The 72,089-nt window shown below is 36.7% G+C and overlaps 1 protein-coding gene and 1 long non-coding RNA gene across 3 annotated transcripts; both read left to right on the plus strand.

Annotated features, from left to right (window-relative positions):
• The first annotated feature begins 1,855 nt into the window (after positions 1-1,855).
• slc34a1a (solute carrier family 34 member 1a) lies at positions 1,856-33,480 on the plus strand. Its single transcript, XM_053481730.1, has 13 exons — positions 1,856-1,966; positions 3,986-4,052; positions 5,061-5,228; positions 5,327-5,470; positions 10,871-11,014; positions 16,404-16,515; positions 18,015-18,210; positions 23,251-23,337; positions 26,812-26,911; positions 27,345-27,512; positions 29,017-29,133; positions 30,166-30,290; positions 32,131-33,480. Exons 1-13 carry the CDS (start codon positions 1,856-1,858, stop codon positions 32,725-32,727), a joined length of 2,136 nt encoding a protein of 711 aa, XP_053337705.1. The 3' UTR covers positions 32,728-33,480.
• Positions 33,481-41,858: 8,378 nt separating this feature from the next.
• On the plus strand, positions 41,859-63,946 carry LOC128542036 (uncharacterized). Of its 2 annotated transcripts, none has more exons than XR_008365656.1 (5): positions 41,859-41,942; positions 42,309-42,400; positions 53,091-53,230; positions 53,863-53,965; positions 63,263-63,946. It is a non-coding gene; the product is annotated as an uncharacterized LOC128542036 (long non-coding RNA). The 2 variants fall into 2 exon arrangements; XR_008365657.1 differs by lacking the exon at positions 63,263-63,946 and adding an exon at positions 56,851-57,475.
• Positions 63,947-72,089: the final 8,143 nt, after the last annotated feature.

The following is a 72,089-nucleotide window of genomic DNA, read 5'->3' on the forward strand; positions in this document are numbered from 1 at the left end:
TTTGGATAACAACATTTGCCAAATAATTAAACATAAATGTAAGTTGTTAAAATGTGTTTAAGTGTTGATAGTTCCAACACACCACTGTAAATGATTAAGATACTTGACACGTACAGTACTAGGAAAATTGGACTTATCCAATCCTTAAGCATTTAACCTTTTTAAATCGAACACGATCCACAAATGTTGAAATTGTCATACGAGTTGATGTGAGATTTGAAATCTTGTCCAATCAGCATTAAGTACCCTAGTATCTCTCCACCTCACAAACTTTAAACAAGATCTAAGTCTAAGATGATGTCATGCATGCATGCTTTTCTACCTCAGGTTATAGTTTGTGTGAGGTTAATAGGTCCATAGTGGTGTGTGCTGATGCTGACTCCACAGGCTTATCAGCAGTTATTAACTGACTCCTGACTCCACTGAGCCCTCTGAGTGTGTACATCAGGACAAACCTGGACCCAAGCCAGTGTTATTTTCCAAAGGCTTTAACCATCCAACGTGATGAGTTTGTTAGGAGCACAAAAAGTGCTTCCTTGAAGTAATGCCAAGCTGCCTAGTTTTGATATTTTGATCTTGAATAAACAGATAAATAAAAATAATAAAAAAGAACAAGCTGCACTAATGACATTTTATTTATGTCGTGTCTTTTTTCATCTACAGGCTTGGGCTACCTGTCAGTTCTTCATATTAAATTTAAATAAATACAAATGCAGTGATAGAATAAGATGTTACTGCAATAAAGTAGGAACAAAAGCAAAATGTAAATTAGATGGCAGTTTAAAACTACAACTTCACACATTTACAATATGTATAATTAAATTAAGTATAAGTATACTTAAGTATAATTATATAGAAACATATAAAATATGTAAATTAGACAGGATGTGCATAATGTGCAATGTAAAAGGATATAAATAGTTAAAGATATGATGTGACAATATGACATGTGGGTGTGACAGATTAAAGCTATTGGAACTAATGTTTTGTACTGCTACGGGCTGTAAGAAACAAATAAAAAAATGGTTGTTTATGTAACAACCTCAGCAGCGACCTCATTTCCCCTCTCGTCTGTTCCATCCACTCAGCATTCAGCATCACCAGTATAACTAATCACCGGCCTGATCATCTGTCATCATCTGCATGTGTGGTTTAAAAAACAAAAGTTGAGAGCCAAAAAACTTCTATTCTCTTCCTCAAGACTACATTAACAACACAAGAAAGTTTATGTCTTTGGAAGCAAAATATGAAGAAATAGGGGGTGGGGGATTTTCAAGACTTTTGCACAGTACTACATCTTACTTGAGAAAAATCCCTGCTTGTGTTTGCATGGTATGCAGACTCAGGTGCCAGCTGGCACAACCAAAGACCCCTGGGATCAGACGTTTTGGAGGTCAAGTTGTATCCAAAAGTATGAAAAGGTGCTGAAAACCGAAGCAGTGAAGTTTGGTTTGACTTTCAAGAGGTCAGACGCTTCTTTTTTCACTTTTCAGTCAACTTTACGGGTCTGATCTGAACTTTACCCTTATTAGTTTTAATAAACCTGTTTAATATATGGCAGGTTTGGACAACAACAAAACTTGAAACTAAACCAGCAGTGTTCTTTTCACAAACAACTGATTTTGGCAACATACCACCACAAGGTGTCAGGTTTTTACAGGATGCCAAATGCTTAAATACAGTTTCAGTAAGGTTAAATATTATTATCCCTGAGTTATTTGAAAGTTTGTCATTAGTCAAAGTTACTCCAAGCTTTCATTTTCATGCCTTGATACACATGTGGGCAGTCGATTATTTAGTTGCTGAGAACGCATCTCAGTTAATGAGTGAGAGAATTAAATGATACCCAGTTAACATGGTTGGAGCTTCTTTTATAAGTCTGGGAATCCCTTTACATTTAGGGTCTTCAGCTGAAAACACTTCTCACCTGCTGAGGAGAGAATTAACCCTCCGTCCTTTTATTAAGGTAAGATGCAATTAGATTTATTTATCCACCAACCCACAGTAAACCTAAAACACATGGTTTTAATGTTAATGGTTTTAATATTATATACCTACAAGTATAGATTTTCAGTATTATAATTAATGACATGCAGAATGAGGCACAATTTTTGGTTTAAATGCTGTTGTGAAGTAATGGAAGCTGTTATAAAGGATGTGAATAAAAAGGAATGTCAAATATATACTGTATGTAAATGTGGCAATAAATGAAGATTTTATTAAATGAAAATTGTCACAACAAAAGCAAATCATCAATGGGAAGCATATTAAAATAATAGATATTTTATATATAATGATGTATAGTAAATTTCCAATATGTAAAAAAGTAAGAAAAAACAGCACAATATGTAAGCTGGAGCTTATTAAAACACATAGCTTGCTTGTCATCATCATCATTATTATTATTATTATTATTATTATTATTAAGTTAATAAAATGGCAGTGTGTAGTTAAAAGGGAACATTTTCCCATCCTTTTAAATTCTCCCTCATGCCAAAAATGTTGCATATTGCACAAGTAAGAAGCAGACTTAAAACTAAATGCTAAATGGCCACTTCCAATTTCTTTATTGTAAAAAAAAAAAGAAAGAAAATCGCCTTTTTAGTGCGATCCAGGTTTATTTAAATATGTATGAGTATGAGAAGCTCTCTTACTGTGTTGCCTTGTAAAAGGTGGTTAAATGCATGAGTAGATTTGTACTGTACACAGTTTTTGTACAGAAAAAGGCTTTATTACAAGAATAGATGAGAAAAGAGCTCAGTACGTTACGCTTTATGTACAGTATGTACTGCATACATTGATATTCATTAATTTTATCCTGATCAGAGCCTTGGTGAATCTGGAGTCAATCTAAGGAACACTGAGTGGAATGCACACTGGAGGGCATCCCAGGGCACCATGCATTCAGACATACACACACACACACACACACTTATTTTAAACCTAGGAGCAATTTAGAGTTGCCAGTCCACATACCGGCATGTTTTTAAGTATAGAAGGAAACTTACAGACCATGCAATTTTAGTGCATCTTTAAGTTTTGGAACATTTTCAGATTAAGAGTCATTGCTGTTTTTACAGCATGTGCATTTTTCCTAGGTAGAGTAAATTGACACTGGTAAAATAAGACTATATGTGAATGTAGAAATGTGAGATGGCTGCGTGGGCTGAAAAGTTAGACCTGTTTTCAGTACAGCACCAGAGGTAAATTGATTATAAATGTAACATATCGAAGACATTTGTAGTTCTTGGCTCGACATTTGCCCTAAATACGTGAGATACTTAACAGTTTGTTTTAGATTTGTGATATTTTTTCTGACCTTGGAAACCACAGTAAGCAAGGCTGTAAGATATATGAGGTGTATTATAAGCTTAACCATAGCATCCGATCTGATTCCTTTAAAAATTATACAAAAATAAATTGCTTAAGCTTACCTACATTCTAAAGTTAAGGGGAAAAAATATGTGTACTGGGTCCACTGAAGTGCTGCTTTGGAGATCGTAATGCCTCCCAAACTGTAAATGAGTTTGAGTCTGTCACTGTAATTTGAATGGCATTCAGAACGTCTGCTTTTAAAAATGCATTAGCAAAGCCTCCTGCGCAACAGAATTTCCACAACCTTGACATGAAAAATGCATTTATTCTTAGAAACGCTGCTTCTGAATTGAAGTTAATGGCAGCGGAAGGTAGTTCAAGCAATTAACGGAGACTCTGCTTCTTCGGTGGCCATCTTAGTGGCGTCTTTGTTGTGTACAACATCTTACGCAAGCTGTCTTTTATGAAAGGTCACAGAGGAAAGAGACTTATTAAGTGCTGGATAATTGATCTTTTGTGAATAACAGCAGTCTACAGTTTTGCAAGGAACACTATGAATCCTCTTAGTATTAGTCTACATAGATTTTTTTTTACTTCATATCTGATAAATCCACATGACCACTGACTGTCTGTAAACATGATGCCATGCTGGTTTTTTTTTTTTTTTCAGGAAGCCATGTCCAGCCGGCCAATCAAATTCATATCGAGTAAGACAGGGCAAGGAGGAAACTACCATGGTATGCAAAAAAAAAAAAAAAAAAAAAATTTGGATCTTAGTTTTCTTTTGTAATGATTTGCTTGACATTTAATATTAAAATGCATTCACAATAAAATTTTAGTAGGATGTATTTTTGTTATAATTGATTTATTTATTTTATTTCTTCTTTAAAAAGAAGCTCTTTTTAATGATGAGTTTTTTATGTGTTAATAAATTAAAAATGTAAAAACATATTATGCAAGGGGCATTCAAGTCAAACCGGCACTTGTGATGAAATTTGTCCTGAAGGCATAATACTAATTAACATTTACAGAAGACTTCAAGCACAGTACGGTGATATGATTCTTAGCTGCAGTGGAACATTTTAATGTTGCAAACATTTTAAAGGAGGATATACAGTACAGTATGTCGACCCAAGCCACGGTGACTCATTCCCATGGATGTTCCAGTTCAGCGAGTGGAATGTCTGATCTTCGAAAATCGATGGGTAATCTTTCGCCACCGTGCATGAGAAACAGATTTGTCTGTTGGCACTGGACACGCACACATTCAAAAACATCACTTGCACATACACCCATACAGTCCTGACCTTGCTCCAAGCCATTTCCACCTGTTTGGGCCATTTAAGGAGTTCCTGGGAGGCCAGTGTTTCAGACATTAAGCAGGCAGTTTGATCATGAAATACTTGGGAAAGTGCATTAATGTGGCAGGGAATTATATAGAAAAAGAAAGGGAGATTTTTCTCTCATAACTGTGTTTTGTTATTTTACACAATCAAATGTCCCGGTTTGACTTAAAATCCCCCTCCATTAATTACTACCAAACTACACGTAGTACATTAATAGCTACTGTACTTCTGGTTATAGTTTAGCCAACATACTTACTAACATCTACCACTTTACCAGATAAGTGCTGTGATTTAATTGGGAAAAAAAGTCTCATGTGACTCTCTCAGCTGGGTAACTATAAGTAAAAGTGTCATTTTATGTCACAACCTTATTTCTTCCGTCCATGCTTGTTTATTTAGGGATGAACCTCCACACCCACAGAGTGTGTGACTGCATGGTGTCTGACTCAGCTCTGTGTGAAGAGTCCGGCTTCGGCTCCACTGTGGATCTTATCAGCAGCTGTTCTCACACACAATGCACCAGAATTCACTGTCCTGCCTACAAACCATGCCTCCCAAAAGACCCGGGTGTGTGTTTGTGTGTATCATCTTTTATGTCTACAATATCTTTGCCCCCTCTAGTAATATAAACTTATTTCAGAAAATCATCTTTTCTACTCTTGCAGAGCCAAGCGAGGATCCCAGGAAAGGGAGGGAAAGAATGAAATCAGTTTTCAATGGTGTGCTGAAGATCCTGCTCCTCTTTTTCCTTCTCTACTGCTTTGTTTGCTCCTTGGACACATTGAGCTCTGCTTTTCAACTGGCCGGGGGTAAGGGTTCATCCCTTTAACTATCTATTGCAAGAACAGATTTTAAACTTAAAATGTGTTAGAAAGTCAGATCTTATCCAGAAAGGTCAGGAGTGGGTGCAGGCTTTCATTCCAACCAAGCAGAAGTCACAACTGTAGTGTATGAAGGGCCCCCCAGACAACATTCACATTAATAACATAAATACTTGGTTGCATTGCTACCATCATTGATCACTTCCATATCTTACAGTAGCTAGCTAGTTGGTACCATTGCAATCCTGTATAATGCAGGTAGTCTACACAACTGAACTTGGGCATACTACATGCATACCAAAAAAAAAAAAAAAAAGGTTTACATCTGTTCCAAAACATGATAATCATAATCCTGTTATAAAACAACATTGTTATTGGCCTTGAAAGACAAATCAAATGGATAAATTATAACAAATCACACCTTTTTTTTTTTTTTACTCCGTTTGTTAGCTAGTTAGTGAGCTGTTCCAGGGTGGGACCTGTTGCCCAGGTAACTGTCAATCAATTTGGTGCGCTAACCAATCTGTAGTTTCATAATAACCTGGCAATCGCTTCTGTTGGACTGGTGCAATTGTTTTGTCTCTATCCTTCTTACTTGGCATGTAGCTCAGTCATAAAATAGTATGATTGACACCATAAACAATTGTGTTTAGATTAGATAGATAGATAGATAGATAGATAGATAGATAGATAGATAGATAATACTTTATTGATTCAGAAGGAAATTCCAGATTAGAAAATCAATGCAGTTTTGTTTGTTCGTAATGACTTTCTGTTTAATATGTAGAGATTGAAACTACAAGTTTTGCAAAAAAATATTGTTAGTAGAAGTAAAAATGATCACATACGGAAAATATTCAAGTAAAGTACAAATAAAGAAAAAAGTAATGGAGTAGTTACTTCATGACTTGCCACCTTTGCTGTTAATGATGTAGTTGTGTGGGTCCGATGGATTCTACATAATCCAGCTAAAACAGTGTCAAAATTGAGGTGGAATTAATAATAATAATAATAATAATAATAATAATAATTATTATTATTATTAATATTATTATCAAATTCATCCATCCATCTTGGAACCTCTGTAGTCCAGCTGGGGACCATGGAGGCCAGTGGTGACCACTGTATTTTTTCTCATTTTTATGACTGTGGTGGGACCTCCGGTCAACATTCACATACACTTTCACACAAAATGGGCAATTTGGGAACGTAAATTAGCCTAATCTACAAGTCTTTGGACTATGGGAGTAGACACGAATACCTAGAGGAAGTTAAATGTTCCAGATGTTATTAGCATGTGTACTAGCTAAACACCGAGTTTCATCCTTGTCACTTTACAAGTTTATAAGACGAAAAGAAAGAAATCCCATTTAGATTCTTTGGTAATTATATGGTAAACACACACACACACACACACGCACACACTGTGTGTTACTCTCAATGTGTGTCTGTTACTTTCAATGCTGTTACTAATTTAGGCGCAAAATGCAGGTCTTGCCAGCAAAGAAAGCTTGTAAAAAGGAAACTGTTGCTTGGGAAGGGAAACAATTTTCAAGTCAAGACAAATTGTACACATAGGAATGGAATGTCAGTCACTCAGAACCACGGTGCAACACATAACAATACACAGGATGACATAAAGTCCAAATGCATGACAGTCTGAGACGAGTGCAACAAAGAGCAATAAATACCCTGGGCCATAAATACACAGGCATAGGTGGCACCACAATTGTTGAGTCATCCCTTTTTGTATACGGTCTAGTTCTGCATTTTTAAAAAGTTGGATACAACCAAACCTATACAATATACAGTAGCAATATACAAGGGTAGCCAAAACTTTCAGCAATAAATCACATCCGATACCATCTCATAAAAAAACACAAGAAGACTTTGACTCATTAATAATTCCTTATAAATTGTTCAGAATTAAATCTGAACTATCAGTGATCTTTTATTAACAAAGCTAACTAGCCCCTAATACATGCCTGATCAAGAAAGCTTTCCATTTAACACTACTTAAAGCTACCAGGTGATGTCACTAATCAATTCGGGCTTGTCTAGCCGAAGGTTGTGCTAATTTTGTTACGTGGCGCGGTATGGAGAGCGCTCGATCTCCCAGGTTCTTAATACCGAGCCTGGTGGTCACCTTGGGTGAGTTTATGGGGAGGAATAAGGTGCGTGATGTATGCCGGTTTGGTATGAGCCTGCGATGCGGTTAAACATTCCAGTAGCCCTAAGGGGCAGTAGAAAAGGGGTACTGGGGCAGGAGGCGCTGGAACTGGGGGTTGGGCGCCTTTAAGACAGCTTAGGGCGCACTGACATCCCCAGTTAGAAACAGAGCGGGTCGGCCAGTTAATGCGAGGGTTGTGACGTTGAAGCCAGGGAAAACCCTGAGCACTACTCTCTGTTCAGGTACCCAGATTACCAGAAACAAGATTCGCTCAGAGTGACGTCCGAGCCGTAGTATGACTGGGGCGGTCCTATGTGTCAAGCACCCCAACTTAATTGGCTGGCCAGCCAGGGAGACTAACGGGATGGTGAAAGGGAGAGGGCAAACTGAAATGCCCAGTGCCGCGGCTAGTCTCCCGTCAATAAAATTTCCGTGGCTCAATGATCACCTCTGTTCGGCTCTCCGGGTCCTGGTCCCTGAGAGCGTGACTGGAAGATAGAGCCCTGCATGACGGGGTCTTGACTTTTGTGTCGTACCTGACCGCCCCCTACTGGGGTGACCCTGTCTGTGGTTTGCTGCGCCACAGGCAACGCCTGGTGACGCCTATCTGCATGGGCTCTCCCATATCCACCAGATCTAGCTCTTCTTCAGGGTTAAAATCAGGTATGGGATATGAAGCATCAGGGTCTGTCTCCATGAGCGGAGGTGAGGGTTCGCGCCTACGGTTTACCCTGGGGAGCGACCGGCTTGCCACTTGGTACGGCTTTTGTGGGGTAGAGGAGGTGTTTCCTGCCTGGAGCCACCTGACGCTCATAAAGGCGGTTATCCACCGCCTTTAATTATATTAAATTCCTCCAGATCCTGTGGCGGATCATGTATGGCTAGCTCATCCTTCAGCCGCTCGGAAAGCCCTTGAGTATACGCAGCCATAAGGTTTGCGTCATTTCACCCCGAGCTGGCTGCCCGGGTACGAAACTCGACTGTGTAATCAGCTACTGATCGCCCTTTGTGACGAATTGAAAGGAGGGGCGACACTACACTGCTCGCTGTATGCAGATGGTGGAAAGTGGCCCTAAGTGACTCAACAAAGGCAGTTAGGGTGGCGTGTCAGAGAGGAGGTGCTGCCACACTGCAGTAGCCCACTCTATTGTAGTGCTTTTCTTGTGAGCAGAGACACCATAAATGCAACCTTCACCCGTTCAGATGGAAATTGTGAAGGTTGCAGCTCGAATATCAGTGAGCACTGCAGGACGAAGGCATTAAACCTCTCTGACTCGCCCGCATACATAAGTTGAGTTTCGGCCACCAGATGGACCACCGATTCGACTCGCGGCCAGATGGAGACCTGGAAGTAGTGCGCGCCTCAAGCTGGCCAAAAAGTAACTCAAGGCGCTTATTAATCACACGCATTTCCAAAATTAACGTGGTTAGTGCTTCCTCATGCCTATCAAGCACTCTAGCCTGATCCTCAACTATTTCTTGCATCCTCTCCAAGCCTGCGGGCTCTTTACTTGGTGCGAATATTCTGTTACGTGGCGCGGTATGTTAGTCCGCTGTCTGCAAATGGACGGGGCTCTGGAAAACAAAACAAAATCTATATCCTCCCAGGGCATTTGCCCTTACCAAGGATTTATGGGAGAGAGAGGGGTTGCGTGACGCTCTCTCTCTCTCACTTGCCAGCATCTTTAGGAGGCAGAGGCTGGGGCTTTGCGTCTGTCTCTTCTCTTTCTTTGCGCGCTTGTCTTTGTCTTGACTTTGACTTTTCTTGTCTTTGATCTTTGGCCCTAATACCTAATATTCGCAAGAAGTGCGGAGGTATCAGGACCCTTATATTGACACACTGCCAGGTGCGCCTCGTTCAGGCTGATTGCCTAACGGCGGCATTGCCTGGCAACCGTGTGTATAAATGGCTGCGCCTTTACCTGTTCAGAACTCCGCGTGTTAGCAGCCTGCAGATCTGCCTGCTCTGATCAGTTCAACAGTCCCCCCCCCGCGCGCGAGCCGCATCGTTACAAATTACTATCAGCTAATTTAGTTAATATGTGGCAGGACTTCTGAAGCTGGGAAGTCCACCTTTGCATAAAAACAAGAGATTGTGAACTTCACTAACTCCCTTGCTTATTTTCTATACCGCTTTATCTTTGTTTACAGGGTCGCAGGGACCCTGAAGCCTATTTCAGTACATACTGGGGTACACCCCGGACAGGGAGCCACTCCATCCCAGGGCATACACATTATGGGCAATTTGGGAACACCAATTAGCTTCTATGTATTCTATCAATTGCGTGTCTTTTGACTGTGAGAGAAAACCAAAGCACCCGAATAAAATCTCACCAAGCATTGTGAGAACATGCAAACTCCATGAACACAGATCCGAGGCAGGAATCGAACCTGAACCCTGGAGGTGCAAGGAGACTGTGCCTACCACTAAGCCACCGTGTTGCCTAGAACTGTAAACTTCTGTGGCAAATTTCTGTACATGAACTTCAGGAAGCCATCAAGCAGGCATGAATTGAACAAGTGACACCAGAACACAGCAGACATCCTTTTGATTCTATGCCCAGACGGATCCAGCAGCTTTTGACAAATAAAAGACTAAAAAATGATCATTGCATACCTATTTAATTGCAGAAAATAACACATTTTTCTCATTATCGTGATTGTCATGATTTAATATATTTTTTTATGTCATTAAAACATGGAATTTCATTTATTTTGTCTCAGTACTTTTGAACACTGAAGTAAAGGCTTGTACAATAAATGTTTATCTCAAACTTCATATTTCTTCTTTGTGGTAATGTGATGGAAACAAATTTCAAAAAGGAACAGCAGTACTCTTTTTTAAAAAGTCTGTGGAATTGCTTAGGTAAAGTATAATACTGCTTGTTAAAGAAATGTATTAGACTCCTGAATAACCCCGTTGTTGGGGGTTCAAATCCCAACAGTGGCACAGGTTTCTATGTGGGGTGGATGGTGTTCCCCTTTTTCTTGTCAATCACAAATATCATAGCCAGTTATGGGTATTCCTTCTGAATAGGTTGCCATGTGTTAAGAAGTCTTGGCATGTTTAGGCTTCTCCCTTCTTTGCTGGTAGTTTGCCTGGTACAGTAAGACCTGCATGGTATGTGGGGTCTGTCAGGAGATTTTTTATTTGTTAGTCATTTATGTGCTGAAATTAATCTAAACCTAGAGCCAAACCTTCTGTTAAATGCATGCAGGTAAGGTGGCTGGAAATATCTTCCAGGACAATGTAATCCTGTCGAACCCGGTGGCTGGCTTGGTGGTTGGCATTCTGGTCACAGTACTGGTGCAGAGCTCGAGCACTGCCACTTCCATCATCGTCAGCCTCGTCTCATCTGGATGTGAGTATTAAACCCAGAACAGAACATTTTTATTTTTGAAAGCCCTTGTGTAAATAGCATCCCATGCTACGCTCTGAAATATAAGAGCTCTTCATTCCCGTCTGGCTTTCTGACGCGAAAAAAATTGAGAACACTCTGACCAGAATCAATAAATTCTTAATCTAACCTTTATTCATTGATTCTGGTCAGTGTGCACTCTCGGTTGTGTCAAAAGCCTGAATCACAATGAAGAGCTCTTATCTTTAATAATAGAGTAAGGATGCAACTAACTCAGCATGACATCAAATTATTGAGTAAATAAAAGTTTTGTTGGATAACTTTGCAAGCATCCTGCACTAATTCAAGTCTCCAGAATTTAATATTGAGGCTCAAATAATAACAATAATAAAGAAAACAGTTGTGTCAAGAATGAATGAAATGGTTTACACAATGTTACTTACAAACTCTTCTAATTACGCACTAACAGAATTAATAAATCATAAGTGTGCTTTTATTATTATTTTTTCTTAAACTGGCTAGTTATAAACTAGCTGGCATAACAAAACTCTTTCCCATTGTTTCTTTTCTTCATTTCCACAGAATTTGGGTTATTTGTGAGAATATGATGTAATGATATTTGCATAGAGGAATGCGTCCATCAATTTAAAAGGCCTTTTTGCTGTGGTTTGCTGTGGTTATTTGGAAAAAAAAAAAAATTCTATTGCTATACAATTGTGTTTAAAATAATAGCAGTGTGTTGAAAAAAGTGAGTAAAGCTCCATATTCATATAATAAGTTTAAATTCATTTAAATTACACAAATGCATTGGACACCCTGCACGTTTTATTCTGAATCACAACATGAAAAAAAAAATTGCTAAATGAATTATTAGTTTAATGTAAGTGAAGAAAAACAAATATTAGTCTGTTCAAAATAACAGCAGTGTGGAGTTCAATTAGAGAGGTAAATTATTCTGTGAAAAACAGGTGTCAAACAAGTTCCCCTTATTTAAGGATAAATGCAGGAAAGTTTGTCCTGTGCATTTTCCTCTAAAAATCAAAGTAAAATGGGTTGTCCAGGCACTGTTCAGAAGAACAGCGTAATTTGATTCAAAAGTTGATTAGAGATTGGAAAACATACAAAGAAGTGCAGAAAATGATAAGCTGCTCTGCTAAAATGATACCAAATTTTTTTTTAAATGGAGATCAAAACCATAAAGACGTGAAAGAAAACAGAAAACTACCATTTAAATAGATCGAAGAATAACAAAATTGACTCAACGAACATCTAAGGTTACCTGTTAGTACTGTTACTATTATAAGACGGCTATGTGAAGTCAAGCTATTAGCAAAAAGCCCCCGCAAAGTCCCATTGTTAAAAAAAAAGACATGTGCTGAAGAGGTTACAGTTTGCCAAAGGGGTTAGACAGGGAACTGGTGGAGCGAAAGACCGCGGAAGTGGTTGTGCAAGCTGTTTAAGAGATTTTTTCCCCTTTTCTGGAAGGACCACTTCCTTCTTTTCATTTAAACACTTCTCTTCAGTTTTCTTTACACACAACATTTTTGTCTTCACTATTCTTTTAATGCAACTTCTGTTCTCTGTTACAAACTCTTTTTCTTTTTTATGCATTATTTTCTTTTTCACACACTCTTCCCTATACCAGAGTGCCTCGCTCTATACCTGATGCAACCTAAATGATCGCACACCGCGTACTGAATTTAGGAGACATATGTAGGCATGTGCTCAGGTGCCTCTGATTGCCTCTACAGCCATGTTGCCTAGCAACCATGCTTACGGGTGGTTGTGGGTCTGCCCGCTTGGAAATCCGCAATGTAGCTGACCACGGGTTTCCTCACAGCGTTACGCCGATTGACATTTACAGAAGACTTTAAACGCAGTACGGTGATGAGACTCTTAGTGGTTGAATGATTGGTGCAAACATTTTAAAGAAGGCCATACATCCATGAATGTCCTCACCAGAGGTGGCTCGGAGCCCACTGCAGTCATTCTTGTGAACATGCAGTGAGTGGAACGTGTAATGCCTAAAAAAATTGACTGATATCTTGTCGCCAATCATTCATGAACACAACTTGCACATTACAGGAACTCGACTTGCCAGATCCTCCATACAGTCCTGACCTCGCTCTAAGCCATTTCCACATGTTTAAGCCATCAAATAAGTTCCTAGGAGGCCTATGTTTTAGACTTGATGCAGACAGTCTAATCATGCCTCCAGTGTATTGCGGAAAAGTTTTTTTCCTGATGGTATTCGATCACAAGTGAAACGCTGGGATAAGTGCATTAGTGTAGCAGGGGAATGAAGATTTTATTTTCATAACTATGTTCTGTTCTTTTGCTCAATCAAAAGTTCCAGTTTGACCCGAACGCTAATCATAGGGTTTGTTGTTACGGGAAAACAATAAGCTTTACTTAACCACTTAATTAAATTTATGTTTTTGTCTTTTTAATATCCTTATGTTATTATATTATATGATATTATATTATATTATATTATATTATATTATATTATATTATATTATATATACACTACCATTCAAAAGTTTGGGGTCACTTTCTAACTCCGTTATGAAATATGGTTATTTCTTTCTACATTGTAAATGAATGCTGAAGGCGTCCAAAAAATGCATTAATCTCATTTGAACAGTTAATTGTGAGATGTGTCTGCTACTTCTGCTCTGTAAAGACTTCATAACGCCTCTAATCTGAGGTGCTGTTAATTGGTCATTTTTCAGACTGATAACTCTAAATGAACTTCTCGTCTGCGGCAGAGGTACAGTGGTGTGAAAAACTATTTGCCCCCTTTCTGATTTCTTATTCTTTTGCATGTTTGTCCCACAAAATGTTTCTGATCATTAAACACATTTAACTATTAGTCAAAGATAACACAAGTAAACACAAAATGCAGTTTTTAAATGATGGTTTTAATTATTTATGGAGAAAAAAAATCCAAACCTACATGGCCCTGTGTGAAAAAGTAATTGCCCCCTGAACCTAATAACTGGTTGGGCCACCCTTAGCAGCAATAACTGCAATCAAGCGTTTGCGATAACTTGCAACGAGTCTTTTACAGCGCTCTGGAGGAATTTTGGCCCACTCATCTTTGCAGAATTGTTGTAATTCAGCTTTATTTGAGGGTTTTCTAGCATAAACTGCCTTTTTAAGGTCATGCCACAACATCTCAATAGGATTCAGGTCAGGACTTTGACTAGGCCACTCCAAAGTCTTCATTTTGTTTTTCTTCAGCCATTCAGAGGTGGATTTGCTGGTGTGTTTTGGGTCATTGTCCTGCTGCAGCACCCAAGATCGCTTCAGCTTGAGTTGACGAACAGATGGCCGGACATTCTCCTTCAGGATTTTTTGGTAGACAGTAAAATTCATGGTTCCATCTATCACAGCAAGCCTTCCAGGTCCTGAAGCAGCAAAACAACCCCAGACCATCACACTATGGTTTCTTATGGTGGAGTCGTGAACACTGACCTTAATTGAGGCAAGTGAGGCCTGCAGTTCTTTAGATGTTGTCCTGGGGTCTTTTGTGGCCTCTCGGATGAGTTGTCTCTGCGCTCTTGGGGTAATTTTGGTCGGCCGGCCACTCCTGGGAAGGTTCACCACTGTTCCATGTTTTTGCCATTTGTGGATAATGGCTCTCACTGTGGTTCGCTGGAGTCCCAAAGCTTTAGAAATGGCTTTATAACCTTTACCAGACTGATAGATCTCAATTACTTTTGTTCTCATTTGTTCCTGAATTTCTTTGGATCTTGGCATGATGTCTAGCTTTTGAGGTGCTTTTGGTCTACTTCTCTGTGTCAGGTAGCTCCTATTTAAGTGATTTCTTGATTGAAACAGGTGTGGCAGTAATTAGGCCTGGGGGTGACTACAGAAATTGAACTCAGGTGTGATAAACCACAGTTAAGTTATTTTTAACAAGGGGGGGAATCACTTTTTCACACAGGGCCATGTAGATTTGGAGTTTTTTTTTTCTCCCTTAATAACGTAAACCTTTATTTAAAAACTGCATTTTGTGTTCAATTATGTTATCTTTGACTAATAGTTAATGGTTTTTGATGAGCAAAAACATTTAAGTGTGACAAACATGCAAAATAATAAGAAATCAGGAAGGGGGCAAATAGTTTTTCACACCACTGTAGGTTTTGGTCTCGCCCTCCTGGGATGGCATTCATGAGAGCCACGTTCATTATGGTGCTTGACGGATTTTGCAAATGCACTTGACAATACTGTTCTTACAAGAAGTATTACAGAAAGGCTGACCTCTGTGTCTTAAAATAACAACTAATTGTTGTTTTTGTTGTTTCATATGTAATTACCTAATTCCATATGTGTTATTTTAAAGTTTTGAAATCCCCAGTATTGTTGTAGAATGTAGAAAATAAATCACTAAACAAAAACAGAAATTTCCAAGTGACCCCAAACTTTTGAATGGTAGTGTATTTATAATACTATATTGTAGTTATTTAATGCAAAGCATTATCAAACTCTGTCATTTAATTATTTAAAAAAAAATAATACTTTGGGCATTTAACCCTTGCGTTGTCATTGTTTTCCTTTAAAAAATAACAATCACAAAATATGTATGACTCTCTGATGAACACAAAGCAGATGGCATCCTGGCATAAAAATCCACAAAGCAGTTGGAGTACAACAGGGGATAGCAGTTCAATACAACTAGTTTTTTCTTTTTGATTCAAATTAAATTCTTGCTAGTCATGCTTGACGGTAAGCTATATTTTCATGCACTGATTGTCGCATAAGCATATGAGCAATAAAAGCTCACCATAATAATTTTATGTTTTATTGAAGGTACTGACATGGGATTATGTCTACAAGGTGCCGAGAAAAGTTTTCAATAACACATTTACTGCAGAGAAATTAAAAATAGCTTAATGGTATAAAGCTTTTACATATGATGTCCAGACTTTGCTTCTTTCCCAGGGTTCAGAATCGCAGTTAATAAGTGGTGTGGTTCACCCCAAGCAATTTCAATCTATGCTGGGTTAAAATGCTAATGCTGCCCCTGATTGAGTAGCAGAAAAAGTGTAATTACAGAAAATTACTGATGCTGAAGCTGTAGTTGATGATTTTAGGGACAGGCTCAGTCCGGGAAAGGGTAGGGCTTCAGGGCAGCAGTACGAACCTATTGTCTAGGAAAATCATCAGCCTTGAATTTAATCATCATAAACGCAGAAACAGCAAAAATGAGATTTGTATTTAAAAGGCTGAAGTTCTTGAATTGCCTGGTTTTTATCCTGTCAATTCTGACTGTTTCAGAGGCTATAATCTCTCTGTCATTTATAGACAATTCAATTATGTTCATTTTTCAATTGACTAAATGCTTTTGAACAGACTCGTGTGTGTGTGTGTGTGTGTGTTATAGTGTTGGAAGTGAAGTCTGCTGTCCCTATAATAATGGGCTCGAACATTGGCACATCCGTCACCAACACCATTGTTGCTTTGATGCAGGCTGGAGAGAGGAATGAATTTAAACGGTATGGATGTGAGGCAAACATCTCCAACTCAATATAATGCCATGATTCACTAGTCTTTATCCTCATTATCGTCACCATGATCATCATCAGCACCACCGTCATCACCATTAGCCTCACTGTTTGCGTTGGAGAAAGAAGTACGTAGCTCTACATAATAGCGCAGTTCCTGACTTCATAGAGCACTCATAGACTTTGGATTTAAGAGCATATTACTGACAAGTTCTTAAATATGTGACCAAGTTATATTTATATATATATAGATAGATAGATAGATAGATAGATAGTATTATTTTGGAGGTGAAACTTTGGTCTCTCTAATGTGCACCATCCAGCAATCAGGTTGTACTATAAGAGCAAGAAGAGGGTACTTGGGTTCTAGGGGTTCTTATCTACGTAACAGTATTCAGGATCTGCTACAAATCCTGGTTTTCTAGAACACTTGACCTATAAAAAAATAAGACTATTTGTACACAAAAGCAATATCAAGGTTCTGGAATCACCTAATAATACCAATACACTGTTTTTTTTAGAATTCTCAGATACAGAACAATACTGTAGTTCTAAAATTCCCAGCTAATAATTGACACCAGGAATATTGAATTCTAATGTGGGTTGAGATTTTTTTAATGCACAGACCAATACAAGTATTTTGGAATTCTTAGGTACAGACCAATACGCAAGTTCTAGAATTCTCCACTATGAACTCACACTACAGTTATATAAACTAATCCAAGTTTGTTTCTCAGAAAAAGAAAATGTATTTGCTACCAATCAGCACATATCCTATCCATAGACCAATAAGTGGGTTCTAGAATGTTCAACTATGGCACAATGTTAATAAAACCTGTAGACAGAACTTGGTACACAACAATAATTTGGTTTAAAAATATTTAAAAATTATCCTGTATCCAAGTTCTAGACTTTTCAGTCATGAAACAAGGTTGCAAATTCTAAAATTCACTGCTGTAATAATCTTAGCTGATAATTATTAAACACTTCTCTTCAATTTTCTTTACACACAATGTTTTTTTTTTTTTTTTTTAGTTATGGTAACCCATGGTAAAAGAGCTCTCTACTCAAAAACAACAAAGTTTCTATAATTGTGTGGACAGGCTAATATTTACTGCTTTTGAAATTCGTTTTTAAATCCTTTGCTGTAATTATCTTAGCTGATAGTTGTAGAATTATCAGCCTTAGAACAACATTAGGGTTTTGAAACCTAAACCTGCAACACGGAGGTTCTAGAAGTATCATATCCAGAGCAACTCAAATCCAAAGCAACACTAAGGCTCTGGAAACTTCAGGTACAGGGTGATATTCCTATTCTAGTATAGCTGGGTCTATGTTTGTTAAATTGTTATTTGCCAGGGCTTTGTAGGAAACACTACGATCAAAAGCAAATACTATACTATACTGCTACTGTATGTCTACTACTTTCTCTCTGGTCATGTATTTTTCTTTTCCCTTCCTGTCCCTGGTGTACATGTATGTATGTGCAGGGCATTTGCTGGAGCTACAATCCATGATTGCTTTAACTGGCTCTCGGTGCTGGTGTTGCTGCCTTTGGAGGTAGCCACAGGTTTGATCAGCATTTTGGCCCACGTCACTGTATCCAGCTTCAACATGCAGAGTGGCAAGGAAGCTCCAGAGCTACTCAAGGTCATCACTGATCCTGTTACAAAGCTTATCATACAGGTGGGTGGAAACGACCTTGAGCAGGTTCTCTGAACTGTGATGATATTCAGTACATATTGTGTTATATATTGATTTTATACAACAGCCCTATTAAAAAGAAATTAATTAAAGAGTAACTAACATTTCAGGCTGAATGTATTGGAAACATACAGGGCTAAATGTATTGGTTTATTGTTGCTCAGTCAACAGCAATCACTGCCAAAGTAGCTACTGCTGGACAGAAAAATACTTGTTGCCACATCGACTGACTGACAGATCATAGTAAACTCAGTAATGGTTTCAGTGTAATGCACTTTCTCTAGAATTAGAATTTTACATAGCGGAGTGATGCACACTGAAAACTTTCCACTGGTTTAAATTTTTCGTACATTGTTTGTCCTTCAGGACAGAGGGCTTTGCAGTTTCTCTGTGATTTAATGTAATTTAATTTTATTCATATAGCGCTTTCAACAACTCAACTTTAATGCCCCAAACTATAATATCCAGTATAAAACATATTTGGTCCTTGTAGCTTAGTAGCTTTTGTTTCAATACCTTGTTCTAATTTTGGAAGTTGGTTGTATATATTATGAGGTAAGTAAACATTTTTTTGTGGATGTTGATTTGTTGGAAGCAGAGAAAATGGGATGATTTGAGTGACACTAAAAAAACTCTTTTTTTCCTCCTCTTTCTCCTGATAATGTCTCTTCTTCTTTCTCGATTTTTTCCTATGAAAATATATTCACAAAATGCTTTGACTAAACATATATGGTTTTAGACTAGACCTAAACACTAAGACTGTGTCTGACTCCTGAAAGTTGGAAAGTTGTTGCATAACTGTACGGCTTTGTAGGACTTTGTCAGAGCTTTGTAATTTCTGACCCTGCAGTAACCATTATTACTCAAGATAACAACAAATAGCCTGCACCTTTGAATCAAAGGTAAGCTGGTAAGGTTATAAAAGACAAAGTGTGAGGTTACTTCTGGTTCTAGTAGGGACTTTGTCTGCTGCATTCTATAGTGAATGGAGTTAGTTTATGCATCTATTGGAACATCCAGACAGTAAGGATTTACAATAACTTAACCTAGCAAACAATAGCAGGAACTGTTTTTTTTTCTAGATGGTGTAGTGACATTATATTTCATAGCATTTTTATCTGAGATGAAAGAGGCTATCCTAGTAATATTACCTACATGAGTATCAAATGAAAGCCTGGAATCAATAATTACACCAAGGTCTTTTCCCAAAGCAAAATTTTGATGCTCAGAATAAGCTGATTTCTTGTCTGATAAGACTGAATTGAGCTCTCATTACAAGCTCAACTTTGTCTTTTCTATTTCTCCTAAACCTCACTTAAGAAAAAAAGAGACCTAACTGAGACACAAAGCGAGACATACCTTTGAGAAACATTTGAGAAATCTAAAATATACATGAGAAACAGAAATGCATTTGAAAGAGAAGGAAATAAGCCATATATAAGACCATAATGATATGAATAGTAAATATAAATGAGATGCATGAAACAAATGAGAAATACTATAGTTTTATTGAACATATTAAAAATCCTCATTTACATTTAGGAGACGCTCTTATCCAGAGCGACTTACAATTTTATCTCATTACACATGTGAGCAGTTGAGGGTTAAGGGCCTTGCTCAGATGGCAACTTGGTGGTTGTGGGGTTTGAACCCGGGATCTGCCAAACCGTAGTCCAATGCCTTAACCACTGAGCTACCCCTGGCCTCATGAAAAATCTGGACACTAAATGATATACACTCAACTCAAAGTATGATTTATACAGGAGTTACACAAAGGCCACAGCATTGTGACAATCTTCCAGTGAAAAGAATCAGTCAAAAAGGAGATAAAATCTTTTTAAGAACTTTGGTTGCTTGCTGTATGTAAGGGCTACAACAACGGGCCAATTCTTTCTCACCGGCTACATCAGTCTTCTCTTATAGTGGATGGCCAACAAGTTTGTCTAAACTCTAAAACTCCTGGAATTGCTTAGTATCTAATGGAACAAATATATATATATATATATATATATATATATATATATATATATATATATATATATATATATATATATATACTCGGCAAAAAAAGAAACATCCCCTGACATTCAACTGTTTTTACTTTCAGTAAAGTTAATGTGTAAATATTTGTATGAACACTAAAAGAGTCGACACCATAAGACATAAACTAAAAATGTTTCACAATGTGTCCCTGAATGAAGGGAGGCTCAAATCAAAAGTACCAGTCAGTATCTGGTGTGGCCACCAGCTGCTTGAAGTACTGCAGTGCATCTCCTCCTCATGGACTGCCTATTGCGGACAGTCTGAGCACGGATGGAGGGATTGTGTGTTCCTGGTGTGACTCGGGCAGTTGTTGTGGCCATCCTGTACCTGTCACTCAGGTCTGATATTCGGATGTACCGATCCTGTGCAGGTGTTGTTACACGTGGTCTTCCACTGCGAGGATGATCAGCTGTCCTTCCTGTCTCCCTGTAGCACTGTTAGGCGTCTCACAGTGCAGACATGGCAATTTACTGCCCTAGCCACATCAGCAGTCCTCATGCCTCCCTGCAGCATGCCTTATGCACGTTCACGCAGATGAGCAGGGACCCTGGGCATCTTTCTTTGGGTGTTTTTCACAGTCGGTAGACAAGTCTTAAGTGTCCTGCGTTTTTAGAACTGTGACCTTAAATGCCTACTTTCTGTAAGCTGTTAAGGTCTTAACGACCATTCCACAGGTGCATGTTAATTAATTGATTATGGTTAATTGAACATGCATGGAAAACATTGTTTAAACCCTTTACAATGAAGTTCTGTAAAGTTATTTGGATTTTTACAACATTATTGTTGAAATACACAGTCCTGAAAAAGGGCCGTTTCTTTTTTTGCTAAGTGTATATATATATATATATATATATATATATATATATATATATATATATATATATATGTATATATGAGCTGATAATGTGGTGCTGATGGAGACTCGGAACATTCTCCTGCATTCTTGGTCTCCTGATGCTTCTGAAAAAAACCCAGTTAAAGTAAAATGTTTATAATTCCCCCCCCAAAATAAATAAATAAATAAATAAATAAATTTCCACAAACAAATATATCGGTCTTTATTTATAGAAAATAATTAACTGATGTCTTTAAAGTTACATGTTCTGGTAACTACTGTTAAACACTAAACACTCTATAATAAAACTACTGGATGTCAAAAACTGATCATGCAGTAACATTAACTTTAAAGCCTAATAATAATAATACTGTAGCCAGCTGACTGATTTTTATCATTAAAAAAAAAAAAAAAAAAACGTTAATCTCACAAGTATTAATTACCTAGATATGCTAATCCACATGCCAAACGACCCACAGGTAGCATTTAAATTCCTTTTGCAATTTAAGAACAAACATAAATGTAAAGTTTAGCTAAGTATACCACAGTTATCGTTTTTTTACCACAGAATAATTAATTAATTATTATCATTTAAACATTTGCAGGCTTAGGAAATGTGTGGGAGAAATTGTGGGAAATTATGTCTTTATTAGATTCTTCATGTACTGTAGACTTAATTCCGGTGGCCATAAAAAAATGTTAAACATTTAGTCATAAATGTATAACCAAAAATAGGTTTGGTCTTAAATTATAAGAGCATACAGAAATCACTAAACACAAACATTATATTATTGCTTCACTTTTTAATAAAAAATGTTTTGTATATTGTATTTTAGTTCTTTATTAGTAATTCAGGTTTGTTGATGGTGGAGTCACTGGCCACTTTAATGGTGGAGTCACTGGCCACCCAAGGTGCCATCATGTCTGTGTTATCTTCTGGCGCTTCATTTCAGTTATAATTTAGTTTTGCTCCTTGTCTACGGAGACCCTGCCTGCACTCCACACCAAATGTACCTTATTCTAACCATTGTGCAGCAATAAGATTTGTACAGAATGTAAAGTAAGTTTGCCATTTGCCAGTTTAATTCCAATAAATTAAGGTGTACACATTTGTAAAAGGTTGGTTATGTTGATTAACTAGGGACACCTGGGTGTATTGTATAATCAAATAACTGGTGGTTGGATTTTTTTTTTTAAATAAACAAGCTAGATTTTGAAATAAAACATATATATATCACAAAGCAAATTTGTAATTGACTTTAGTTGTTACCAACCTACATATCTACATATCCTTATTTCAGAGATCCAACCTACTAACCCTCCCCTCCATCTTACCATATGTAAAGAGTAAGATAAAGTATTAAAAAAAAAAGTACTAAACACTCTTTGGTGTAGATGGCACTGTTTGTCAGAGAACCCTAGCCATTAAACCCCAAAGCATTTTTTGCTATTTTTTGCATTATGTTTTAATAAATACACTGTATACTGTATGAGTCAGGATTGTGAAATATAGAGTGAAATTTTTCCAGCAGAATATATTCTTCAATATAAAGAACCCAATTTTATTTCATTTTATCTATTTATACACACATGACTGAGCAAAAAAAAAAAAAAAAATGATCATATCAGAAAACACAAATGCTCAGTTTACAATGACTGTATACTTTATGTGTGGGAAACACTGCTTTGGGGAAACAAAAATATGTGAGTCGCACACAAGACAAATATGAACTATCTGTGTGATTTAAAGGGAATGAAACATATTTGAGAACATTGAGAAAAAACTAATGTTTTTTTTTTATTTTTACACATGTATTAAACTGCTATCTATGATCTAGCTATGTCAAAACATACAGCTGTGTGGTCATCCGCATAACAGAGAAAACTAACCATATTTATGTATAATTTTAACCTGAGATAGCTGGTTAAAAAGAAAAATAGCGGGTCTAAATCAATTCTTGTGGAATGTAATCATGTAGTCATGTGCATCATGATTTACATCTGTAAACTGATAAAAAAAAATCTGTCAAATAAGACCTTGGACAGAAAAGGGACATTCTGTATACATTATACTGTATAACTCATATGAATTTATTATTTAGATTAGTTTAAAAGTAACTCCTGTTGATGTGTGTGTCATCTAGCTGGATAAATCTGTGATCACTAGCATCGCTATGGGAAATGAGAGCATGAGGAACCATAGCCTGGTCAAAGTGTGGTGCAGCAAAATGGTAATGTCTCAGCTTTACTTTTACTCCGTAAATGGATTGACCACTCCTCATTTATTATTTACACCACCTGATATGTTTAATTTGCTCAACCCATTTCTCTTTCTCTGTCATCCATTTCATAAATACATATTCTCCTTGAATGTATTCCTTACTTACCAGTTTACTCCATCAAGCTCTTTTTTTTCTCCACATACTGTTTCTCAATTCCGTTTACTACTCACAATCAATATCTCTACAGACCCTGTCATTTATTTTACTCATTCCCTATTTACTCTATTACTTGTTTGACTCATCTGCTCCATATGCTACACCTTCACTTAACTTTATTTTTTTTTCCCTCTAAATATATTTTTTGACTTAAGGCAGCTATACATACGCCTTTTGATTTATATCTCAGTTATATATATTTTTTATTGTTCCCTGTATACCATATGTTTTAAAATTTCTTTCTCATCTATTTTTCATCCATTTTATCTATTTTCCAGTTATCCACTCTTAACTACTGATCACTTTTTTTGCAGTAATCAGTGGTTTTTAATCCCAGCTCTGTTATTACAAACACCAAACATTGTGATTTATCTAATCATATGAAACACAGAGTTATGAAGTTGCTAAAATTTGAGAGAAATGCAAAGCCTGAAGCACTACTTTCTTCTACTTATTCCCATTACTCACTTTTTATCCCACAAGGACACCATTTTAGCCCACACCCACTCTTCCCTGCTATTCAACAACTCCTTCTTAAGAGACTTTAGTACCATGTCTGGCTGTCTAGCACATATTCTTGGAAATCTTCCTACTTTTGACAGGTTCACGATCAATCTTAATGTTCAGTTGCAGGCATGGTCTGCACTTACCAATGAATGCCTTGGAGCATAATTAATATGTGTAAGAGCTTCTAACTTGTGCCTTTTTCGTAACATCAATACACTAAAAATAGCCAGTGAAGGTTCTTTTATATATATATATGGAGTCCAACATAGTTTAACCTTAATCCTGCAAACAAACTGTTCAGACTGTGACACTGTTTATTACATGTTTCAAAACAGGACCATCACTAAATCTTTTGCTCAGTTGGCGCCATCGTTTGTCTCTTATGACATTTTCAGTGTATGACTTTAATCATGAAGGTCGTGAAGACCTTAATCCTTCAAATATTTACACATTTCTTAAATAACCATAAAATTCCCTTTAACTTTACCCTAAAATTCCCTTTGTGTGCTATGCTAATATCTGTCAAGTATTAAGCAATGGAGCTTTTTGAAACTCCTTGATGGCAGGTTGAGCTGAATATTGAAGCTCTCTCAATTTTGTAGAATTCCTGGAAAAAATATTTATACTTATAATTTTTAATTCACGAGTCACTCTAGTCTGATTCTACAAAATAGAATATGAGTATTCTATTTTGCATAATACTATGCTTAATGGTAAAAACTATACCTTAATGGTGTTTAACGTGTTCTTTTGAGAACTATAAAACAGTAATTTTCCTATTCAATAAGACGTTCAATCAATGTTTTTTCAGTGACTATATATACTGTATATATCAAATGCATATGTTTGAACACTGCCTTAGGCTGCGTTTACACTGTCAGGTAAATGTGACCCAATTCAGATTTTTTGCTCATATGTGACACATATCGGATATGTTCTATGTCCGTGTAAACAGGAAAAAAACGCATGCATTCTGATATTTCGAGATCGGTTTCAGGCCTCCTTCATATGTGGAAATAAATCAGATATAAATCAGATATGTGCTAATGTGATTGTCGTGTAAACGGACAGATCGGATTTCCTGAGGCATTGTGTTCTGTACCCCATGAAAACGGTTTAATGACGTCATGTTATTCTCCAGTGGAAGCACATGTGGAATTATAACATCGCAGGTGACATGGAAAAGAAAAAGCTTTTAAGAAATTAGTATTTGGTAAATGAAGCATATGCGCAGGCTGCAATTATGCAGTTTTTTTCCCTCCTCCTTCGTTTTAAAACCATGGTGACGTTTCGTGAACTTTGCATATATCGCAGAGCGTCAAGCATACTTCACCTTCGTCTATCTTGGCTAGTGTGTAGCGCAAGAACCTCCCTTTAAGTATGCGCGATGTTTCAGATGGCATGCAAAGTGTAAACACGTGTATCGAATATGAGTCATAGTTGAAAGAACGTGTAAACAGACGGTCAATAAAATCAGATATAGGCAACAAATCAGAATTGGGCATCGAGACCAGCAGTGTAAACGTAGCCTTAGATTACAGTAAAACTATTTTGCAAAGATACATCTTTCAGGTTCAATAAACAAATATTTTAACACTTCTTCTAGCTGATAAACCTTTAACAAAATACAATCACACTAAAAACTGAATCTGCTTCCTGCTTTCAGTTTTCCAAGCTTAAAGAAATTAATTGCTTTAAAAAGATTAAAACCTGCACCATCATTGAATGTAAAGCTAAATAAGGTAATTTAACTCGCTATTTTCAGGATGGGTGGATAAAACATTTAGATTTTTTACAATATAAACATCAATTAAGACAAAATAATAAAACACATTTTAAATTACGCCATCTTCTAGTTTGATAATTCAAATACACTTTTTAATGTCTAATTATATTAATAAAATCACCATGCTTCAGTTGTTCGTGGTCTGCTTTTCTTTCTATAGAACCCTTGCACCAGACAGCCAATCACATCACTAATAAAAAATTGAGAGGCCTTGGGCTTCGTGAATTAAAAGACATTTTTTTGACTTTTAGGATCACCAAAATATTTAATTATTTACAGTATGTGTGCATATGCCTAATGACTTTTTTTTTTTTACCTTGTATGCATAATTTTAACCCTGTGTTTATATCACCCTAAACAAATTAAACCTTGTGCATCAAATTTGTGGGGTTTGTTCTGTTAAAGATGTATGTTGTACAACCCCCCCCCCAAAAAAAAAAAAAAATAAAATAAAAATAAAAATAAAATAAATAAATACAAATAAATATTTTTTTAAATAAAAATCATCAACTAATGTTTATGATGGCATGACCATGTTTCTGACCTCAACTGTACAAGCAGATGAGTTTAATAAATTAAATAGAATGCCCAGAAAGTCAACTTGTGTAACCTGAATCTAAATATGAGTAGGTTTCCCCAGTTAAATATTACCATAAAGTTAGGCCTTGAGTTATTAATTCTGGGTAAATATTTACTTAAATTATGGTTTGTCTGTTTAACTAGTTATATTTTAACAGTAAAGAAATAAAAAATCTCAAACGCACTGTCATCACTTTGTCATAATCACCCGTTTTAATTGTACTCGGTGTTCTTTTTGCTGTACTCTGCTGCTTGATCTTCTCTTGCACATTCAATCCTCTGCATTATAATCTTAATTATCGTATATGTAAAAAATGATATGCAGTGAAAGCATCTAATTTTAAATGTAAATGACACAGCCAATGCTTCATAATTATGTCTTTCTCTTTCTCTAGCTAACAGTAAATATGACAGTGAGTGTTCCTCAGAATTGTTCCTCAGTATTGAACTGTGGGAAGAATGGAGATTTCGGTGTACCAGTTAATGCAGAGAGATGTACGTACAGTATAAGTGAGCTGACCACAAATACAATACGGAAATGCATCCTTTTTTAAAATTCAGTCAATACATTATCATTTCTTACTTTTTTGTCTTTTAGCCATTCCATTATGTAAAGTTTTTCATGTTGTGAATTTCTGAGCAGGCTATCAATTGTTAAATAGGGTGTGATTAAAGCTTTATAATGTGAGGCCAGTCTAAGAGAGACCTTTGCCATTAACTGGCCTTCTTTTACGCTAATGGCTTTGGAGTTTAGCCAAACTCTCTTTTCCAAATGCATTTATCACTATTCATTTTGTGCTACTCTCTCCATCATGCTGAACCAGGGCACAGTTCCTGCTCTGTTTTAATTAATTTAGTATAGACTTTTCTCACAGTTTGTTTAGATAACTTCCACTCTTCTATCCTGTGTGTTTTTTTTTTACTCCAGGCTTCCACATGTTTGCTAACACCAAATTGTCTGATCTGTCTGTGGGTCTGATTCTGTTGGCTGGATCTCTGCTGGTGCTCTGTTCATGCCTCATCTTTATTGTCAAGGTCCTCAACTCGGTACTAAAGGGTCAAGTTGCCCGGGTCATTCAAATGGTCATTAACACAGGTATGATTTTAAAAAAATTATAATTTTTGCAATGGCAAAGACTTTCCTACAATAAAAAAAAGCATTTGCTTCATTTCTACTCTATTCCCAGGCATATTATATGATTGTATAAACATTTGGTTTTTAAATGTAATGATAATTCCAGACATGAATTTTGTCACCTCCAAGACAAATCACCTCCAAGACAAATCACACATTTCTAATAATGCACCGTAAAATATACCTTTCTATAAAGTATGATATGAGTTGATATGATAAAATTTGTGGTAAGTAAACATTTATTTATTCATTCTATTTTATTCTAGACTCTTTTGTAACTGTCCGAGGTAGACCTGTAAAATTTTTACCCAGTCGTTAGAAAAAAACTGCAGTGACTGGTCTTATTAATAGTAGCCCTTAAAGCTTACACCTTATTTCACTGTTTTTTTTTAATTATTATTATTATTATTTAATAAAACTTATATACAGTAGGGCTCAGGGCACATATCCTTTTTTCAGCACAATATGATGAACAAAATTTTAATTCATTTTAACCAAATCCACAAACATATGTCAAAAAATGTGTCACATAAAGCACTTTTAAGTAGCAAGTTACACACAATCATGTGTTTTTTATTGTTGTTTTTTGTTGTTTCTATGACCAAAAGAAATTGCAATAATATAGTCCACAATATATGAAGTGGACCTTCTATATGGCAGGAGAGAAGCTTAACAATGACCCACAGATGCATGTATCATATCATTCTGTGCAGGAGTTAGAGATATTTTTAAGCTAAAACATATTTGAGCCTTTTAGTTGAATTACAAGTAAAATGTAATTGTACAGCCTAATTGCCATCAAGTATGTGTGTGTGTTTACTTATTTGGGGCAGGCGAACATGAGTGTAATGGTTAGTCATTTACAAACTTTTCAGGAACTGTGGCCTCACAACTTTAGGGTCGAGTGTTTGAATCCTATCTTTGGGTCTGGTGGTAGAGTTTGACTACTCTTGTTTCCTCCTACAACCCAAAGACATGTAGATTGGGCATGAAATTTTCCAATTGAACCTTGTGCCCTGCAATGGATTGACACTTTTCCCCGAGTGCCCCAAATTCACTTTTTTGTTTGTTTGTTTTAACTAGACCTATTTTGGTAGCATGGTGGCTTAGTGGTTAGCACTGTCATCTTGCACCTCCAGGGTCCAGGTTCGAGTCCCATCTCAGGGTCTGTGTGCATGGAGTTTGCATGTTATTCACATGCTTAGTGACTTTCCTCTGGGTACTGAGGTTTGCCTCCATGGTACCTAGTTGGACTAGAAAGGTTCCTAGATGAATGAAGAGACCTGCTGTATTTTAGACCAAGTACGATATTTGACCACTAGGGGATGCCTCTCCTGCCTTCCTGCAAACTACTTTTGTGCCCAAAGGTGCAATATTTCTTCCCCAAATGTTGAAGGGTTCCCAGTCAAGACAAGATGTGTTAAATGAGAAAAAATTCACTCTATTAATTTTTTTATATGTGCAGATTTTCCATACCCCTTCGGCTGGTTGACAGGATACTTGGCCATGATTGTCGGGGCAGGAATGACTTTCTTGGTGCAGAGTAGTTCAGTCTTCACCTCTGCCATCACACCACTCATCGGTGAGCATTCTTACAGTACAGGAAAGGGTTTTCTCAATGTTAATTTTTAATACGGATGGTTCCACTGAAATCTTGTGATAGATAAGATAACATAAATCGATTTAGTTATCACTAAGGGATTCTGCTTAAATAAAATTTTACTGAAATTCAGGCCTGTTTTCTAATCAAGATGTGAAATCAATAAAAACAAACAGTGTTTCTTGGTGCATTGCTCAGTCTATTGCTTAATTAAAGTAAACCAAATCATGGAACACAAACAATGCCAAATTGATCTCTTTTCAACTGGTCTTCCCGTAATGGTAATTAGTAAATACTGTAAATAATCAAGAAAGCAGGGATAGTAATCATATATGGATCATTGGCCAGGACACAATTATTATGTAAAAAAAAAAAAAAAAAAATAGCTTCATAACCTTTTGTATGTCACTAGTGCAAATATCAAAACACCCCCAGGCATTATTTACAAAGAGTGAATATTTAATAATAAAAGTGATGAAAAAGCACAAATTCATTAACAGATTCATCAACAGTCCTTGGTTAAACTTTAATTGACATCTAGGCTTTGGTGTTAAAAAAATAGTGCACAAAGTTTAATTGTTAACATACGATCCTCTGTGCCAAATAAGTCGAACCCATCGACCTCCATTTCACAGCATCATAAGAACAGAGTCGCTACATCAAACCGCATGCCACATGATTGGCACTGGACCAGACACAACCACAATTAGCCTGAAAACAAATCTGTCTTTTTTTGTCTTTAATGAGGCTGAAAATTAGATGAAGTGTGGCAAAGAAAAGATGTAAAGATAATTAGTGTGCTTCTTTTGAATGTTTGAGTTAACAAGGGCTTTTCATCAAGCACAACAGATTAATTAACAGGGTTCTTTAACCTTGTGATCTGTGAGTCAGCCCAGCAAGTAGCTTTCACACACTGGTCTCTGTATTTATTTTAACACTAGTACCACATTATTGAAACTTGAATCATCTTGTCAGAGAATTTTCTATTTAATATGCGACTTTTGATTAATCCAGGGCTTGGAGTGATCAGTCTGGAGAGGGCATACCCTTTGACTCTGGGCTCCAACATTGGCACCACTACTACTGCAATTCTTGCTGCACTGGCAAGCCCTGGAGACAAGCTGTTTGCTGCCTGCCAGGTATGAGGTTGCAGACACTGACTGCTTTAGGGCTTTCAGCTTAAACTTCCTAATGTAAACACTCAAAGCAGCAAGGACCCATTTATGTCACCAGGTCCAAAATGGACTTAAAAGAGGATGCCTCGCTAGTCACTGTTGTACACTTTGTGTTTTGGATATGGGCTTTAATTGGCTAGTCATTCAAATGCATATTACATAATAAATTATGAGTTTTTTTTCTTCTTTTAAATTAAAGGGACAAGGGATTGTGTGTGCCAAAACAGTCATTTTATTTAAATAAAATATGATAAACTAAATTAAGAATAATACGTTAAGGAAACAAGAGCTACTGTAGCAAACAATTACTGTGAAATAAAAAAAAATTTATTATGTATTTTTATAAATGTAAGACTGGTGTTTTCTCAGTATGCCAGACCCATGATCAGACTACCTGCTTCAAACACTGGCTAACCCTAACCCCCCCCCCAGAAACTCCTTGAATGGCCCAAACATGTACTGTAACATTTAAAAGAGTTCCAGGTGAGCACTTTAGCAATGATGGTAATGTGAAGCAGGCAGTCCAATCATGGTGTCGGCATGCCGTACCCACAAGACATACAATATGTCTTTCTTTTTTTGAGTCAGTAATGGATTCTCATCACTGAAGTCTTAACAAGCTTTGAGTATGCATAAGGACACATTGAGGGCCTTTGGACTGATGCCAGATAATTTAATGTATTATAATTTATACATAGACAGCGGTTGAGTGACAAGGTTGAAAGGTCAGGAAAGGAAAGTTTCCCTCAGACATAGAAAAAGTCAAAAAAGGAAATTCAGAGCTGTAAATAACAAAATAGAAGGCCGCCAGAAAAAAAAGCGACCTCTGCTCAAAAAAGAGGGAAAAAACAGTGCAGAATATAAAAGGTGAAAAATGCACAGTTCAATATGAGTGCGAAATGGCAGAATGAAGGATAATGTCGTTCTTATTATCTCAAAAGCATGTTTACTTGCAGCTGAGATAGCAGAGAGTGAAAGAATACACAAAATGAGTCATGACTTTTTTTTGTCTCTTTCCTGTTCTCAGAAACAGTGAGGTAGGAACTGCACTTTTGTATCGTGAGAGCTAAAATTACTACGCTTATCAAAAAAAACAGGCCAAAAGCCATTATCTTGCATCTGCCATTTCTTAGTAGCCGACACAAATAAGAAAAAAGCAAGGACTCACTAGACATCCAGGAGATGTGGATAAAACTTACTTGTACTTAAAAACTTGCTTTTGTGTTCAATACTAGAGACTAGTCGGCCATAAACTTGTTAAAGGATCATGGGCAGCCCAGGTCTACCATTGACCTTTGGGACCAAAAACCAGCCTGTCTGGTCCAATCCCACAGAAAAGCCAATGCTAGCCTAAAAGAAAGGCACCAGAACACACAGTGCACCACAGCCGACTGCATATGGGGTCCAGCAGGTAACGAGCCCAAGGCTGCAGACCCGGCCTCTAAACTCCCCAGATCCCAATCAAAGTATAATTAACATCTGATTTGCCACGTCGCAACCCACAGCAACAAAATAAATGCTATTACCATCCTGGCACACCCCCAGAGGTCTTGTAAAGTCCTCAGACTTGAAGAGAGCCAGAGCTGCCCCATCACCACAATCAGAACCTGTACTTTTGTACCTTTCTTATGACTGATTAGAGTATATATTGTGTATAACCTGAGTTAGTGCTTAAACTCTTATCAGAAATATAAACAATATATTGTATATATTGTACTGTATATACACAAAATCATCATTGTTAAGTTAAATTTGCACCTATTTCTACTTGGTTCTACTTGACCTATTTTCCTCTTCCCCTTAGATTGCTCTGTGCCATTTCTTCTTTAACGTGTTTGGAATTCTTCTGTTGTACCCACTGCCCTTCAGCCGTGTGCCCATACACATGGCAAGGGCTTTGGGCGAGCGCACAGCTAAGTACCGGTGGTTCGCTGTGCTTTATCTCCTGCTCTGCTTCCTGCTCCTTCCTGCCCTTGTCTTCGGTCTCTCTATGGCCGGATGGCATGCCATGGTAGGTGTGGGGGCTCCATTTGCTGGAGTCGCCTCCTTCATCATCTTGGTGAACCTGCTGCAATCACATAGCCCCACCCACCTGCCCCGATGGCTAAGGAACTGGGACTTCCTGCCACTATGGATGCACTCGCTTAAACCCCTGGACAAACTTATTACCAAATCCACAGCTCTTTGCTGCCAGTCCCCCAAGTCCAACGCAACCAGTCTTGACCCTGAAGCTGCAACCATGCCCAGTACTGCTAACATAAAACCAGAATCCGTGGCATCTCAGAGAAAGGCTGAACTATCATACGACAACCCTGCACTTTCGTTTCAGAAAGAGTCACCTCCACAGCCACGGGTGTTCAAGTTGAAGGGGCTAGAACGGTGCAACAGTACACCACTTTAAAAAGGATATTAATAAGTAATACCCTACAGCTACTGCGTCTTCCTCAGGCCCAAAGTGACACAGCTCAATTTTTAACAAGACTAATTTGTGCTGTTTGTGCAATAAACTTATCCTATATTGCAGTTTTCACAACTTCCTAATTCATCCAACTTTGCCACGTATTAGTCTGTGTACACAATTGGGTAATTGTTCTGTATGAAAAACATAGGGATCAGGGTTTCTACTCGTTGGGTTGTGAGTTCAAACCCTAAAAGTGCCAAGCTGCCACATCAGGTTAAAAGTACCACTTTGATGAGCAAATGTAAATTTAGTTTAAAAAGTGGCTTCATAAAGTGGCTTTATGGAATCAGTCATGTCAATCAGACAATGGCTGAACACTTTGACGCAGAGACATTTAAATCTACTTGTATCTGTAGCCTCAGGCTTAAGAGGCAGATGTTTTTACTAGATACTGTAAATTTTACCTGTAGGGGTTGCTGTGCTACCTAGTCTCATATAAGTGTGCTTAGCTTTATAAATTGCAATTGAATCGTGCTGCTGTATAGAGAATGGCAACGTTAAAGTAATTGTTCATCAATAAGATGGATTTGTGCTGTTTAAAGAAGCATAGACCCGGGCCAATACGTGCCTAGTGTTTTAAACATGCATGATTGAAAGGCCCAGATAATAGTCTTGCATAACTGACAGTCCAATTTTTGGGCCCTACAAAAAAAAAAAAAAAAAATGTATAAAATGGCAACAAATGCAACAAAAGCGGGAATACAACATTGCTTTCTGTTTTTTTTTCTGCTGTTACAAATAAACAACAACAAAAAACTTTTAGCACTCGCAAATTAGATCTTCAAATTTTTCTAATATAGATATTTAAATATATATATATATATATTTCTCATGCTGTTTTGAAGAGATCATACCATGGGTAAGAATATAAGGTTCCTACTGAATTCTGAACTTAAATCCTTTTGTATGACATTTCTATGACATTTGTAATACACAGCATTTGACAATCACTCTTGAAAATGTCAAATGTTATCAGGACTACTTTATAAAGGGTACCTTTTTTGTAAACACGTCTTTGATTTCTTTTCTCCCTCTACTCCATCTTTTACTGACATGATGCAGGATTGATTTCATGCTTTCCATCTTTTCACACTCCATGGATTGACTTGTCATCGATCCCTTTGTTGTGTACAGCATATCACGACTGAACACACTTTATGTAAACAATTATATATATATATATATATATATATATATATATATATATATATATATATATATATATATATATATATACTGTACATACACAGTACTGTGTAAAAGTCACCATTTTGAAATATATTTTTATCATGTCTGCATAATTATGTACAAAATCATTTAGTATTTATAACTTAAAAATTTATAAATAAATAACATTACCGGATGGCATGGCTGTAAAGAAAGAAATATAGTACAAGACAGACCGGTTTTCAGATGGAAACAAAAAACCTAATGTATGCTTCTGAGATTTGCATAAAAATAGAAAGGAGTGAGTGTGACAAAGTTACCAGAAGAACTCATATTCTCCAGCAAGCTCAGTAAAACCTACTGTAACAGCTATTTTACTTATAGTTCTGTGCAAAAGTCCTAAGCACATACAAAAATATGGCATAAGCAAAATATGCTTTTGGAAACATTTCTGCATAAAAGAGACTTCTATAAAGAGCAATAAAGAGTAATGAAATAAAAAAAAACTGTCAATATTTGGAGTGAAAACTCATTGCTTAAAATCGAGAAATTTAGACACAGATTTGTGCAGTTTCATAAGAAAACAGCTGTTAGGTTTTACTGAGCTTGCTGGAGAATATGAGTTCTTCTGGTAACTAATTAATCTCTCGCCAAGATCTTTTATTGATGAGGGGAGAGAGAAATGTTTAATGTCAATTAATTTTTAAAAAATGTATTTTATCTTTTTATTTTATTTAATTATATACAGAGACCTCTGAATAAAGTCTTCTCAAGCACATTCCAAATATTCTCATTAGGGTTAGGGTCTGGACCTTATGGTGGTCAGTCCATGTGCAATGTCGCATTCTCCCTGAAACACTCTTTTACGATTTCAGCTCAATGAATACCGACGTCATCATCATCATCTTGGAATGTGCCTGGTCCATAAGGTTAAAAAAATTCAATTGATGGAAAAAACCTGGCTATTCACTATATTTAGATAGTCAGCTTACCAATTTTTTAATTATTCATTTTTTTTGCCACATAACATTGCTGAACTTAGACCTGACTAACAGAAGAAACCCCATATCATATCACTGTTTTCCACAGGTTTGTACAGTAGACATGAGTGATAATGGGTGCATCACTCTGTCCACTTCCCTTTTTACCCTGATGTGCCCATCGCTCTAGAACAGGTTAGATCTAGACTCATTAGACCATACCTTTTTTTTTCAATGCTCCACAGCCTGTTATTTATACTGCCTAGCAAATTTCCTGATTAGCCTTATTGATAAGCGATTTTCTTAAGTCCCCACAGCTCTTTAGCCCCAGTCTCTTGGGTTCTCTTTGCATTGTGCATGTGAAAATGCTCTTACTGTCACTATTAAATGTAGCAGTGAGTTCTACTGTTTTCTTTTTTTATGATTTGATTTTGCTAAACGTTTATCTCCCACTATGCTCATATTTTGCCCAAATTTCTTCCTTGCAGATGATGGTTCAGGTTTTAATAATATATTTTGCAGTTTAACAGTTTTACAGTATCTCCTCTTTTTTTTGTTGATGCAGGCCAATAATTTGACCCTCCAAAACAGTAACATCTTTTCCATGACTACAGGATGTGTTTTCTGTCAAAGTGGTTTAGAAAATGAGAAACTACTCATTGCATCAGTTAGGGTAAATAACTTAGTGCCAGCTGCAACATATGAATCACTGCAGTAATTATTCAATATAAGTTTACTGTAAGTAACTATGTAACACCTTTGGTGACATTTGTGTGTGTGTGTGTGGGGGGGGGGGGGGGGGAGTTATGCTGTATGCCAGTGATTAAATAAAGGTAATCATATTTCTATACTAATGGTCACAAATGAAAGCAGTTCAAATTTGTCCATATATTACAAGAGGCTAAATGCTTTGAGGTTATTATATTCTGGCCACAACATACGTAGTATCTTGGTTCCATATTTTGTTCCGATGCCTTAGTAAGTTGTGGCCACAGAATGTTTTGTTATATATATACATATGTTAATATATATATATTAACATATGTATGAGATGCTTGTTAATCAGAATGGAAATTGGTGCTTTTCAAAACCTCTAGGCTTTGAACCTTTAAGCATTAAGTTCCCCTAATGCATTATGCCAGGCATGCATTCATGTATATGTTGGTTCTTCAGAAAGGAAATATATCAACTGAAAAGTTTGTATGAAAATAAAAAGCATCCAAGGGGTTTGTGTGGTTCTGATACTGTATAAATCCTTCATTAAGCTGTCATTGTTATTTGAATAAAGACCATTACACTTTTGGCTCGTGCTGGCTAACCTGCACCACTGGGTTTCCTATAGCTACTACTAGCATGACTCTGTCTCAGTTTTTATATTTATCAGGCATGTTTGATTTATGTAAACACATTTTCCCCTTTAAAACTATTAGTAGGTAAATCATACTTATACCTGTTACAATATGTGATGCTTACTTTTATTTTTCAGCATTAATATAATCATAAATATTGTAAACAATTCTCATGTTATTCTCCATGTAATGAGGTTCATATGGGTAATTGTTTGTAATTCCAGTTTCACATGAACAAATTCTACAATATTTTATTTAAAATTAGGTAAAAAAATATGTCATTATTTTTTTACACAGAATATATATTTTACATTAATGTGTGTTTATAAAAAATATTCAGTATGATTGTTACTACATCAGTATTATATATGAAATATAATATATTTAACAAGAATACAGTATGACTAAAACACTAATTCATGCAACAATTTATTTTTTATTATTATTATTATTTTTTTTTTTACAACTTTTTAAAAAGTAGAGTTAGGAATAACATACAGTGTTTATAAAAAAAACCCATTCAGAATATAAACATACCTGTCTAATTTCAATGATTTAAGACTGAATTATATACATAGGCTAAATATATAATCATTAGTTGTGTTCAGTAAGATAGCTTGATTCAGTCTTGAATAGTCTTCATAGCTGGGGTCAGTATAAATGTGCCTGCATCTACTTTGGGACAAAAATGAAAGAACTGAGGCATAAAATAATTAAATAAAATAAACAATCATTACTTTACTTGGTACAATGTAAATGTTTGCAAAAATACTTTATAATTTTCATGGAGACTTCTGTCAAGACATACTGTACAGTCTGGCTAACGACAATGCCCTCTTTATTTTCTTTCACCACCTTAATCACAAGAAATGGGAACAAATGTTTTACTGTGACATGCTGCAAAGTACCTGTACTAGATACAAATTATTTTTTACATTTTCAATTAGAAAAAAAAAAATCAATATCAAAGTGAATTTCCCACAAAAGAAATTATAAAAAACTCTGATGATTCATTCCACAACCCCAAATTACTTATATAAGCATAAGTAATACAAAATATAAGGTAAAAATAAAACAAATTAACCTGAACTTTACCTTTGAAAAGAATCCTGGCTGGAGTAAGATGAGAGAAGGGAGAAGGAAGAGGAGGGGGGGGGGCTATAGTGTAGGAAGACTTGCACACACACACACACACTAACGGAATCACTGCTCACTGACAGAGTCTCTGTCGATAAATTACTTTAACGAGGAACCTCTCTAACGACGCTTGCTTTTACCTCATTTGAAGGATTTCACAGAAATGTGATGTTGCATTTTCGTTAATCAGATTAATCTACATCACTGCTACAACCTTTTCTCCAAATTAATTTCTCAGTTGCCAAAAAATGCTTTACTTGTGCACACACACACACACACCTATGTCTGTGTAAAAAACTTTTCAACAGTACTGTGTTTGTTCATTTTCTCACTTCTTCTCACTACTAACCCTAGTTCAACAGCGGTCAGCTGCCTTTTCTGACTAGGTAATCAATCAATCAATCAATCAATCAATCAATCAATCAAACAAACAAACAAACAATCAATCAATCAATCAATCAATCAGTCAGTCAGTTTATCATTTATGTATTAATTAAATTCAATTTTACAGTCAACCAAATAATGAACTATTCAACTACATATTCAGTCAGTTAATAATAATTTAATTATATAACCAATAATGAATGTATCAATTCATTAATTTATTAATTTATTTATTAATTTAATCTGATTAACTTTATGATTAACTCAACTATTTTACCAAATAAGCAAATTCTAATAAGCAAATAGTAACAATGTAATCCTTTAACACAGTCACAGTCTATTACATTACACATTACAATATCTTACACATTTGGCGTGTGTGAGTTTTTGCTTGGAGAGCATTCCCTCCTGCAAAGATTAATATTAAATGCTTGCTCTAATATAACATTGTTTATAAAATAAGGAAGTTATAATTTTAATAATTATGATCTGTCTACGTAAGGGATTGTTACATTACACAATATAACAATATATTAATTTAAAATTTCTGAAAGGTGTCTCCAGTGTCAGGCTTGGTACTTTATTACAGTCAGTGGTAACACTGTGAGGTGCACAAACAGACGCAATCCTGTAGGCACAGTTTATTTTTTTTATTTCTTCTTTTTTCTTCTATACATTTTTCTTCTTTTTGTATTATTTTGGTCGGTTTTATATTTTACTGGCATCTGGCAGTCAATGCACATTTTTTTAATGTTTATTTCAATTGTTAGCAGGTAAATAAGAAGAAAAGGAAACAATTGAACATTATTCAAGTTTTTGAAAACATACAGTAAAGTGGCCTGTTGTACAGTAAAGATTCTGCTTAGAGCAATGGCATCAGTGAGCCTCGTCTTTGAAATGCACGGGGTAGGGAAATGGGTAACAAAAACCTGAATCAATCTCTCGCTTACTGAGCAGTTACTGAGCAGTTGTACTGTATACAGTATGTGTGCAGTGCACCGATTCATTAAAGGTATATAATTAAAGTGGTTTTTGTGCATACTATGAAATATAATCCTACCTTTAAGCCTTCAGGTTGGAGAGTTTGCATTTCCCTATAATGACATAGGCCTTAGTACTGTAACTTGAAGATAAAAAAAACCTTGGTGAGTAAATGGTTGCATATAGGTTTTTATAACAGATAATAGCAGCAACTTACTTCTCTCACAGGTGGTCCACAAAACAAGACATAACTTTAAATAAGTAAGTATGGAATAAAAAATCTGGAGACAACCCATTGCAAACATGAGTTAAGCATTCATAAATACACCACATAGACAGTTACTGTACCTACGCTTAAGTTGTTAGGTGTTATTGCTTCACAGTGAACAATCTTCTTTATACATTCAGATAAAAATGAAGTAATAAAACTCCACACTATCTCCACTTGCAGCTGATGCATGCTGACTCCTGACGGTGGAGATCCCTATGGGTTCCAGCAGGAGCTCATTAACAGAGCTTTGAAGTTAATGAAAAAGTGCAAGTCTTTAGAGTGCATCATCAATGCTGACAGCACCCTGCTGCTTACTACAACACAATCAGCCTCAATCTGCCTGCAGGTTCACCCATTTTTCAAGGTCCACTTGTACAGTATACGTCAGCTGCTGGAATTAGCCACCAATATACAGTACTGTGCAAAAGTCTTAAGCCACCTCTAATTCTTTATATTTTGCTTCCAAATAGCCATCTTGTAATGGCTAAATTACAATCTTATATACTTAATGTAGTCTTGAGAAATAGTTCTTAGTCTTTTCAGTCCCGTACCTGTCCAGTTAAAGAGGAATCATTCAAACATAAAAACATTTGACTTAAGGCATGAATCAGTGAGACACAGGTGCAGATAATGACAGATGATCAGGCGGGTGATTAGTACACTGGTGATGCTAAAGACTTTGTGGTTGGGGAAATGAGGTTGCTGCTGAGCTTGGTACATAAATTACCCATATTTAATTTGTAACTTTAGGCACTTTGCACTTTGTTGAAGTAAAACTAAATTAAATTAAATTAGGTTAGATCAAATTAAAATTAATAAAATTTCATTAAATGTTATATGAAGAAATGTGAAGTGGCTCAAAACTTTTACACAGCACAGTGTGCACACCAATGTTTACTATTTAGGAGAAAAAGTTTAAACCTCTACAAGTTCAATTAATGAAGTAAGAAACAACTTTATTCCACTGCTCCTAGTTCTATTAGGATATTTTCCACTGACTGACAATGGCTATAAAATACCATAAATTAAAAAAAAAGTTCTGGCGACGTCTATAATTGGAAAAATTGTTTCCCTGCAAATGACGTTTATATAATTATGCATAATTGTTCACAGTATCCAAAGCTTCCAGCATGGATATGGCTAGAAATCTTTTTCATGCCACCCACTAGCGAATGAGCAAGCTACTAATTTATATGAAAGACATTCATGACATCTTAGAAAATGTACTAGCTGTCAGACGGTTTTGTAAGGTCCCACAATGCCTCATGGTCAATGGCCTTTAAACAGCTTTATCCAATGCATAAACCTATTCATCACTTAATCCAAATATTGTCAGTAGATAATAAGAACCCTGACCACAAAAAAAGTGGAAGTTATGTTGTGCTTCCTAAAGAACCTTCACTTCTGATAGAAATTTTAAATTGCTTCAAGTGCTGTAGAAACAACATTGCCTTCATTTGAATCTTAAAGTTAGTGGCGCGGTGGCTTAGTGGTTAGCATTGTTCTCTTGCACCTCAAGGTTCTGGGTTCCATTCCTGTCTCAGGGTCTGTGTTCCTCCGGGTACTCTGGTTTCCTCTTGCAGTTTAGGCTAACAGGTGTTCCTAAATTGCCTGTAGTGTGTGAATAAGTGTGTGTGTGTACCCTCCTAGTCTAGGCTCCAATCCTCCCGTTCAGTTTTAAGCAGTACATGGGCTGGTCTTCTTATAAAATGTACAATTTAGTCATTAGCATTGGTGAAAAGTGCACAAAATACACTGACCTTAGGTAAATGCTAGCTAGCAAGACAAAGTTCATTCATTGGTGTGTTTAGCTCCATAGTCAGCTATTAAGCAAATATGACCTTCACACATATAAGCTGAAAGCTACCTACCTACAGGCTGTAGTAACATTCAAATACATTCGACACAAACACTGAAGTGTCAAGGTTCATTTTTATCCAGAGCTTTCAAGCTAGTCCAGGTTACAGATTTAGCTAATAGCTTAGGCTGGAAGTTGAGCTGTGAATAAGCGTTATCCCTGTGGGGTTTTACCTTATAAAATGATATTATATACATGATAAGGATTCTTGGCAGCTTATGCTGTTTAAATAAATATATATTTCATTTAAACACACACACACACACACACACACACACACACACACACACACACACACATATGTACATATATACATATGCATGTGTGTGTGTGTGTGTGTATATATATATATATATATATATATATATATATATATATATATATACTGTATAAATAAAATTCCCTGCTACACTAATGCACTTATCCCAGAGTTTCTTTAGTAAATGTCAACCAGGTTTGCGCCATCATTTATGGGAAATTTGATCACGAGTCTTGGTTTAAACATAATCGTAATTAATCTTTAAAAATGACAGCGACATATGACCTGTACTCAAATACTATCATGAAAGACTACATGTTTTGCTGTTTTCAAGGCTCAGACCCAAGTGTGCTCATCTCTTTCATATCTTTCATATTTCATTTTTTTCAATAATCTTTTTAATATTGTGAAATGCAAAGCAATATCATTGTGATAAAGTTCGTACATTGATGCCCAATATTAGTGATTCACTCCTACTAAACCTTGGATGAATTCCACGCCATAATACTGTGCATTGCCAGTTAGTCCTTTCAACACATCACTCTTTATTCAAGTCAATGTCTGCAATAAACTCAGTGAGTAAGACCCATGCAGTTCATATAAAACTTAGAGGAATTTAACTTTTCGGTCTCTACACTGAGGGGAATTTAAATGCTCTCACACAAACACTGTGAGATTTCTTTTCTCCCAGGAGGTCTGAGGCTTCTGCTTCGGCTTGTCATTTCTACGGTGGACTCTGACATCAGCAGGAGACTGAGGATTGTGAGCGGTAGGTAATTGTTGGGTGTCACTCTTGAGTGGACTTTTTTTTTTCATTCTGGAAGTCTGTTGTGAATCAGTGGTAGGTGGATTTGACAGGCCTGAACTAGTGACAGCTTAGAGTTGTTGATGATTTAGGTGGACGTTTCGGAGGTAGACTGTTCTGAAATTTTCTTTGAGATGAGACATGCTACTAAGAGCACACATTGTTTCTTGTTCACTACATACATGATGGCAGTTATTTACAGGCTGGCTGGGACTGAAGGCTCTTTGTTGCAAACATTTTACAACCCTTGCCTCGGAGGAAATGGTTCCAGTGTAAGTTTGAATAGCAAGTGGATCATAATGAATGCTTTTTCTTCTTTCCATGCCTCAGTTACTCACTTCGCTTTGTATTCGGTGGCAATTCTCCCGAAGGGCTCATTAACCTTTGTGAAGCTGGTGCCAGGAAAGGTTATCTTTCTCAAGGTATCTATTCTTATTTTTTTCTTATTCATCATGTTTTTTTTAAAACTGGCATTAGTCACATGCAGTGTGGTGATTCCCTGACAAAGATTTATATATATAAACATATATTTGAGAAATGTTTTTGCCAAATCATGTTGAGGTTTCCCCTGTTGGTTTGCCCTACATTAAAGGATATTTTGGTTCTCTCATCTCATTTTTGAGTAATCTGGTGTTTGTGTGTGTGTGTGTGTGTTTGTGTTTGTGTTTACTTGTTCATTTAGTTTATTTTGTGCTGCTTTTTTGTTAGTTTTTGTGGTTGTTTTTATTGAACAAACCAGTGCCCAACCAATGGAGTGCACAGGGTATATGATGTTTGTGATATTGGAGGGTGCCCTTTCAATCACTTGCTTGCAGTGTGGATAAATTGCACAATTTTTTTTTGCTCACATTTTGCAATGTGTGTGTGTGTGTGAGAAAGAGAGAGAGAGAGCGTGTGCATGTGACCTTGTGACCCAGGCATGTGTAATATGTTAGGAGGCCACTGGTTCCCATTACTAAGTCCTCCCTTGCCAGTTTTTTCTTGCTCAACTTGCTCAAAGTTTATTTATTTTCTTTGTTACAATCAAAGAGACTTCCTAATGCAGTCCAGATTCTTATGGTAAAAGACTGTTTTTTTCTTACTTTTACAGTGCAAAAATTATTAATATATCAATTATTGTTAAGATATAGACATAATATTGTTATGAAAAAGGTATACAAGACCATAACCTTTTCCTCTGTGTGTGTTTGTAAGTGTCTGTAACTCACATTTAATAGTCTAATCAAAGGACTTTTATTTCTGCTCTTGAATCCAACTTTCATGTACACTAAGCAGTAAGTACTTGTGCTTTCTTCTGGCACAACACCTATTTAAATTTTTTTTTTTACATGGATAACACTGTAATATTGACATCAGCATGCTCATTGGTACAGTACCATCCATCTAGGAACATCTGTAGTCCAACTAGGGATTATTAAGGCCAGTGGTGACCATTGTATTTATTCCCATTTGTATGACCAAGATAGGACCTCCGATCAACATTTACACACTATGGGCAATTTAAAAAAGCCAATGAGCCTACAGTATTCTGCATATTTTTATACTGTGGGAGGAAACCGGAGAACCCAGAGGAAACCCAGGAGTTCATGCAAACTCCATGCACACAGACCCAAGGCAGGAATCGAACCCAGGACTTGGAGATGCAAGGCCACTGTGCCACTATAACATGTTATCAAATATCTTGTAAGAATCCTCTATAAGCCCCCAGCCTTTCAAGGCGTGCAGTAAATGAGGCCTTTTTTCCCTGGGTGGGCAGGATATCACTCCTCACTGCCATGTGGCTGAAAGCGACACTATCTATCATGGACATCTGTGAGCTCGTGTTTATAGGAGAGTTCAGTTAGCATCAGATGCATTGGCAAAGTAAACATGTTTCAGAGGAATGCATCAGAGGCACTGATGACAAAACATGCTACATTATAGACCAATAATGTTGCTGTCAGGGTTCGCTTTCTTGCCTGTACAACCTATTTCCATAAATCTGAATTTGTGATTTGGGGAAAAAGGCAATAGTGACAATAAGCAACGTGGGCTTCAGCTGGTAGAAACACAGCAAAACACATGGCTATAACCATGCTTAGCAGAATAACTAAGTTTAAAAAAAAAAAATTATTTGTCCATTTCAGATAAGACCTTAAGGGGGCATCATTTGCAGCTCTTTCTGTTGACTGGGACATTGTAATGTAATGTTAATTACACAGAAATACAGTGTGTATGAATATCTAATTTCTTAAAAAAAAAACGTTCTAATGTATTCTTGCAAAATGAATCTTTTGCTTCAAATATTAAAATCAACAAAGCTGTGTGTATGTGTGTGTATTTACTGTACTTTCCTGTAACAGTACAACACCATGTGTTTTATCCTTGCGACTATAATGCGATTTACGCAGCCCCAATAACAGCACATTCCGAAATGTTTAATTCCTCTTATACCACATCAGTTTGTCAGTGCTGACGTTGTTTTTTAATTGATGAACAAAAACATCCATTTTTTACATTTAAATTAGATTTGAAAGTCTGTAGATCAGTTCTGCTTGTGTTATTATGCTATAACAGCTATCAACAGATGTTCCCTCACCAGTCTTTTTTTTCTACCCTTTTAAAGAGGGGCGTTCAAGTCAAAGCAGGACTTAGTGTAGAAGGGGATTATACAGAAAAATAATGAGAGTTTTTACTTTCATAACTGTGTTCTGTTATTCTTCACAATCAAAAGTGCTGGTTTGACTTGAACATCCATAAATGAGGACTAAATATTGCACTTTAAAGATGGCCAATACCACTGCTGCTCACCATTTTTATTTCACACTCCGTTAGGACCCATACTGCTGCTGTTTGCACATTGCACTCATCGCACATTCCATATAATTTATACATTTTATTTATAAAATTCTTACTTTTTACATTTTAAATATATATTTCTCTTTTATACTTTATTTTACATTCTACTGACGTCTGCCTTTCTTATTTCTTTTTCGGGTTTACAAACACTTCATGTTTTTTTTTTTTGTCTCCATGTGTTTTAGCTTTGATCTTGTTCTTCTCCTTTGGTAGAGCTCTTCTGTGTTTTCTTACTTTTCGAAATATATGCACCTTAATGTAGACATTGCAGTCAAATCTGGAGCACAGTGTGAAATGTTTAGCAGAAATCTTTTTAGGTTTTGTTGCCATGAGAACTCCATTAAAATCTGGAAAAGAGTTTTGCTCCAGTGGCTTCAGCAAAAGTCACCCGGTTGTCAGTCAGGGAGAAACATGTGACAGTTTGCACCGTGTGAGGAATTGCGAAGCTGTGCATTTAACTAGCTGCCTGAAGAGCTCTGTGGCTGTCAGGAATTTGACCCTTAAGCTAGCTCTAAGCATAATCATACTGAATATCGCATAGAAGCAACTGCAACTAAATAGTACATCATATTTAATTCATGGCAAAAAAGCAATACACATACACACACACAAATAAGAACCATGTGATCTCTGTAAGTTGTATGCAACGGGGTATAAAGGTTTGTATCAGGAGGGCTGGTTTAAGTATTTCAAAAATACTGCAACACACTTACAGTACATCCTTTACAGTTACACAAAATGTGCAAATAAATAAATAAATAAATAAAAACTGAATGAGGGACAGTTCTGTTGGTGGAAACGCACTGATAAAGTTTTATGCTCATCTACATCATTGCCTATCGTCACTCACTTACTCATCGTCTATACCGTTTTATCTTGTATTCAGGGTCGCAGGGAGCCTGGAGCCTATAGCAGGAGACTTAGGGCACTAGGTGGAGTACACCCTGGACATGGTGTCAATCCATTGCAGGGCACCCACACTCCGGGCAATTTCGGAATGCCAATTAGCCTAATCTGCCATAACATCAAAACCATTAACATTTAAACCACCTTGGTTTAGCTCTACAAACTGGACAGACTGGCCTTTTGTTCCATTGGGCATGGATGAGCCTTGGGTGCCCGTGATCCTGTCTCCAGCTTACTGGTATATTCAGTTCACTGGTGGTGTTAATGTTTTGGCTGATCAGTATATGTTTTTGCTTACATGCCTCGTGTTAAATTCTAATAACAATGAGTATTTTTCTCTCCTTTTAGAGACATGCTATAATCTCCACATGGAAAATAATCTCAGTGGGCATTTTGAGTTGTCATGGAAAACTAAAAGAGATCGGGGTCAGGTTGTGGTCTTACTTGTTCTTTGGCACTGCATTTTCCTCTCCTTCCACAAAAACACACATGTGGCCTGCAGGCAAGTCTCTTGATTCCAGATGCTGTCACACCATTCTCCACAAAATATATATATATATATTTTTGCTTTCCAGAAATATTCTAAAAATAAAGTCAAAAGATATTTTGCAAACTGCATGGCTCAAAGAACATTTCCAAACTACAATACAGTACTTAACTCTTTTTATGTTAAAATGTATTGTTTGTACGTATATTGATTGTTCAGATTCTACACATTTACTGTAAATGCAAACAATATTTAACACCATTTATAACTTTACTTAACACATAAAATATTGCTACTACTAATAAATACTGGCGTATGAATGTATACTGTTATTAAGGGTCAATTCTGGAATGTGGCAAAATGGTTTAAGACGTTTTATTTATTTATTTATTTATTTATTTATTTATTTATTTATTTATTCATTCATCTTGAGGAAGAGTTTTATTGCTACAGTATGAATGCCACTAAGCAACAATCCAGTTCTTTTTCTCCTTAGACTAAGTAAGACACTTCTGACGTTGTCTCTGGTTCCGCAGCTTGATACTACATATAGAACAGTTGTAGCTAATTTCCCATATCTGAGCATGGTGATTCACGTGAGGCATGTTTCCCAAGATGTTAAATCGGCCTCGCTTGACAATTTTCTTAAGTTTGCGGTCACCATTGTTGTTTGTTTACCTTTTTTCCAAGATACATTTTCCCTTCAATTCATCGCCTTCTGTGGCTTACATCCCTGTGGAATATTTCATATTTTAAAATACTGGATGTTTAATTTTCATAAACTGCCATAATCATTCAAATTAAAACAAAAAATATTTTTTTCACTTTAAATATCATGAATCTAGAATATATGAGAGTTTCACGTTTTAGACTAAATTAAAAAAGAAATGTTACTTTTCTATGATATTAATTTTTTTAAGATGCACTGTGTATCGATAAGTAGACAGATTTATATGCATGTACATACATACAGTACATACTTTTTATACACACACAGTACTGTACATACATAGATACATTAAAACACACAAAAGTTTCGAGATCATCTCTGTTCATGAGCCCTATGTCCTCCATCAATCCCCTTACAACCTGCCAGTAGAATTCGCCATCGACGGTCTGGCCACTGGGGACGAATTCTTGATGCACAATGCCGGTAATGTTGAAAAGATGATGAGCATGCACTTGGTTAAGCTATAACCCTGCTCTGCCTTTTTTGGTCATGGAGATGTACACAGGACGGTGTCTTTTGGCACGCTAACTTATGAAGGTTGGTGCTTCCTGTGACTGTGAGGGCAGCCTTGTTGGCATGTTAGAAAACTAATCTCTAAAATTGTAATACCCCCTCATACATACATACTTACTGTACACACATACAGTACATATAGACTTACCAGTGAAATGTATTTTAAAGTTAATCTTAATGTTAAATACTGTAAACTGTTAGCTGTTAAATAAACCATCTTTCAGGCTGTGTGATTGTGAAGAATCTCGGACTTGCCATATACGTTGTCCTAGCTAAACAAATTTAGCGTCTATGTCACTGAATAAGATTAGCCCCATGGCTTTGCACCTGCATTTGGCATGATTACAGCCTCTGCTCAAGTGCACATTCAGATAAGCTGATACACACCATTTGGGCTGAGTGCTGTGCTGCGTAAGCTGGCAGGTAGCAGAAGAAAAGAACAGCTTATGTAACAGCCTGGTACGGAGAGAGAGAGAGAGAGAGAGATTATGTGTAATTGACGCAGCATTTTCTCAATCATGCTGGAGGTACACATTGGCCAATAATGTGCACACACTTTACAAATTTCAACATTTAGGCCTTGTACACTTCCATCTGCAATCAGCTTCTCACTGAAAAGGCATAAACACTGAATGTTAATTAGGCAGCTAATGGCTCAGTCAGGCCATGTGTTTGTGTGTGTGTGTGTGTGTGTGTGTGTGTTTGCGCGTGTGTGCTTAGCTCTAGTAGCATTTTTGTTTATGCTCATTATTTCTGCTTTTCACCTGCAACAATGGCTATGTTTACAGGCATTTTTGTCAATCCAGGTGAATCCATTCTGATAGCAAATTTCAAATGAACTATTAACACTGTTGACTTCTCCAGATAAATCACAAAGAAGACCTTTGGTCACAACAATAAGCAGGGAATGGAAAGGAGAGTATGGGTAAAAATCCAAAAACCAGGTCAAGATAAAAAGGTTAGGGTTCAGTATAACGTACATAACCAAGGCACAGTGACAGATGAGATTCGAACCATTCAGTTTTATATACATCTACTGTACTGTACGTATGGCACAGAATTAGGTTTCAGTGACAGGAGCAACCCCTTTAATCAAAGTAGTTGGCTTAAAAGATTCATAAAACTTATGGCAGATGTTTCTTCAGTTGCTTACTCAGCTTTAGTTTCTTCCTGCAATTAGTTCCCATTTATTGTTTAATACTGTAACTAAAAATGGAAAAAAAGGTGTTAACCCACCAAGCACGGGGAGAACATGCAAACTCTATGCACATGCAAACCCAGATCCTGGGGGTGCGAGGTGACAGTGCTACCTTACCACCCTCATTTAAAACCATTCTTATAAAAATTGTTTACTGATTCAAAATAAGGTGACATCAAAACAACAAACAAACATCTGTTAACGCCTGGATGGGGTGCTATAGTAGGCTTAATATGATAATTATTATTCAATTTAACTGATTGCAAAGATATCAATTTATTTATGTCACATAGAAACTCACAGTAGATTTACCTCAATCAATTTTTTAAACACTATTTCCTTATTGTTAACATTCAGTTTTAATGATAAAGGAATTCTAGAATAATTTTAAGCTTTCTAAACTCTTAATCTAATGAAACAGAAGTTCATTTGTTGGTTCAGTTGGTGTTCGTGATGATAGGTAATCACTGAGCAGATCCAAACACACCTAAAACTCCTCATTTCCACTCTCCTGTGTGGAATGGCTTTGGCTTTTCTGTTGTAAATGATCCGGCTCTTGGAAAGCAGTCGTCGGTACACCCTCTGTTTGCTTTTCCCTGGAAACCTGAAATAGAAATAAGTGGGGGCTTTTTCCCTGTTCACCTGATGTTATCAGATGAAGATAAAGTGCAGAGCCGAAGTAATTGTTTCCATTCCTCAGTTTTCCCGGGTCTATCGAATGTTGGAGTCACGAGTTTATTAGATGATGCTGATAGAAGATGACATGCTGTTAAGGAATGACATTTGTGATGCGTGGTTTACTCTGGTGATACCTGTCAGTTGGATTTAAGTGTGAGAGTACAAATTTAATTATTAAATACCAAATCAAAAGTGGGCAGAGGCCTACTTCTATTTGTCCATTTTGTAATATTACCATCAACACAAATGCCCTTATTTTAAATAAATATGTGGTGATTTATGTCTAGTGGCAGCACTGTGGCCTTGCACCTTCAGCGTTAAGAGTTCGATTTCTGCCTTGGATCAGTGTGTATGTGTGTGTGTGTGCTGCTCATGCTTGGTGGGTTTTCTCTGGGTACTCCAGTTTTAAGCTAATTGGTGTTCCCAAATTGCCTGGTGTATGTGTGCCTGGCAATGGATTGGCGACCTGTCGAGGGTGTACAGTACCCTACCTCATGCTCAAAGTCTCCTGGGACTTTCAGTTGCCACACACAAGGCTGCGATATAGAAGATAAATAAATGAAAGTCTTTTTTCTGCACATATGGGTTCTTAAACCTGTTGGTGAATGACCAGGGATCATTGTTGGACAGTTGTAGTCCTGTTTATGACACCACTAACTTTATGACATTAGATAGAGGCTAACTGGCCGCTTTGTTAGGGCCAAAGCACTATAGCATCAGCACTATGACATGGTGTGCCCTTATGGCAATGGTGCAGGTGCTTGGGCCCGCTCATCGCTCACTATATTTAGAAATTTGTATTTATATACATGTTTAGACTAGGCAATATTTTTCCAAGCTTTACTTGTCCAGGTTCACTGAGCCTGTACTTTCTATAGCCTCAGATTCCTGTCCTTATTTGACAGATTTGGAACCTGATGATGTTTTCTGCTGTTTTAATTAAAATGTAACATTTTTGACATGTGCAAAGTGGTTCTGCCCACTGTGCAGCATGTATTCTGTCTGATTACAAGGTTAAGCTAGTCTTCTCATCTTTTTCAACAACTCCAGCCTTCTGCATTATGATTGATTACAGAAACTCATTTAGATCTTTTACTGTGTGACAAATATTGAGCCAATCAATGAGGCTTCCTCCAACAGAGACCCAGTGGATGAAAATAAACACAAGAGGAAGAGGGTTGTTCTCACAGAGTTTACCTACTGTAGCATGAATGTAAGCGAAATATCCCTCGTTAAGTCACTTTCCCATGTTTCTCATGTGGAGCAGAAAGAATCAATTTATTTCAACAAGCGGGAAACGAATTGTTCAAATGTGTTTATATGGCTATTATTTTCCTATTAAATAAATTATTAAATGTTTACACCCCGCCTCTAATCCTGATTGGAAATTCATTCTAATCGGCCCAGATCTGGTCAGACTTCCAACTGAGGCGTTTACATGATTTCTATTCTTTTTGGCTTATTATGCCAATTATTAGTGGAATATTTGCGTCCATGAACGTGTGCCTACTGTTGTGTAGATGCTGAGATCACATTCTCTAGCAGTTTCATGTGCATTTATATGATTGAATGCATTGTACTGTATACTGCCACATGATTGAATAACTAAGAATTGAAGTACTAATTGATGGCATAATAAGAATGCTCTGCAGTCATACTGTAACAGGAGAGGTGTATAAGTTATTAATTCCACTTTTGTTATTGGAGGCTGATCTGCAGTCATGGAGTCTCAGGTACAAAAGAATTTGTGGGAATTTCAGTCCTGAACTATTGAGCGACTGCAACCACAAGCTGTTAGAGAACAACTGTCTGCATGAGCCGAGTGCAAGGCTGTCTTCATGGCCAACTGAAACCGCCTCCAGTGACCACTCGCATCACAAACATGTGCATGTAGGTGGTTTAAATTATTATAATAAATCAAAAGTATGATCAACATCCACTATGCACAATATTCTGACATCAGAACAATATGCCACACGATCAATAGTAGACACATTTCCATTTGCCTTATTTTTGGCTTTTGGCGAACATTTGTCTTACAACCATTGCTAATGTGCTATATCCATGGTTGTGTCTTAACCCCAAATCATTTCACCTGGACGGCAAATATGAAAACTTCCATTATTATCTTGATCCTACCAGCGAAGTATTTTCATCCTGTGTCTCAGTCAATCAGTGACCTGAAACCCCTTTATGTCTTTATCTTGCCATTTTAGTTTAGACACCTTGAGTACTGTATCTCCTCTGCTCTTTGATTCGCACAACAGGTATACCCACACTATAGATGTTTGAGGTCTCCATTCCAGTCTTTACAGTATGTACACTCTATAGGCTTTTTGGGCAGCTAGTCAGCTAAAAAGTTTAACATACTCTCGTACTGTAATACAGCAAGCATGACTGGTAGATATTGTAGATCACGGGTCTAATTCGGGAAGACGTCTTTCTTGAGATTTTATTTCATAAGACGTCAGAGCCTGAAGAAAACTTCAGCAAAACTTGGTTCTTTCTTGTCCCTGACTCTGCAGAAAGACTAGTGCAACTGGAATCTTGGCACGATCATTATTCCTCCCTAGACTCACTTGCCGTTTTCGGATGCTTCCCTCGTTTGGAGAGTCTCATTATTTACATAAAGCTGCATACACAGTGACAGCATTCCAGGATTTCATTTTAATGTTCCTTATTGTATTTGTTGTTTGAAATTCCTTTTTCTGATTTATGACCTTAGTAGCGAAGTAGTTTAAATTAGGGGTTGTAAAATGTGCATTAAATATATATAAATTCGCAATCTCTCTTTCCCTTTCACTTTTTAAGTTGTTTTTTCATTTTTATTAGTAAGTACTGGGAAATATAAGTAGACAGAACCCCCAGGGTGATATTGTTCCCCTGGTCGATATCAAGAATGCTGATATTGTGTGTTTAGTTTGTTTTAAATTTGAAATCAGTTAAATTTTCAAGAAATTAGTTACTTGGAAGTAAACAAACCCTGTGTTTATTTATAGCATTTTGCCGACACTTTTATGCTGAGGAACATTTTATACCGAGCTTGTGGGCCCAGGAGGGGCAACTTGATAGTGCTTGGATTTGAACTCATAACCTTACAATCGTAAGTCCGTGCCCTCAACTCGTAAGCTACTCCCGCCTTCCGCTGCTCTCCTTGTCATGCAAATTTCAACCTGTGCTGCCTTCCACAATAACAATTACACACTTGCCAGATATTTTTATCTTTCATGACAATCCAAGTATGAGGCTATATTTGGCTCATACGGTACAGTATGCAACATAGCATTCCACAACCTGAACAAAATCAAGTGTGAAAGAGGTGTAGGAAGAACAGAAAGAAAGAGGGAAAACAAGCATGGGTGCTGCAGTATACATTATACATAGGAGTGCTATAAACAATAAATACAAATGATGTAATCCCACACCACAAGAGAGCACAAAACGTAGTAGTACTGCCAGCTGAGTTCAGATTTTCATAACTTGAAATAGTATTTAAATGCAGTTAAATACTATAAGTAGTAACATGCCTGCGGGTGGATAAAGCAATGGCATTACACTTCATATCACATCCAGTAAACCAAAGAAAGTGGAAATTGCATTACGTGAAGCAAATGACATCGCAAGAAAAGGGTATAATTTTATTCTAAAGAGTGCAATGCTGCCTGTTTAATATGTAAGGGCCGTTGATTGTGCAGAAAAACAGAATACAGTTATGAGAATAAAAACTGTATATACCCTGCTATACTAATGCACTTTTCTCAGCATTTCGCTCGTGCTTGGACACCATCAAGGTGGAAAGTTTTCTCAGTACACCGGATCCATGATCGGACTGCCTGCATCACATCTGAAATGCTGGCCTCCCAGGAACTCCTTTAATGGCCCAAACATGTGGAAATGGAAAGGTAGGACTGTACAGGGGGGATGTGGCAATAACTCCCAGCCGAGTTCCTGTAATGTGCAAGTGGTGATGGTGAATGATCATGTGTAGAATTCCCAAAGACAAAAGTGTCTTTTTTAACAAATTGTCGACAAGTTATCTCATGATTATGAAGGAACAGGTGTGCCCCTTTCTAAATGTTCATTGAAACGACTGCAGTGGGCTCTGAGCCACCTCGGACAGGATTGTCATTCACAGATTTACGGCTTTCTATAACGTTTGTACCATCCAAATGTTTTACTTCAGCCAAACAGCTAAAAAGTCTATTACTATTCTGCAAATGCCAGTTGGTTTGTGACTTCATTCAGAAGAAATTTCACCACAAGTCCCAGTTTGACTTGAATACCCTTTGAAAACTAAATGAGCCCCCTAGTGAAAGTGCTTATATTTTGCATTGTTTTATTTTAATGCAACACAAGTCTTCCTTGCTGGCAATGTATTGAAACATGCATAGGATGGATAAAATTGTTCAGTGCATAAGCATATGTGGACAGTAATAGACTTAGTGTCATGCTGTGTTTCATTTTCATTTAGAAAATTTAGTGGGTGCCCTTATCCAGTGTGACTAATGTTTATCTCACTTGTATAACTAAGCAGTTGAGGCTTAAGGGCTTTGCACAAGCCTGCAACAGGAATGCTGGGATTTGAGCTTACACCCTTCCAAGCAAGACTACTTCTGCACAGAGAGCAGCTCCAGGAGGTCAGTTGTACAAATTACCTATTTATATATAATATTTCCTATTAAATCATGTACTGTAAGCCTAAGCAGCGTTTTAATGTGTAAAAATAAAGTGTGCCATAAATTATGCACTTACTGTACTTGTGTACAGTCTAACTTTTTAAGGTCGTTTAGCCAAAATGCTTAAGAAGTGTGATTATTAGATAGACATTAGTTTAACTAGAACTTGGTGAGGGGGATTACCTGATTGTATAAATTTCTGACAGTCTGGGTTTTGCACTGTCCTCTGCTCGGTCCCATTGCTGTGGGATTATCGCATGCTTCATACGTTTCTTGCAAATGCACACATCACTCAGATATTGAGATAGATCACGTACGCTGCAAAATCTCTGCCTTGCACTCTCTTTTCTCCTCTCACCACCACCTTCTTGTAATTCGCTCACCTGCTTCCTCTTCACGATTTCGTATTCTCTTTGACTCTCAGTCTTTCTCCCTGTTCCCAACTCCCTTTTCCACCTACTCATTTCTCATGCTGGTGTGGATGTGACTCGTCTAAATGTTTAAGTCTGGGGGGTGGGGGTGGGGTAAGCTTGTGCCTCATAAAGTGCATGGAGCTTGAATAATAATAGATATTCCAGTAGTACATTACAACAACAAATCCATGATTCCACATCTTATTATTTCCATTGCCAATTCATATTTCATGTTCTGTAACAAAGTACTTGTGTTGAATTTTGTTCAGTGTTTATTTATTTTATTTTTTTACAGAAAACCAACCAATTTTTGCTATTTTTGTCTTTGCAAGCTTTATTTGTATTGTAACTATTTTTTGAGGTGCGAAGTGTAAATGGCGTAACATATAGGAATTACTGTTGAGAGTGGAGAAACTGTAATGATTCCTATTAACTTCTGCGGGACAGACAGGAGAACTTGGGTACAGGTTGACCAAGCTATAACAATCGAGGCAATCACTCTCACATATACCGCTGACCCTGTATAGAGGGTCGGGGGAGTCTTTGGAGTGTGAAAGGAAACCAGAGTACCTGGAGGAAACCCACCAAGCACAGGGGGAACATGCTAACTCCACGCACACACTGCAAAATGTTTCATCTTAGCAAGTGAAATATTCTTGAATCTAGACAAACCTATCTATACTTACTTCAAATAAGATTACAACAACTCAAATATAAGATTATCAAGCCTATTTCTAATTATTTGCCAGTAGAGAAAGACATTTATAGATATGCTTAGCAAGATTTCACTTGCTAAGATCTTTTTTTTTTTTTTTGCAGTGTGGGGCTTAGAATCTCACCTCTGATTCTGAGTGCATGTTCCCCTCATGCTTGTTGAGTTTCCTTCAGGTACTCTGGGTTCTTTCCACATGCAGTCCAGATTGTATGATGTTTTGAAATAGCCTGTAGTGTGTGAATAGGTGAGCTTGTGTGTGCTTGTGCCCTGTATTGGGTTGGCATCCCATTCAGGATTTACTAGAGACTGAAATTGATCCTGGCCGGGAATCGAACTCGGACCCTGGAGGTGCAAGGCGACAGTGCTATCCACTACACTACCATGCTGCCCATAATGAACACCTTAATCAAAATTGGAAACTGTAAAAAGGTAGAGGTCTACCTAAGGGTTTTTGTCATACTACAATGCATTTTACTGTCCAGAAGAAAGAGAAAAAGCAAAATAGTCCATAAAACCCTAAATGACAGCCCTGGTTAATTTTTTATTCTAAAAGGCTTTCCTTTGATAATATCATATAACCTACAGTAGTTCAACAAATCGAGATTACATAAGAGGAACATTTACCTCAGGGTTCACCCAATTACTGCAGGAAGCAGATACAAAACCTATTAAACCGTCTTTTAAAAGAGAAACAAGCATGCTGCGGAGCTACAATTATCCCTTATAATTGATTAATGTTTATTACTTTAATATATGTTAGTATAAAACTCAGATGAATTTAATTAAATAAATTTTTTTTTTCTATTTACAAGCATGCAGTTAATTGGTAATGATTCTGATTATTGTTATAAACACAGTAAAAATATATGAGTGTATAAAATCAACATCAGGTAATTTGCACAGCAATAATATAATAAACAGTGGTAGAGTATAAGATTCAATAAAATAAGAAAATACAATAGGCATTCAACCCAAAACCCAAAACATTACTTCTCTAGAGGAGATCTGCATGGAGGAATGGGCCAAAATACCAGCAACAGTGTGTGAAAACCTCTGTGAAGACTTACAGAAAACGTTTGACCTCTGTCATTGCCAACAAAGGGTGTAGGTGCATGTTATTCACAAGTTCTGACGCGTGTCTTTAGTTACACAGTGTCACTGACGACATCAGACGTTTCGTTGATTTCTTTGTCTCTTGTTTATTTCCAACATCAAAAACAACGGTTGTTACAGTTTCTTGCATAAATCCACTGTAGTCACGACAAGTCGCTTGCTGTGTTCTGTAGCTTCGATAGATTACAGTTACAACAACTTATTTTACTGTATTCCTTTTAGCTTACTGTCTCACGTTATCACGGTCAAAAGCTTGTGTGCTCCACACCTTTCTGTATCCTTCCGTGTCTTAACAACAACTACAACTAACATGCGTGATAGACATGGAACTGCATAACTGTGGGGTGATGTCACAGAACAACACATGAAATGATGTCACAATACAAATTATATGTATGATACTTAATGCTTAATGCTTAACTAATAAACTGAAATAAGATAAACATAACAACAAATCACAAGAATGAAATATGGCCCTTACAAAGGGTATATAACAAAGTATTGAGATTACATTTTGTTATTGACCAAATACTTATTTTACACCATAATTTGCAAATAGATTATTTAAAAATCCTAAATTTCTTTTCTTATTTTGTCTCTTATAGCTGAGGTATACCTACAGTATGATGAAAGTTACAGGCCTCTCTCATCTTTTTAGGTGGGAGAACTCGCACAATTGGTGGCTGACTAAATACTTTTTTCCCCACTGTACTTTAAGGTTAACAGTATATCGAATTTCCTTGGTATATTTTTATAATAGTGAGAATAAAAATCAAAATAACATACAGTTTGCTCTTGTCCATTTGGCCTAAGGACAGGAGTGCTCCTTGGCGCTTGATTCTTATTGGTTGCCCCTGGGACAGCCTGGGAAGATCTTAATTATTGTAGCTGAGGTTTGTCGTGAAGCTCTGTTAGCTAAACAACCAAAAGGACAATGTTTCACTGGAGATTGTCTTCAGTTTGACGGGTCTTATTTTAGACTGCACCAGGCTCCATCTCTCGGCGAATGAGACAGAAAAGGAAAAAAAGACACAGGGTGGAAAAAATATGAGGTATTTTTTTTCTCTTCAAAGAAAATTGAAAATTTCAGGAATAATTTTGAGCTTGACATAGGGAAAGCTGAAACAAGTGTATTGTTTTGGAAGTTCCTTAACACTTAACGATGATATAAATGACATTTTATCATGTATATATTTTTATATTCATTTTTATCTTTTATTAAGTGCAAGGTTATGGACAGTTTTTTTTTTTTTCAATTCACTTATGTTACAGTTGTACTGACCTTATGGCAGAATGGTAACAAAAGTAGTTTGAAAAATAATACAGAAACAATAATAGTCAGTATATGTATTTTATGCACATGCAAAAAGCACACACAAAGAACAAAGAACAACTCAACTGGTGTGGAAAATATTTTGTGCATTTTTTTGAGTGACAAAAGTGATAAAAAGGTCAAATGTCAAAAGATTTGAGCAAAAATGAATTTTGTGTGAGTATAATAATAATAATAATAATTATTATTATTATTATTATAATAACATTCCTTGATTGTGATTCTGCAATTGGCAGCAAATTAGATCAAGGAAAAAGTGTACTGTATTGGTAAACACAAAATGTTTTCAATTACCTTGAAAAACATTGAAAAAGAATGCTGAAGGTCATGAACATTATGCAACAATCAGTTCCTACTAACTGGTAAATAAGTAATTTTACTTTACCACTAGAGATGATAAGAGGCAATCCTCGAGTGTTAATATAGAGCATAATAGCACCGGGATGTTTAACTACTGTATGTGTATCACTTTGCATTGTATACACTGTTTGTATAAGTTTGTTTATACACCTCATGACCACCCACTACTGAGTAAGTCCCCCTTTTTGCCACTAAAACGTTAATGGCCTGTGTGTTCTGACAAATTTCTATTGGAACCTGCATTAACCTTTTTCTCAATTTGAGCTACAGTAGCTCTTCTATTGGATTGGACTACACCAATAGAAGATAAAACAGGACAATAACATTGTAATGGCTAGACAATTGGGTTCCCAGGCTGCAGTGGTCAGGGTCAGTTTTAGGACCTCTCCTGTTCTCAATTTACATGCTTCCCCTGGGAAACATCATTAGAAGGCATGGGATTAGTTTCCATTGCTATGCTGATGATACCCAATTATACATCTCAACAAAACCAGATGAAATACCCAAGTTGTCTAAATTAAGAGAGTGTGTCCAGGACATAAAAGATTGGATGACCAATAACTTTCTTTTACTAAATTCAGATAAGACAGAGATATTGCTCATCGGCCCAAAAACCAGCACACAACAGCTTTCACAATTCAGCCTGCGTTTAGAAGGATGTACTGTTACTACTAGCTCAACAGTAAAAGACCTGGGCGTGATATTAGACAGTAACTTGTCTTTTGAAAATCATATTTCCAATATCACAAAAACAGCCTTTTTCCATCTTAGAAATATTGCCAAACTTAGGAGCATCTTATCCGTATCTGATGCAGAAAAGCTGGTTCATGCATTCATGACCTCCAGACTGGACTATTGTAATGCATTACTAGGTGGTTGTCCTGCATCCTCAATAAACAAGCTACAGTTAGTCCAAAATGCAGCCGCCAGGGTTCTCACTAGATCCAGAAAATATGATCATATAACCCCAATATTATCATCACTGCACTGGCTAGCTGTTCAATTTAGAATTAATTACAAAATAGTAATACTTACATACAAGACTTTAAACGGTTTAGCTGCCACATACCTAACCAGTCTTCTGATACGCTATAATCCACCATGTTCCTTAAAATCACAAAACTCCGGACTTCTGGTAGTTCCCAGAATTTTAAAATCTACAAAAGGGGGCAGGGCATTTTCATATTTGGCTCCAAAGCTTTGGAATAGCCTTCCAGACAGTGTTCGGGGAGCAGACACGGTTTCCCAATTCAAAAGTAGACTCAAGACGCATCTCTTTAATCTGGCATACGCGTAACTCATCCCATAACCTCATACTCCATTACACTTATCCTGAATGGCAACTACGCTAATTCTCTCCATCTTTTCTGTATTTTTCTACCCATCCTGAGACATCTGGAGATTGTGCCAGCTTTATTAGACAAAGGCCAACCCTGCGAGGTTTCCAAGGCATCTTGAGAAGAACCTGCTCCAGCTAGATTCTGCTTTATGATGGCTGGAGCTACACATCCTGCTCCTGTGCTTCCAGTGATCCAGACCCCATCTGCCCTCTGCACCTACTGCTGAACTGAATCTACACAACTTCTGATATATTGAACTTTCACCTGCACAACACACATGATGTTATTTCTATCTGTTATCACCCAGATGAGGATGGGTTCCCTGTTGAGTCTGGTTCCTCTCAAGGTTTCTTCCTATTGCCATCTCAGGGAGTTTTTCCTTGCCACTGTCGCCGTCACCCTTGGCTTGCTCATCAGAGACATTTCATTCATCATTCATTCATTTCATTATTATCTAGACACATTTTTCTCACACATACACACTTCAAAATATTTTCTTTTCTTTTCTTTTCTTGAAAAAAAAATTCTTTTTTTTTTTTTTGTGAAGCTGCTTTGAGACAATGACCATTGTTAAAAGCGCTATATAAATAAAATTGAATTGAATTGAAATTGAACATACCAATAGTAATCCAAGGAATTAAAAAAAACTGGTTAACTGGCAACAGGGTCATGAATGGCCAATGCTCACTGAAGGTACTGTATAAGAGCACTGTTATGGTGGCTCACTGAAGGTGTTGCATCACTGTTATGGTGGTGGCGAAGACTGTTCGGTGTGTGTATATACATTATAAACATTCTGGAATATATTTATTTTATAGATTTAAATTATGTCTGTAAAAAAAAAATCCTGGTTTTCAAACATTAGCATTACAGCAAAAAGAAAAAAAAAATCTTACAGCAAAATATCTGTAGGCCAGAAAAAAAAACAGTATATTATGTAAAAGATCACTTTTCAGACAGAAAAAGCTTCAGGGTTTTCCTGCATGAAAGAAGAAGCAGGTGCAACAAAATCCTCAGAAGGACTGTGGCTGGTTCTGCAGGATGTTCAGTAAATTGAGCATCTTCCTTATATAACTGCATAGATTTTACCTAAGACTATATGTTCCAGTATGTTTACACCAATTATTGATATTGCTTTATTAATTACTGTTTTTATAGCATTTTTTAATGCATTTTTTTAATTTTAAGACATTGTTGCAAGACATCCTTGGTCTACCGCAGTTATTTGCATGCGCCTAAGACTTCTGCACAGTACTGTATATAAACTGGTTTGACAATATAAAAAAAGAAAAAAATATATGGTATATTTTTGCAGAACTTTATCTTACTTTACAATTCATAAATCTATCTCATCTTACATCCTGTACCCTAGTGATTGTAGGTTTTGGTCATATGTTTAAGATATTTATCTAAAGCAAAGTGTCTCAAACAGAAAATCCCTCACACACTCCCTGATGCTAAGTTAGAAAAGCAAAAGAATGGAGTGTTCTCACTTCCCCAGTGTATTAGGTCGTATAAGACACATTGCATTAAGACATACCAGATCGTTACTTATTTCTCCCTGCAATGTGCCAGTAGCAAGAAATTGCAAAGACAAAATCTTGACATGCATAGAAATGGCACGAATGATCTGTTTCTAAAGTGTTCCCAATATTTAAATGAAGATGGTGTGTCAAACATAACTGTCTCTAATAAATAAAATAAATAAACAAATTGGTCATTGAATATCTGTTCCCTCTTATGCGGAGCATTTGCTAACTCTTCCGGTATTATCAGTTCTGCCATTTGTACTGCCTCAGCTTACGGACACCATCTGCCCAGACCAGCAGATTTATATGCATTTCTTCTTAATTGAATGACCAGATTGTTTATTTAAGTGGATTTGGCTTGACTTACTGCCTTTGTTCTTTATAGTAAATATAATATTTCTTAATGTCATTAACATGAAAGGATTGATTACAAAAAATTCTGTTTGTAATTGTAACAAATGTGCGATTTAATTTTAAACTGTAAACTTAACAGCATAATCCATACATTAAAATGTAAATTATATGATTTAAAGTTTATATTAAACCTGTCATGTGCATAAGTTTTTAGCAAGAGTACGATAATTTTTTATTTAAATGATCTCTGTGAAAATGAATCATGTCTTCTGTAGAAGCTCATGAATATTCTTCATGTCAATTCATAGTCAGTTTGATTAAAGAGTTCCAATGGTTTTCCATTATAGTTTAATCATAACTTATAACACATAATTTGATCAAGGGATAACACCTTCATGAGCTTGGTATCAACTGCAATCACTCTTTAAGCTCTTTTTAAGCAGAATTCTTTTAAACAGTCTGAAACTCCACGTAGCTATTGGACTGCAGGTCACGCCCATGCTGTCTACAACAAAATTGGCATGCATGAACTCTCAAAGTTAGCTGACTTTCACAGTAGAGATAAGTATGCACAACATAGAGATCAGGGGAAAATGCTTAGGGGAAAATATACAAAAAATACAGTACTGTGCAAAAGTCTTGAGCCACCCCTAATTTTTTCATATTTTGCTTTCAAAGAGCCAAAGTTCCAAAGGAAAGAAACCACTTTTTGTCTGTCATTTTCAGTCTAGTGCCCTACGACGCAGTATTAGGGCCAAGATGGGATTAAAAAAAAAAAAGACTTGCAAGGGGAGGGGCAGGGAATTTCCTAGTTGAAAAGATTTCGAGATGAAAACTCGAAAATTTCGAGAAAAATAACCTAACATTTTCAAGTAAAAAAACCTCAAAAGTTTCGAGAAAAAAACTGAAATCGGAAAAAAAATTGATGCAACCAGCGATAACGTTAAATCTGTCCACTGCTTTGTAGTTCCTGATAAACAAAGGCAATCACCTCATCCAAGTCAGTATGGTGTCTTCTTCAAAATAGGTTCAACTTACAGCAATGTATTTTCAAAGTCCAGATGTTTATGATGATCTGGTGATTCTGAGCTAAAATAAGTATTCCTTGTTACTCAAGCCAAGGGAAAAGTAAAGTTTGATTAGATCTTCCACTTTAGGCATAATGCAAAACAAGTGATGTCTGCCTGACCTTGTAAAGTGCCCTTTTTTTTTGTTTGAAACACAAAACTTTTGAGTTTACATCTCGAAACCTCCAAAACCTCTTAAAATTTTTGAGTTTTCATCTCGGCCATCTTGGCCCTAACACTCCGTCGTAAGTCCCTGTACTTGAGCAGTTTCGAAGAAATTATTTTGTTTCTACTGTATGAACCTTTCAAAGATTAAAAACACATTTTCCTTAAAGCATGAACCAGTGAGAAACAGGTGCAAATAATGACAGATGATCAGTCCGGTGATTAGTGTACTGGTGATGCTAAATGCTGAGTGGTTGAAACAGATAAGAGGGGAAATGAGGTCGCTGCTGAGGTTATTACATAAACAACTGATTTAAAAATGGTATCTTTGGGCACTTTTGTGTAGACTGACACCATAAAACATTTGTTTCAACTACTTTAATATAATTTTTTTAAGCTGGATTAAATTAAATTTATTATAAACAAATAATGGATGGTTCAAGACTTTTCATAATACTATGCTTTTGTGTTTTAATTTTTTAGTAGAGTGGCTCCTCAAAAAAAAAAATGTAAGAAACATTTTAAGCAAGAGTGAATGAATCTTGCTTCCTTTGAAAAAAGCCACAGAACAGTATTACAAATGTCCTGTTACAGTTCTCGTCTATATGACTAATTAATATAAAATCTATACAGTTTTGTTGATTCTTGATTGCTACTGAACTGCTATTTATAATCCATGTGAGAGTCCATGTTATCTACTTTTATTTTGTTTATTTTGTTTCCCCTTCTGCCATTCTGTCCTCTCCTTTCCGCCTCCTCTTAGTCCTTTTCTTTTTACTCATCTCTTCTCCATCTTCTAGCAGATGTATGGAGGAAGGTGCATCAACCATGGGTTTTAATTGACAGCTCCTTTTGTGTTGTTTCCTCAGGGCGTGGGATGCTTTATGTATTAGTGTCATGAAGCTGGCGTGGGTGCCAATGAGACCATGAACAAACACAGATATACTGTCAAACATCCTGGAGACAGTTAAAACTGAAGATCCTGGCCTTCTTGTTCAGCATCAGACTGCTGTAAACTGTCGGTTAATTCGTTTTTGGCCTCTTAGACGATATACACCTCACTAAGCTGAGAGCTGAAGCCGCCACAAGGATGTAGCCTACTAGTGAATTATATAACTGATTCCTGGTTTTTGCTCTTCATTTTAGGATCTTTTTTTAACCTTTGATGAATTTCTGAGCTAATTTAAAATAAATAAATAAATTACTGTGCCATTCTGCATTGGAATGCCACATTTTTTCCCTCCCTCTGGGAAAACAGCCCATGCCGGATATAGTATGAGCTGTGCCTCATAGAAGCTATGATCTATTTTATCTACTTTTGTTTGTGTCAAAAAATTGAAAGTAATTCAGAGGTGAATTTACTGCTGAAGAAATTCAGTGCATTGAAAAATAAGAGTTATTAAGAGTTAAGATCTTTATACAAAACAAGTGATTTTTCAGCTCCTATGAACCTGGATGTTTGTGTCACACATGTTGATTTAATTACATCATATGATAATAAAGTTATGATCAACATGAATAATAAAAAATAAAAAAAGTTGGTTTTGTCTGTACATTGGTCAGAACTCGCTCTTTTATTGAGATATTTTGTGTTTCATACAGTTTTATGCCAGATTAACTCATAGCAGCCAGCACTTTTGCCCTAAAAGTGGGTGTACATGTATCACTCAACAGAGCCAATCAGCATGATAGTTTACTGTAAATACACAGAGTATGCGAAAGACTCAGAAATGACCATAATGCACCTACAAAGCACCCAAATCCTCACCAAACACAAACAAACGCTTGACCCAACATGGCTTACTCCAAAAAAAGGTTTGTAACTTGTGAAAACTGGACAGATCATTGTCTGTTTATTCTTCCTGCGGGAAGTTCAAACCAGTTTGTCTCATATGTTCCTGAAATTCGTGGTTCTAGTTCATTCAGTAATGTAAAGCACCATTATGAGATAAAACGCAGGTCGTTATAGCAAAAATATCTGCAGCAGTCTGAGGTTAAGGTGTGTAAAATACCTGAACTGAGAGTGTTAGCAGCTCAAATTAAAATGTTCAGTAAAAGTGATCCAGACACAATAATCTACTTTAAACAGGGAGTGTATTTGGCTGACGATGAAAGAAGTACAACTTGGCATAAAAACAAAGCATTAGATACTTAACCCTAACAAAATTGGATTTCTTTGTTTTAATAAATTAGGCAGAGAGTTTTGCCGTGCAGAAAGACAGACATGTACTATACGTGAGCTTCAACCTGAAATCGTAATATGACTGATTAAACTAAAGCTGATCAGATTATTTTTAGCTTTAACTTTTAAATATTTCTAAAAACATTTTGCTGTGACATGTGACTTAGTGGTTAGCACTGTTGCCTTGCACCTCCAGGGTCTGGGTTCGATTCCCACTTCAGGTCTGAGTGCATGGAGTTTGCATCTTTTCCCCGTGCTTGATGAGTTTCCGCCAGGAACTACAGTAGAAAGATTAGGTTAACTGGCATTCGCAAATTGCCACACACACTATTCAATATTTATAGTGACTGGACGTGCTACCATGTTCTAAAAAAAAAAAAAAAAGGGAATAAATACAATGGTAACCATTGGCCTCCATGGTCCGTAGATAGACTTCAGAGTTTCCTGGATAGATGGATAGTACTGATATGGTATGTACGGATATTAAGTTAGGCCTTATAATGGCATATACAGTAGGTTATACACTTATTTTATTTATTTATTTATTTATTTATTTATTTTCGCTCCAGTTAAAGGGGAGAATTAAATTCAACTAAAACCACAAGGTCCCCCCTACAAATTTAATTTTATTTGTATCACATTTTAACAATGCTAATTGTCACAAACAGGTTTACAGAAATATATATTAATACAAGATCCAAATTTTCAATCCTAAATTCAGTGAGTTGGGAAAACTTCCTAAAACAACATGAGAAAAAAAACATGAAAGATAGCAGACTCAAAAGATCGGAAGCATGTTGATGAAAAGACAGTGTGAGTCTTTTGGTGATTTTCCATCTACTAAAAACATTTTGCTGCAGAGTTTGCCTATTTTTAAGTGTTACTGTGAACTGTGTGTGAACTATGAATAGGCTCCAGATGCCTCAGCAACCTTGACCAGGATAAAGTGTTTCCTGCAACTGAATTGTATATACAGTACGTGATTAAAAGTCACTGAACTGTAACGATGTTGACCAAAAGTAAAAAAAAAAAAAAAAACTAAATCCCAGAGGAAACCCTCTGTTCTTGCGTGTGGAGAATATGCAAACTCCTTACACACACAGAGACCCAAGGTGAGATTTGATTGAGGTGTGAGGTGCAAGGCAACAGTGCTAATGAGCACAGCTGTCTCACACTTACAGTGTTGCTCTAAAGTATTAAGACAACATATATCATGCATTATAGTTATGAAAAACTGGGGAAAATCTGTCTATGTAACAAAACCAGCTTCTGGAGCCATGGCCTGGGTCATATTCAGACCTAAAGCCGATAGAACATTGATGGAACATTGTTGGACAATAGTGAAGAAGCCCGGAGCAGTCAAGAAACCGTCTCCTCTACATGATCTTCAGTAAGCAATCAAAGATTGGATGAGTAACACCAGAGTACTGCAGACGCCTTTTTGACTCTATGCCGGGTTGCATCCAGCAGGTTTTAAAAAATAAAGGACTTTGTACTAAATATTGTTTGTTGTATGTTGTCTAGCTACTGTATTTCATTGCATAATAACAAATTATTCTTAATACTTTGATTGTTTTTATTCAAAAAATGTCATAAAAACATTGAATTTCACTTTTGTCTAACTAATTTTGGCCATTATGTTATATAATATAGTATAAGATAATTACATACTGTACAGTGTGTGTTAAATGTTTATCTGTGTGTTAGTGACTTGTGTGTCTCTAGTTGGTTTAGATGAGCTGAGTGCAGCCAAACTGCTGTTCAATTTAAAAGGTTTAGAAAGATCTTCAAGAGTTTGTACAATTTTTGCTCAGTACAGAATGTTTACATATAGTATAAGGCATAAGAGTGAGTAAGAGAGAGATGCGAGTGTTCAACACTGCACTTTACATCAAGCCTATATATATATATATATATAAAAAATATTTCTGTCAAAAGACCTTTAAAAGTTCACTGTGGCATCCTTAAGGTCTAATTTTTAATTATCTTCCCATTGGGACATCAAAATTAAAAAGGGGCTTAAAAGCAGGAAACGTAATTGCATTATATTGAAAGATTAAAGGAAGAAATTACAAGATCAATGATCAATCATATTTTTTTTTCTTTTCTTATAAGCTTATACTTAATTGTTATTATTGATTTCACAGCTCAAAATGAAATTATAAATCAATTACTATCCACAGTGGTTATTTCTCCCATTTTCTCTGGTGCATATTTAATATCAGTAACCCTTCGGGAAAATCAATCTCTCAGCATTTATGTCTAATTGCTGCACTTCCATCCTCCATGGTTGGAAAGTTTCTATAAAAAACATTTAAATGATTTGCATTTAAGTTGGATTCTTGAAAAAACTATGTATAGGACATAATTTATTTTAGAGTCCTACAGACACATTAGGAAATTATGATCCTTATGACGCCTCTGGGTACTAGTCTCAACAGCATTAGTAAAAGGCTTTTTTTTTATCTATAGGATCTCTGTGAATACCATATCTCGTATAATAGCTCGCATGAATTTTTTATACGAATTCATACTCAGCTTGATTAATAAGTTCCAATGGTTTTACCATGTAGTTTAATCATAACTTGTAATGTATATTTTAAAAAGGTTTAAAATTATATTTTTAAAAATAACATCTTCATGAGCTTGATGTTTAATGCAATTGCTCTTCAAGCGGGCAGAACCTTTTAACAGTGTGAAACACCACTGTAGACATTGGACTGCAGGTCACAGTAGAGATAAGTGTGCACAACTGCACAGATGTCAAGGGGAAAATAACGTTAAAAAATACAGTATTGTGCAAGTCTTGAGCCCTTTCTCATTTCTTCATATTTCGCTTCTAAGAGCCAGACTTTCTTTTATTTTTTATGTAGTTTGGAGGAATAGTTCTCCAGGCTTCCTAGAGGATTTTTTGGCTTTCATGTTCAGTCCAGTCTCTGTATCTGAGGAGTTTCAGAGAAATGTTTAAACACAATGAGCATCTAACATAAGGCATGAACCAGTGAAAATCAAGATGATCAGTATGCTGGTGATGGATACTGTATGGTTAGAACAGACAAGAGGGGAAATAAGATTGCTGCTGAGAAATAATAGAAAAATTATGGACAATAATGAATAATGCAGAAGCAGTCAAAATACCATATTTTGTAATCTGATCTTCAAAAAGCAATTAGGCAATAATGGATAAGCAGCATATCCTTCAAGTCCTGTAAATTATGAGATTGGGCTTTCATGGAGCAGATATTTTTTGTCCAATTAGCAGTAAAAGTGATTGCACCATTATGAAAAATTAATGGGGGAAAGAACATGATCAATTATCAATTCTAATGTATACAGTATATATATATATATATATATATATATATATATATATATATATATATATATATATATATATATATATATATATATATATATATACAGTGTATATACAGTTCATATTTAAATGTTATTATTGATTTTACAGCTCAAAATGAAATATAAATCAATTACTATCCACAGTGGGTATTTCTCCTATTTTCTTTGGTGCATATTTCATGTCAATAACCTATCTCTCAGCATTTATGTCTAATCGCTGCATTCCATGGTTGAAAGCTTTTTTATATTTAAAAAAAAAACATTAAAATGATTGGCATTTAAGTTGGATTCTTGAAAAAACAATGCATAAGACATACATGTCCCTACAGACATATTGGAAAATCATGATCATGGTAAGTGTCTTTGCAAGCACTTTAAATGAATGAAGATATACTTAATAGTAATGTCTGTTTAGAAATACTAGCAAACTGATAATTTAAAAAGACAAGCTGAAAACAATTTAAAACCCCACTGCTGTTTAAGATCATTGGAATTTGTAATAAGAATAAAAAAAATCACATAAAAAATGCTGGTAGATGCCAAAAAGGATATATGACAAAATAATCCATTATATGTTAATTAATATTGAAAGCTAAAGGAGGATACTGTACGGTACGAAGATGCAAAGACTGTGTGTCAGCAAAAGATGAAAAAAATAACGAAAAAAAAAAAAATTTTAGCTCACTGTAATCAAACTATTGTTCCCTTCACACCTTTCCCTTCATAATGTTTTGACCCAGAGGTCACTGACCATCTAAATAACAGATAGTACAACTGATGATTTGAAAAAAAATCATCAAGCTTATATGGAAAACCATGACAGGGAGGATATGAACAGCTGTGGCAGTGAGAAATTAGAACACTGTGAAAACGGGAAATAATGAGACAGAGCAAAATAGCAGTCCTAGTAATAACACTGAAAGAGATTAGATTTGTTTTCATCAAGATGACGGTGTGGACAGACCACTGTTACTCAGATCATATATGGTTATAGTGTGGTTAGGTTAGCATCACCTCATCCCCCATCCACAAATTTGTGATTTAACTGTGGTAAACATTGCCTGTTACAGTATACCAAAAAGGGAGTATGTTTTGGAAGGAAGTAACTGCATATTTCTGATATTACTGTGTGTTGAGATCGGAATTATAGAGGATTTTAACTTTTTTTAAATGGGGGCCAGATAGCATGCATTATAGTTCTGAAAAACTATATACTGTATACTGGCCTGTATCACTACACTTTGACACACAATTAAAAAAATGTGAGAAATAAGAACACTGTGAAACGCGCACAATCAAAGTGGTCACAATATTATAGTAAACACTACACATGTGCACAGATGTTGACTATACGAGTGACGCACGTGCACTGAGACAGAGCATGGGAGACGATGGGAGATGAGACCTCACTTGTTTGTCAATAAAAATGTGATGGGAGACGAGACCTCACTTGTTTGTCAAGTTAAAATGTATTTAAAAAACGAGATATATTTTATATGCGTTATATTAGTCATATTTTCCTTTCTTCCTCTTTTGTCAACGCTATCAAGAAAACTCTTTGTGCAGTGTTTTAGTGTTGAGAGTTAAACTCCATGCCTCCAAATAGTAACCTAAAGCATTTATCAGTTCTCACACCCAGTGTTCCTGTTCTCAGCTGCTGAGCTACTGGGGTGAGGTGAGAATACACCCTGAATAGGAAGCAAGTCCTGTATAAGGCACAGCCACAAATCAGGCATGTTTTTGGCAGCTAGGAAGAAAGTGGAGAAGAAACTCACACAGACACAATGAGAACATTTGAAACTCTACACAGACAATAAGCCCAGCTGAGGAAGAAACGGGGGAACCCTAGAGATGTGATGGGGCAGCGTTATCTGTTGTGCAACAGCAGTGTTTTTATATTATATATTTTTATATATCTCTCATGCACACCCGTTTTCTTAAGGTTTTAAAAGGAAGTGTCTCCTTTTCCAGTGGATATGGGGTACGAGGCAGTGTATACTGTACCTTAGACAGAGTGCCAACCCGAACACACACAAGGACACACTCACTCACCCACTACAGGGAATTAGGAAACAAAACCAGAAACACATACTGGATGATATATGCCACTGCTTGACAAGGATTCTCACCATGTCCATGCTGCTTTTGTAAAACCCAAACTTTTAGCTAGAGCGATATTGGAAAGAACTGTCATGCTATGGTCCAGTCCCTCTTCTTCACTCCAGTACTCAATGTTGATAGCCTACTGACTGGTCCCAGTGGTTGTCTAGATTTATTTGAATTCCTTTCGGTGTCTTATAAATAAGCTTTTTTATCTTAGCACTTCTTTGCCATTACTGCATTTCACCCACCTTTCTGGTGGTCTATGGTTGTCCATGGCGGATAAGTGAATCCTCCTCCTTTGGACCTTGATGCATCTTTACCATATGATGTTTATCCCGTGCATTTTTCATAATAATACAAAGAAGAACACATTAAACAGCAGTATGACCATCCTGATCACCCTGCTCAACAAATGCATACACATAAAACTCAAAATCATACTCTTGCTACAATATTCCTGACCTCTTCATGTATATAAGAGAAATTGATTAACATTTAAATGCTGATATAATCCATAAACTCCTTCCCAAAAGCCTAAACATGACATAAAAAAGTGTTAACAAGGTGGAATGGTTAAAGAAGAGAACATTGTGTAATGGCAACAGGGTACTGACACAGGCACAGAAACGGTATTTGCAGTGTTCACAGAGGTGACATTTTATTTTTTTAATTGGTCACGAAAGTGAGGAGGGGAGCAGGTGAGTCAGATCTATCCATTCAAAGCGAGAAAGTGTCGCCGTGTTCCAACGCCAGGCAGTAGCAGGGCGAAGAGCAAACCTGTGGGAGAGATGGTCCGGCAGCGGCAAATAATCCTCCAGTAAGTTTTTGCTCGGGGCTCAACGGGACCCTTGGAGTCTGCAGGGTGAGAGAGAGAAACAAAACAAAAAAAATAGTATTAGAAAACGTGTCTCTGTTCTCATGCCCTTTACGCACCGAACTGGAGTTCTGCTCTCATTTTATAGCGCCGGAATACTCCAGGACCGTGAATGAAAATGGGAAGCCGGCTACGAATGGTTAAGGTGCCCTGCCTCTTTTCCGCTGACATTAGTTCCGAAGTGCCAGTAGGTGTGTAGAGTTGTACGGTTCTCCGTCACAATACACCACATGGCTGTGGGTATGTGTGGATTGCCTGTACCTTTTTTGCCTGTGGTTTCCAATCCGATTCCGATTTCCCTTTCGATGCTGTATCCCAGATACTGTGCCTCCGTCAGCCCGAGATGACATTTTTTTGGGTTAGCGGTTAATCCGGCCTGCCTGAGCTCCGCCAGCACCTGCCGGAGGTGGAACACGTGGTCATCCCAGCGGCACCAGTGGATGTCATCTAGGTACGCGGCGGCGTATGCCCTATGCCCCCTCAGCACGATGTCCATTTGTCGTTGGAAGGTGGCCAGGGCTCCGTGTAGACCGAAGGGAAAACCTGATACTGTCAATGGCCTCTGTTGTTGCTGGAGGCCGTTTTCTCTCTCGCTTGGGGAGTGAGGGCCACTTGCCAATATCCCTTTGTCAGATCTAATGTAGACACAAAGCAAGCTTCTCCCAGCCACTCGATAAGTTCATCCGTGTGGCAGCAGGTATGCATCGAACTCTGACACCTGGTTAAGCTGCGGCGAAAGTCATTGCAAAGCCGCAGGCTACCGTCGGGCTTCGGTACCGCCACGATCGGGCTAGACCAGGGACTTACTAATTCTTTGATGATGCCGGTTCATAGTATTTATCCACTTCGGCCTCAGTCGTGCTGCGGCGGGCTTCTGGCCCACAATAGGGGCGCTGGCGTATTGCGCTGACGGGAAGCGTCTTAATCCGTGTTGCACCAGGTGTGCGCGTCCTGGTTCCAGGGAAAAGACATCCTGAATTTGATCTACCAGCTCTTTAATCGTTTGTACCTGGGTTGGGGTGAGGTCCTATCCCGACGCATGAGATCCCGCACCTGTTTTGCAGAAGTTGGAGTTTGTAATTTACTTCTCCTACACGTTCCGTCAAAGTGAAGGGCCCTTGCCATCAGGTTAGGAATTTGCAGTTTACACTGGGTACTAATAGGAGCACTTGGTCACCGG

This window comes from Clarias gariepinus, chromosome 2, assembly GCF_024256425.1.
Source record: "Clarias gariepinus isolate MV-2021 ecotype Netherlands chromosome 2, CGAR_prim_01v2, whole genome shotgun sequence".
Lineage (NCBI taxonomy): Eukaryota > Metazoa > Chordata > Actinopteri > Siluriformes > Clariidae > Clarias > Clarias gariepinus.

Coding starts and splice junctions, on each gene's coding strand:
- slc34a1a (XM_053481730.1), top strand. CDS start 1,856: ATGGTTGGAGCTTCTTTTATAAGTCTGGGAATCCCTTTACATTTAGGG. Junction 16,516..18,014: donor GAGAGGAATGAATTTAAACG/GTATGGATGTGA, acceptor ATGTATGTGCAG/GGCATTTGCTGGAGCTACAA. Junction 26,912..27,344: donor ACCAGTTAATGCAGAGAGAT/GTACGTACAGTA, acceptor TTTTTACTCCAG/GCTTCCACATGTTTGCTAAC.